At 38.9% G+C, this 72,089-nt stretch overlaps 3 protein-coding genes across 3 annotated transcripts; 2 read left to right on the plus strand and 1 right to left on the minus strand.

The window, feature by feature from the left end:
- Positions 1 to 6,056: 6,056 nt before the first annotated feature.
- Positions 6,057 to 6,584, plus strand: LOC139740894 (uncharacterized). Its single transcript, XM_071651478.1, has one exon. The coding sequence runs from the start codon at positions 6,057 to 6,059 to the stop codon at positions 6,582 to 6,584; it is 528 nt and encodes a 175-aa protein (XP_071507579.1).
- Positions 6,585 to 9,066: 2,482 nt separating this feature from the next.
- LOC139740895 (uncharacterized) lies at positions 9,067 to 58,085 on the minus strand. Its single transcript, XM_071651479.1, has 13 exons — positions 58,078 to 58,085; positions 52,777 to 53,002; positions 51,646 to 51,753; positions 36,344 to 36,451; positions 34,381 to 34,508; positions 21,482 to 21,590; positions 20,831 to 21,010; positions 19,077 to 19,273; positions 18,318 to 18,444; positions 13,565 to 13,861; positions 12,011 to 12,133; positions 10,731 to 10,891; positions 9,067 to 9,205 (listed from the first exon to the last, which is right to left on the minus strand). Exons 1-13 carry the CDS (start codon positions 58,083 to 58,085, stop codon positions 9,067 to 9,069), a joined length of 1,911 nt encoding a protein of 636 aa, XP_071507580.1.
- A 9,748-nt stretch (positions 58,086 to 67,833) lies between these two features.
- LOC139740896 (uncharacterized) lies at positions 67,834 to 69,485 on the plus strand. Its single transcript, XM_071651481.1, has 2 exons — positions 67,834 to 69,257; positions 69,368 to 69,485. The coding sequence occupies exons 1-2, from the start codon at positions 67,834 to 67,836 to the stop codon at positions 69,483 to 69,485; spliced, it is 1,542 nt and encodes a 513-aa protein (XP_071507582.1).
- The last annotated feature ends 2,604 nt before the right edge of the window (positions 69,486 to 72,089 follow it).

Consider the following 72,089-nt stretch of genomic DNA (forward strand, 5'->3'; position numbering starts at 1 on the left):
ATCTTGCCGGACACACCTCATCCGCGACGACCTCGCCGAGCATGCACACAACCCGCGTCGGGCCCTACCTCGTCAGTGCTACAGGAACGTTCCACGTGCGTTTTGAAGTACTGTAGTTGCTTCTGGTCTGTATAGCCAACCTTGTAGCTTTTATAGCATGTGCGGGTCTCTGGAGTGTAATAAGTATCTGGTATTTGGAAATATTTATTTTGTTCTTTTTGTTTTTTTCACCTTGTTTTGTTTCTTGCCTTGACAACACAAATTACAAATTAAACTGATTTAGTTGAAAAGTATTCCAGGAGTCATCGTGCACTGTGTCATAGTTTATGGTAGTCTCCCTTGGGCAACGCCCTTGTGACAGTCTGTCCTACCCACCAATTATGTCTGTACAAGAAATATTATGTCTATCTATGGTGTAGCAGTGAACAGCATGTCTCATTCATTCCATAGTCATACATCTCACCGCCACCCTTCCACAATCAAGTTCTTATCGTTCTCGGGTTTCTTTCTCTCATCAAGATCTTCTGACATGCTGACAGCCACTTTCTATTCCCACTTCCTTTCCGCTCCCCCTGTCATTTGTCTTCACCTCATCTCACGATATCAGCGATGTAAATGTAAACAACACCGGAGAGTCACCGGGACATGTTTTGTAAACATGATGTACAGTGATGTATCAAATGTGAATGTGTTGGAATAATATGCCGGAGAACAATGAATAAAGAACACTTGAATTCTGACTCCAGAGCCAAGCAGTCATGCCTCCATTATTTTCCTGAGTCCATAATCATCTAACTAACCCCACAAACATAAAAATGGCGATGAGGATGCTAACTCCGCCTGCTCCCTTCGATATTTCGGCCAGAGCATCGCATACTTGGTTGAAGTGGAAGATGGCATTCAGTATTACAGTCACAGAAGATGCAGCAAAACGGGCAATTCTTCTTCACTGCGTTGGACCAGATGTGCAGCAGCTTTTTGCCACTCTGAATGGAGGAACATCTTACAACTCTGCTATGTCAGCCTTGACAGGCTATTTCGTACCAAAGAAAAACGTTGCATTCGAGAGACACTCATTCCGCCAATGTGAGCAACATGACAGCGAGTCTGTTGATGAGTACTACATGAGGCTTAAGACGCTCTCCTCCACGTGTGAATTTGGTGATGAGGACGATCCCATTCGAGATCAGTTCATTGACAAATGCAACTCTCAGTCGCTACGCCGTCGATTGCTGAGAGAGCCAGACCTTAAGCTTGCTGGTCTTCTGTCTATCGCTCGTGCTGCAGAAGCAGCCGATCGCCAAGCCTCGGCGATGGAGATGAAGAACTCGACCCCCTCCACTGAACATGTAGACAAAGTGACTGGTTGACAGAGCTATCGAGTGCCTAATGACAGGCGTGGTCGGCGGTTCTCAAATCGCGGTCAACACTGCAAAGGAGGAGGAAGAGGAAACGCGACACAATACTCGCGCCAACCTAACGTTGGACCGTGTTATAACTGTGGGATCAACGGACATCGACCTCCAGATCAGCAGTGCCCAGCTAGAGGACAGGAGTGCAGAAAGTGTCATAAAATCGGACACTATTCCAGAGTTTGTTGCAGCAGCAGCTCAACAGGCGTGAATTCAGTGGCTGATGAACTCAGTAATTTCCAGGCATTCGACGAGATCGCTAACCACCATGACCACGGGAAGTGAGACTGGTGAAACGCTTGCCATGAACACCCACCGTCTCTTCACCATTGGGCAGTCGCGAAATAAGACCTGCGTCAAAATAGCGGACATCGAAATCGACATGCTGGTCGACACCGGAGTGTCGGTAAATATAATAGACGCCCGCACATATGAGTGGATGAGAGGCTGCGCATCAACGACTGATCTGCAATTGACCCCAACTCATATTTGCCTGTTTCCGTACGGTGCTTCAACCCCCTTGCCAGTGATTGGGGAATTCAGCGCTAGGACTTCGTGCTCGACTCAACTTTCAGCAACAGCACGATTCGTTGTCGTGCATGGCAGCAGTGGATGTCTTCTTGGGCAAGACACAGCCACACCGCTACAGCTAGTTCGGTTCGCAGATGAGAACGTGCATGAGACAAATCCAGCTGATGTTTTGTCGCATCTACCCATTGCTCAACCTCATCGCGATCGAAATATCAGAGAAGAGTACATCGACGCGATTCTGACGCACGCAATACCACGAGCACTTTCGCGACAACAAATTACCGCAGCCTCGCTAGCCGACTCGGAAATCCAACAGGTGATCGATGCGGTGAATACAGGCAAGTGGCCCGACAACCCGCGATTATCCGCGTATCAACGAGTTCGCGACGAGCTATCGACGACGAATGGTCTTCTTCTTTGCGGAACTCGCATCGTCATCCCTACTGTGCTGCAAAAACAAACACTCGACATCGCACACGAGCCGCATCAGGGGCATTGTGAGACTGAAGCAGGCCCTACACACGAAAGTTTGGTGGCCTAGAATTGCTGTCGATGCAGAGACACTAGTTCAAAACTGCTCAGCCTGCCAAGCTGTGATGCCAGCTCCTCCCTCTGTGCCTCTCCAGCCATTGCCCATGCCTCACGCTCCGTGGAGTAGACTCCACATCAACTTGTGTGGACCTCTACCGACTGGAGACACGCTTCTAGTCGTCGATGATGCAGCTATGCGGTGGCCAGAAGTTAAAATCCTCCGATCACCGACATCGCAAGTGATCACATCGCGGCTAGATAACATTTCACGCAGCATGGATTTCCAGACGAAATCGTGACGGACAATATCTGCAAGCGATCGCTGTCAAACACCGCTGCGTCACGACCTACCATCCACAAGCAAACGCAGAAGTAGAGAGATTCAACGCTTCTCTCATGAAAGCGATCAGGACAGCGAGGAATAGCAACCGCGATTGGCATCGAGCTATGCTAGCTTTTCTTCTTGTCTATCGCTCAACGCCCCATCCGGCGACACTGGCGACACCAGCAAAGCTCCTCTACAATCATGAGCTTCGCACGAAATTGCCGTCAACGCCAACGACACCTTGCAGAGCATACACCAGTGCGAGACAACACGATCAGCGGTACAAAGCGAACATGAAAGCGTACCATGACAACAAGAAACGTTCGCGACCACAGACTGTCGACCCAGGGGATCATGTTCTCATTACGCAGCGGAAGCGAGACAAATTCTCCTCGCGATTCAACCCCAAACCGTGGGTAGTTATCGTGAAAAAAGGTGGAAGCGTCAAACTCCGCAGGGGAAACGAGACAGCTATGAGATACATGTCGCAAATACGCCAGATCCCTGCTCCACAAAAGCCCGATTCGCGAGAACGCGACGACCACACCGACTTCGACCTTCACGACGACACGCAGCGTGACCGTCAGACCGCTCCGCAGCAGAACGGAGTAGAGCTTTGACGATCGCAGACAATCGCGACCACCAGACCGACTTACATACTTCAGGTCAGGTGTAATTATGTGAATACTCATGTGAATCATAGTGATTGCCTGTCTCGTTCACTAAGTGGACTGATAAATATAAAGGAACATTCAGCTGAGAACTATCAGTGCCACAAGAACTGTAAATAACTGTAAATATATAGATGCCAGTGATGGACTTTTCAACAAAGAACTCAAACTGAAACACAAAAGGACTCACTAACAAAAAAAGGGATTCCAAAACATACTTTGCGAATATTTGACAAAGAAGTGTAATGTTCAATCATTATGTTTGATCGAAATGTGTAACCCTTGTAGCATTCCGCCTTAGTCTTTCTTTCTTCTTCGCTCCTTCATTCACGACCACTTCCCTTGTTCACCCTAACATCAACAGCTGACCATAACTTCATGGACTCGCCCTCGATAATTCATTCACCGAAGACTATTAATGGCACTCCTCTCCTCCACCGTTCCCCTCAAGCATAAAATATCATTATGCGGCATAAACAAGATTGTCAGACATGAAAACATGAGTCATGTGGTCAATGACCTTTTAGGGTCTTGCCTGTTTACTTATTATGTCCTCTCTCTTCCCTCTTCCACTCACTTCTCATTTTGTCATTCCAGCTTTCAACTACTCATTTTTCCGTCTCGCTTGACAATTAATGCATCCAACTTTTAAGCTAAATGTGCTGATATGGATTTAATAAAGTAACGGATACTTTTGCCTACATCACGGTGCCTTCGGCTGAGATCACTGCGTGTTCGGCTCCTTCCCGTAAATAAGTGCAGAGTGTGGATCATTAAACATCCACAAACACATTCTCACACCCTTTATAAGATGTGTATTCACAGAATAAGTTTGGACAACTCATAATGATCTCTGTCTACATGCTTGAAATGAAACTCATATTGCATTGCTCGTATGACATGATTTGCATTTGTGCATTGTCATATTATAATTAGACTCCTAAATCGCATTCAATGGCAAGGCAAGAAATGCAGTCTCCGTGCCCTCAAATTTGCATTTTATCTTCCATTCTACACTCTATACTCTTATCTTCTGTTTCTATGGTTACGATACGAGGAGTATGAAAGTTTGCGATACAACTTTGTTGGTATACCAAATTTAAGTACGCAGAGTACATATATAAAGCTCATAAAGTATATTTTGATATATTAATGTCTGTCTTCACAAGTTGATGATGTTAGATATCCTTACATACAAGTACATGTATAACACAGAGCATGGATTCATATTCCACTGAAGTTTGACATGCAAAGCATAATTTGTTTCAGTTTATCATGACCGTATTTTGCTTGAAAATCACTTGTGACTGTATTCCGTATATTTCTATGTCTATTGCTCTTCCTTAACTCTTGGCTATCATTTCATTTTCAGACAACATAAGTGATGTGTTTCTTTTCCAAGAAGGGAAGGGATATCGTGTCTGTACAAGAAATATTATGTCTATCTATGGTGTAGCAGTGAACAGCATGTCTCATTCATTCCATAGTCATACATCTCACCACCACCCTTCCACAATCAAGTTCTTATCATTCTCTGCTTTCTTTCTCTCATCAAGATCTTCTGACATGCTGACAGCCACTTCCTATTCCCACTTCCTTTCCGCTCCCCCTGTCATTTGTCTTCACCTCATCTCACGATATCAGCGATGTAAATGTAAACAACACCGGAAAGTCACTGGGACATGTTTTGTAAACATGATGTACAGTGATGTATCAAACGTAAATGTGTTGGAATAATATGCTGGAGAACAATGAATAAAGAACACTTGCATTCTGACTCCAGAGCCAAGCAGTCCTGCCTCCATTATTTTCCTGAGTCCATAAGCATCTAACTAACCCCACAAACACAAAACTAGCGTTATTCATAGACCTATTAAGCCGAGTGAGAAGATATGAGGAAGATGCATCTCAAAAGAGGCAGAGGACACCTGCCAAAATTAGGAGCCTGCAGGCAGTGCAGAACCTGCAAAAGGCCCAATCGAAGCACGCTTGGCGATACTGGAGCGATAACTGCAGGAGTGGAATCGACCAAGCCAGGAGACATTTTCTCCTGCATCTTTCCAAACTGTGCAGATATTGGATGCATCACTGCAAAGACCAACCAGTTTCTATTATAAGTGCGGTGAGGAAGGCCACTACAGCAGAAACTGTAAGAACCAGCAGAATCTTACATTGGTAAACCAGAAGCTCATCAGGTGACTGCACCAACAGTCGGGAAACGACAAAGGGCACCGGTCCAGGAGCAACCAGGGGCCCATGTCAAGCAAAGCTCCAATACCATCGAACCCAGACGAAATGTCCCAGACGGTTTGGTAGAAGATAGTGCAACGTATCAACGTTTCATTGATGGTCAGCCATCAAAGTACCTATTGGACAGTGGCTCCCAAGTCAAACTACTCTCTGAAGAACTTAGCAAGAAGCCAGGCAGAGATATGGCCATTGAAGGACTTCATCCTATGGCATGGTGGGGGAGGTCACATACCCTATATTGGATAAATGCACACCAACCTAGGTTTTGATCCATCATTTTCAGGGACGTCCAAATGTGTTCATACATTGGCACTAGTCATCCCAGACAATCAAAACATGGCTGTCCATCTTGTGGTGGTAGGAACGAACACTGGAATTTTTGAATCCCTGCACCAAGCCTGTCAGATTAAGAAGGAAGGTGAAATCAGTGCTGTCTGTGCGGCAATTTACCAAAGAATGCCTGCTGAGACTGGGACAGATGTCAAGGAGTTACCAATCAAGTGGGGACCCATCTCACAGATGGAAAAGGATCGTCTGTTTGACAAGCTCCGAGAGAGGTCTAGTGTTTTCTGCCTCGCTGACCAAGATTATGGATTAACGAATATGATAGAGCACCGGATCAGACTGACCGATGAAACCCCATTTCAAGAACAATCAAGAAGAGTATCTCCCTCCGACTTGGCGGATCTGCGGGCCCACCTGCAAGAGCTATTGCAAGCAGGGATAATAACCGACTCGAAGAGCCCCTATGTTTCACTGAATGTCCTTATCAGGAAAAAGAAAAGAACCGTGCCTCCTTGGCTTCACCGGATATTACCGGAGATTCGTGAAGGGGTATTCCAAGATTGCCCGCCCGCTTCATGAATTGATTGCGGGCACAACACAAAAGGGTCTTATGAAGGAGGCTGGGAGACCCAAACCTTCAGCAAGTATATGCCAGAGGTGGACTCCACAGTGCTCTAGTGCCTTTGAACTCCTGAAGAAGGCCTTAATTATTGCATCTGTACTGGCGTTTGCAGACTTGCAGAAGCCATTTGTCCTCCAATTAGATGCGAGCCGAGACGGGCTAGGTGCGGTTCTCTGTCAGGATCATGACGGGCATCTGCGCCCGGTAGCATATGCCTGTCGTGGCCCCTCTAAGTCAGAGCGAAACTACCCAGCTCACAAGATGGAGTTCCTAGCATTGAAATGGGCAGTTGCTGAACGCTTCAAAGATTACTTGTACCTTGCCAAAAACACAACGGTATTCACGGACAACAACCTTCTGACATATGTTTTCAGCAAAGCTAAATTAGACGCAACGGGCCACAGATGGGTATCAGAATTGGCAAATTACGACATCACCATCCACTACCGTCCAAGCAGAGTAAACATCAATGTCGACGTACTTTCCCGGCTAACCAAGGTTAGAGGTACAGATGACTATGCAGACCTCAGCTACCTTGAGGCACGGCTGAGAAATGAGGTTGCCTAACTGGACCAACAGATCAGACTTGAAAGCTACAAATGCTGTCCTGATGTCTATGTTTACCAAGGAGGACACACATTCTGCACACCTACTTTTTAGTCCACTGGCCACCTGCCTTTCAATATGCTCTGATGCCATATGAGACAACTACGAATTCCCACACATCAGTAATGTGTCTAGCCCTACCAACTGGGAGAGTGCTGAGAATGCAGACATAACAATCAAGAAGGTTACTTCTTGGGTTCAGGCTGGTCACAAGCCAATTGGACACACCATGAAGATGCCAGAGGAACGTATCCTTGCAAGAGAGCTTCCCAAGCTGAGACTCATCGAGGGCGTGCTTCGTAGGATGCTAAAGAACCAAGATGGTGAGCCTGTTTATCAACTAGTGCTTCCTGAGTTTCACAGGATGGATGCACTCCACAGACTCCATGACAAACATGGACATTTAGGGACAGACAAGACTTCTCCCCTCATTCCGGCTAGGTTCTACTGGCCCAAGATGGCCCTAGACATTGAGGAGTAGATAGGGAACTGCAGAAAGTGCCTCGCCCACAAAATTCTTCCGACCAGAAGTGCACCACTCCACAGCATCCAGATGACTCAACCAATGGAGTTGGTCTGCATGGACTTCCCGGGTTTGGAAATTGATGGAAAGGGTTTCAAGTCGATTCTAGTTGTGACCGACCATTTCACAAGGTATGCACAGGCATTTCCCACAAGAGATCAATTTGCTTGTACTGTCGTGAAAACTCTGTGGGAAAAGTTCTTCGTGCACTACGGCCTACCTCAATGGCTACATTCAGACCAGGGCCAAGAGTTTGAGGGAAAGGTCATAAAGGAATTGACTACATTTCTAGGCGTCAAGAAGTTTCGTACCACACCATACCATCCCCAAGGGGACCCACGACCCGAATGTTTTAAACATACACTCCTGGACATGTTAGGAGCCAACACATAGCGAGCCTGGTCCACGCTTACAATGCTACAAAGTCAGCGAGCACAGGGTACACAGGGTCCCTACCTGCTCATGTTCGGCAAGGAAGCAAGATTCCCAATGGACTTATCATTCAACACTTGCCCAGATGGGACATCTGCCCTTGACCACGTGAAATATGTGTCACAATTCAGAGCAAGCTTGCATAGAGCCTACCGTGCTGCTCAAAAGGCATCAGAGAAATCTGCTGCATCAAACAAGAAGGAATATGATCAGCGGGTGAGAGGAAACAAGCTCAAAGGAGATCGCGTTTTCACCTGAAAGTTGGGGCTGAAAGGTCGTTATAAGCTTGCATATTGCTGGGAATCTGATGCTTACAGTGTTGTAGGCCACAATGACCCTTCCCTCCCCCTATACCGGGTGAAACCTGAAAATGGTGGTCCAGTCCGGTCGTTACATCGGAATCTTCTACTCCCTACCGGTTGCACGAATGACCATGACAAAGCGCCAAATGGGAGTTCAAGGGACCAAGAACTACAAGTAAACTTCCAAAGAACAGATCGCGTTACACTCCCTGAAGTGTTCGAGGATCTGACGACATGAGTGAGTCAGAGAGTGGAGGCTGGTTTGTTCTCAAACAACCGCCAACAGCCATTCGACCTGGATATAAGGTGGGACTACTTCACTTGGTTAAACACCCTGCTCTTTGCGATGAATAAATGAAGCGGGATATTTTACATGCATGAGTTATGACTTTCTCACACACGGGACGTCCATTTTATGTCCTATCTGAGGGGCAAAAGTCTGCAACATTTTCTAGGGTCAAGGTGTTAGCAATATGCTGCTAATATCAAAATATCATTACCATGCATGATGTGATTTTTCTTGGAAAAAAAAACCCAACATTTTTTTCTCTCTTTTTTTTTCCTGGAGAGCCAGTGCTATCTGTCCTTGGAGGAGTGGAGCTGAGGGAGAAGATCCACCTCCGGGAATCCATACAGGATGAGAAGAATAATCGCCATGGCGATGGTTGGTATTGCCAGCAGCCACTGGATGTCATCCACGACTTTGGTGTTAAAACTGTGAAGAGAAGAGACATTGTACAGGAATCTTTAATTACACACAGTACTCATGAGGCACAACAAAGTACAGTGTAATCAGGGCTTTATTGTACCTGGTACTGTAAAAGCTGTTATTTTCACAGGAGTTTAATTTCGGTGAATTTCAAGAATCACTGTTCAGGGTTGCCAACCTCTGGAGATCTAAAAACATGATATATGGTTAAAAATTTTGAAGGCCAAAATCATATTTTGGCATACTGCAAATGCAGAAATTTTTGCAGCGCATTAATTTTTGTGTACAGTATTTCACACTTCTTCTGGCTAGCATGAATTCTAAAACCCACAATAGTATCTTCCCAATTTTCTCTGCACATTTTGAATGGGTTGACAACTGCACACCACAGATTCAAGAACCTGCAAATATGTTTTTGAGCCGTTCAGCGCGAAAAATTAATCATGCAAAAATATAAATATTTACAGTAAAACTATGATAATTCCACATAGCATTTATGCTGAATCAAATTAAGGAAAAAACATTTTTTTTTTCCACAAAAAGCCAATATTATTTCCTATTTTCGGGGGAAAAAATATAGTTAAATATTATAAAACATACCATTTGGCAGCTTTGTAATTATTTGGCTGGTAAAAACAGGGTAACCAATTGGCCACATTTGCAAGGACAGACCTTGTGAGGAGTAATCACACAGATGATTATGTAAGCAGTGATACCATGTGAATATCAATAAAAAGATGCCCTCAACTTTATGGAATTTCCTTCCTAAAATGATAGTGATACCATAAATACACATACCAAGACACAAAACAAAGCATTGTTCATAATCTGAACACTGTCAATTAATCTTAAAAGGATGTTTATGATGTAGTTATAACAGCTGATGCAGATTGCATTCTTCTGCATCCTTGCAAACTACACCTTATCTTGTAATCCGATACTGAAGCTGAAACCATTGAGGAGGCATGTTATTGGTATTCAAAACGGACATAACTGCCAAGTAGATACATCTTTCCATTCGCTTTGTCATATGATGTGACAGTTAAAAGGGCATCAATATAAGATTTTTGTAGTCATAAAACTCTATAAAATTTGACAACTAGGAGTAATAAATGAAGGGCTGAGGGTGATTCACTATGTAAACAAAACCGGGGGGGTTGTTACAAGTGCGTCGCGCGCTACTATACGCGCTGTCAATCCTGTAAACAACTTCTAGTTCGGGCTGCCGGCCGGCCTTTCTTGTGTGCATAACATGTGTGGCGTACGTATACTCTTATACGTACAGTACTTATATGTGCGGGATTTCCGAGTGCGACGTGCGTAAATGTTTGGGACGAACATCTTCGGACATCTTGACTCTTGAGCGAGTGCTAGATGTAGCTGACTGGTATTGACCCACAAAGGAACGTGAAAAATGCTGTTAGTTTTCGACCCATTTTATAAAACAAATGATGCACACTAACACACTCTATCCTGTGCATCATTTGTATATCAATCTGAGCTAATATCAAGGCTTGGAATGGTACAATACCTTGCTGCAAACGCATCTGTGAAGTCTTGCCCGTAGTTATTAGTCATGTGAACCTCAACGAGTGCTGTGATTGGACGGACAGGTGCAGCTACCTGAAGGCTGTGCCGACCTGGTCTGGTAAACAGTATTGGTGGATGCAGACTTATAGAGCCGACAGACACCTATGCAATAGAAAAATCAAACCAAGGGGGTGCAAATTAAGGGGGCACTTGTAAAGGTATCATCATTTCAAGTCTTCGGCAAAAGGGAAAACTGTTTTAATGGACACAATCATGGTAACATTTTTGAGACACTTTAATTTTACTGCTTAAGTGGGATAAAACTCAGCCAGAAGGGACACTTTTGTTATTAGATGTTCATACAAAATACAAACTTTGCACAAGAATACTACATTTGTAATTCCTGAAAGAGGAACATTCAAGAGATATAACCCCCCCCCCCAAAAAAAAAAAAGAACAAAAAAGAGAAAAATGTGACCACGGAATATTAAAAACAAAACATTTTGCAGTAATGGAATCTACCTGTACTAGTATGTACATTGTATCACAATATTGGTTACTCTGAACATTTACAAGTACTATCCTGACAACAATTAAGACATCAGATCAATTAATATATGTCATATTCCTTTTTGTCAATCACCTGCTATTCATTACATCAGTAAACAGATCTGAAACTAAGCCTCATGATCAATAATTTATTAATGAGTTCATGTTTCCTTCATCAAATAAATATACTACAAGTGTACAGGGCATAGACCGCTGGACACTCTCCTAATGTACTAGACTGTATGTACAGACTTGAAGACAAGATTTTGAATTACTTTGTTGCAATTATGCACATGGACATTCTCTTGCATTATCTGAATAGAGTTCATGATTTGAAATGTTGAACTGATTGAAATGTCAAAGAGTAGTTGGAAGAGATTTGCAACCCATCAATGTTCAAACTAAAAAAAGTGAAAATTTGAAGTGAAAAGTGAGTACAGTGCACTCCCTTTACAACGAACATGCTTCTAATGAAATTTTGCTTTACAACGAAGCAAAAAATTCACATAGCAACATTATCCACACTGTGAACTTTTAATGTCTATTTGTTTGGTTATAACAAAATTTTTATACAACGAAAGAAAACTGCCTGTCCCAAGGACTTCCTCATAATGGTAGTCCATTGTAAATTGTAGTTTAGGTGAAAAAAAGACAGACAGGAGACACAAAGTTCTAAATAATGACTTTGAATAGCATTAAATATGCCTCTCTGCCATCTATGACTGGCTATACCTGAATGATGTACGTCTGTTTTGTCCTAGTTGACTGATCATCTTCAATGTCAAAGTTGATGGTGAAACTTGCACCACTGATGTAAGTCTTGAGTTTGGTCTCCGCTGTCACAAAGACGCCATACTGCAGAGGAAATGAATAGTTTTGGCAGAAAAGAGTCAGAATGATCAACAGATAATGATCATGATGATCATGATGCACTGGATAATCTATGCTCTATCTCTTTAATGTGTAAACTTATCATAGACATTACTCTAACAGGAATCTTAGTACATGATGAATATTTAGGGGGTTGTCACATCAGGCTTGCGTCGAGGTGCATAGTGCGGCATACCAAATATGCTGAGCTTACTCCGTCCTACGCTGTGCCTATGCTGGCCTACATAACAATATGTCATGGGACTGCAAAGAAGTATATCAGATGGATGCAAAAAATCAAATATGTTTAAATTTTGTGCATACTTGCAGTGTAAAGTGCAGGATGCAGAAAATACCTGGTACAGTTTATATGCAGGTCTATGCAAGACTATGCTTCTGTACACCACACCAATGCAAAAGTATGCTACCCTATGCCAGTCAAAAAAAATAAACAATAAAAATAATACTCGAGGAACCACATCTACACACTTCTTCTCATTCTTGTGATAGCTTGCTTCCTTCAAAATATTTCTTTCAGGAGTACACAGCCTCATTTTGGCAAACTATGTAAGCAGCACTACAAAAACTTATGCAGGCCTGATGTGAAAGCCCCTTTGAAACAAGCTAATAAAATCACAAATTACACATGGATTGAAGATGAGGCACAGGATGTGAAACATAGATACTTTCTAAACTCATGTCAATTGAAACTACATCTGAACAAACACAAGAACAGAAACTACAGCACACTGAATACACAATTTCATCTTGCTGATACAATTTCAGTATAATGCATTTGAACGTGGGTAATCATAAATCTCTGCAATATCAGTGAGTCCAAGAACTTTTCATCAACCAAGTAATCACAAAGACATATCAAGATGCTTGCTTTTTTAATTACACTCTCAACTCCTGTGCCTACAGCAACTACCTAAAGTGAAGGGTCTACTGAGAGTTGATACTTATTGTTACACATAAATTTCAAAACAACTTTGCAGTGTGTTCAATATTCAGTATGATAAGCAATGCACCATTCACATTGAAACAGTTGTTCACATGTTCTCTATGCACACGACTTTCAGCTACATATTCTGTAAAATGTCGAAAAGTACACATAACGTTCATCTACACATTCTGTAAAATGTAAACACACACACACACACACACACACATAAATAAACAATTCACTTCAATGGAACAAGGATGAATCCATTGTTTACAATTCATTTAACCCGTTGAGGACGAGTCCTGAGTATACTCGGGCAGGTGTCTATGGGAAATGCTTGTTGTAGCAAAATCAGTCCGTCCTCAATGGGTTAAATGGCAGCCAACAAGGATGGATCTATTGTTTACAATTTAATTAAGCTACAGCTGCCTGAATACCACTAATTCAATGGTTTCCAAAAGCAGACGTACCTTCCGTTTCCTGAATGAGACTTCATCGTCATTTGTGGAGCCAGACCATCTCATCGCTGTGTTCTCATGAAGAAGGTCACTGTCCTCCAACCCCTCGCCATCATCACCAGACGTCGACATCAACAAGACGCTGCCGTGCATCGTGGCAGCCACTATCTCCAGCCCAGGGGTACTCGGGATGATGTCTGCAATTTGCAGCGGGGTCAGAGACCTTTCGGCAAGGTCAATGTCCTCGATGCAGGGTCCCTCACCGGAAGTGGCAATGATGTACATGTTACCATCGTAGCTGGTGACGACCTACAGAAATGACATTCATATCACGTGCTTTAAAGTGACAAAACACATCATAACATTGGCATGAGAAAGTTTTTAAATGAATGTAAATGGCCATACTCGTGAAGTTTTCAATTCTCAGAAGCCAACATTGTCGCTGGGTTGACAAGACTTTGTATCCCAAAGTTTGGTGAAAATGAATTTTTTGATTATTGGTCAGATAATCAGTTAGTTCTACTGTAAAAGTGGTTTCTTTCGCGTACAGATACTTTCGCGGTTTCCATCGGTGCCGACTTTTTCGCGTGTGTTTAAATTCGCGGTCGGCAAAATCTGTGAATTCACAGTCGGCAAAAACTGTTTTATTTTGCACATGAAAACCCAAACTATAATCCAATTATTATTTTGTTTATTAAATAGAAATCAAAATTAAATGCAGGCTTACCTGAAATTCCGTCTCTCGAGTATTTTATAACATGCTTGTACCTACATTACGAGGTATCGCTGTGTGTATGTTGACCATCAATACACTCAATGCGCGGAATCTTCGTGTGTGGTAGGTCCATGGTGTGTGCAAGTGCGCAAGAGCGTTGTAACAAGCGGCGAGTTCAAAACATTTTCGCGTGATGTTAAATTCACAGTTCAACCTCAAAGCGCGAAAATATAACCACCGCGAAAGAAACCACTTTTACAGTATTCAAATCCCAGCTGTCTAACCCCCAAAATGAAGCCATCATGGCATGTCAAAGAAAAGGCTCTTCCATTTGACATGGTGCTTTGGCTGTCATGTTCTTTTGCTCTCCTGAACATTTGACATTTTGCAGATACGAGGTCTTGTCGCCCCAGCATTGATATATAGGCTGTAATGATCGGATTTGAAGCTCCAGTTGTCCTATTTGATTTCAAATTTGTCACCACCTACAACCATGTGCTTACAGCACTGTAAAAACAAATACTCAAACCCTCCTGAGAAATTTGATAAGAGGAAAAATGAAACCACAACAGATGCTGAAAATGAAATGGATGAGCACAGGCTAGAGTTCATACACAATTTTGTCTACTCCCCTTTAAATTGGTTTGCCTAATCAACTTCAAAGCAAACCTCTCTGAAAAACATAGTTACAAATACAAATAGATTCCCAAAAAGAGAGAGAAAAAGTAAACAAAATAAAACATGGACTTCTGTCAATTATTTTTCTTACAAAGACTTACTTTCCTGAACTTTCCACAATGAATGACTTTGCAAAACTTTTTACTGACATGAGTTTAGAATTAAAACAGTTCCAGGATGTTTTGGAGGGAGAAAAAATTGATTTACCTTTCAAAATCAACCATATTTCATGACTTTCTTATTGATCTCTGTGATCGATCTGGGTGGGTGATTAATGGCTATTCTAAGATTAAAAAGTGCTCTAAAAAGAGCAAATATAAAAAAAAACTTCAAATGGCTTAGTATGATGAAATGTGACCGTGCACCTCAAAACGAACATAAAGTCGCACACACCGATTTTGCGTGAGGACTGAAAATAAGTGAAATGGGTCAACCTAGCCGAACTTGACTTTTTCATATTTTCTGAAAGAGCGGGTGTTCTTTTACATTATGCTAAAATTTGGTATCATAAAATGGGCAGGAAAGTGTGTTTTTTTAGCAGTTTATCTCGAACATTTTTGGTAGAATAGTGTGATTAGGTGTGTCTTTAGAATCCCTTTTTCATTTCTGAAAAACCTTGTCCACACTCTTCACTTTAATAATGAAGACTCTAATAACTCTAATAACTTTTGAAAGGATAGTGCTACTGCTTTGAAAGTTGGCATTAATTATGGACAGAATGTGTTAATGAGGCATGCTTAATTTCAATTTAATCTGATAATCCCTTCATTGTTGTTACTCTGGTGGTTTACTTCCTGTTTTTTGTCCCATTCATCGCACAGCCAGCACGGTTTGGTAAAGATTAAGCGCTTGAATAGACACTGTACTTCAGAGCCTCTTTTCTCAGTTCACACTTTTCCTGAGTTTGTGCTTTCTCTCCAATGTTTAGATAGGTTAGGAGAGTCCATTTGATTTGAGTTATACATCATTTTAAAGCTTAACGTCTGTTCTTTCAGAATATGGTCCTAACTAAAAATTCATGTCTGGCATTTTTTTGTTCGTTTTGAAGTGCAGGGTCACAAATATTAAAAAAAAAAGACTTCAAATGGCTTAGTATGATGAAATATTACTAGTCTGATGCTTATTTCATTTGCCCTTTCACCTGTAGACAAAGAGATTTGTATTGACATCCTGCAGGAAAGCATAACATATGTGACCCTGCACCTCAAAACAAACAAAAAGTCGCCAGACATGAATTTTTAGTCAAGACCATATTCTGAAAGAGCAGACTTTAAGCTTTAAAATGATGTATAACTCAAATCATACAGACTCTCCTAACCTATCTAAATATTGGAAAGAAAGCACAAACTCAGGAAAAGCGTGAACCGAGAAAAGAGGCTCTGAAGTACAGTGTCTATTCAAGCGCTTAATCTTTACCAAACCGTGCTGGCTGTGCGATGAATGGGACAAAAAAAAAAACAGAAGTAAACCACCAGAGTATAACAACAGTGAAGGGATTATCAGATTAAACTGAAATTAAAAATGCCTCATTAACACATTCTGTCCATAATTAATGCCAACTTTCAAAGCAGTAGCACTATCCTTTCAAAAGTTATTAGAGTTGAAAGTGAAGAGTGTGGACAAGGTTTTTCAGAAATGGAAAAGGGATTCTAAAGACACACCTAATCACACTATTCTACCAAAAATGTTCGAGATTAACTGCTAAAAAAACACTTTCCTGCCCGTTTTATGATACCAAATTTTAGCATAATGTAAAAGAAGACCCGCTCTTTCAGAAAATATGAAAAAGTCAAGTTCGGCCAGGTTGACCCATTTCGCTTATTTTTAGTCCTCACGCAAAATCAGTGTGTGCGACTTTATGTTCGTTTTGAGGTGCACGGTCACATATCAACCCTCAATGACACCGGTACCGAAGGCACTCTTATTTTCATGTCCATACATGTTAGGGACTGTTTCTTCACACTTGTCTGACATTGGCCTCACAAAGATATAGGACCTATTGTGTTAAAAAAAAACATTAAATCAATTATCAGCAGTTCTGACATGCTCAGACAAGTTTTTCTCCACAATATCTTGTAAAAACTTGCATACTTTTCCATATCTACCAACAATACATTGTTCTGGAAAATACTAACATTGCACTTCACAAAGTTGCTGTTCATTCAAGACCCCTTCTGCACTTTGCAGATGAGAGTCACACTACCTTCATTCAGACCAAGAACAAGATTTGGCCCACAGGACTTAGATTAATGAGGAGCTAAATCTAAGCGGATTATAAATCTCGACAAGGTGAACACTAGAATATCAACAGTGGAAATTTACAGGGCACAAGGTCAACGGGATGTGAGTTATTTACCAGGGTATGGGAACTCGGGAGCTGACTGGCAGTTTTCATCGTCATTTGAAATGAATTGAACCAATGACACGACGACCTAACCACAAATCAATGCCCACTGGTGATCAACAGGAAACAAGCACACATTGACACAGATGGGATAATCTATAGACGATGGCACAGCTGGTTTTTACACGGAAAGAAATAACGCAACGGAATACCTTGGAAAGGTGCAATGACGTCACAAATAAGAGCCCAGTAACCGTCACTGCCCACAAGTTAACCCATTGAGGACAAGTCCCGAGTATACTCAGGCAGGTGTCTATGGGATATGCGTGTTGTAGCAAAATCAGTCCGTCCTCAACGGGTTAATGTAGACATACAAACGTGCAAAAACATGCAACTAAGTGGCCTAACCACAATGGCAAACACACAAAAACAAGTACAACACATGCATATTCTGATTCTAAGGTGGAATATCTATTTCTTGGTAAAGTGTGATGACATAATTTGCCAGCTTGGTCTTACTCATGGCTGCCCAATCCTTACAACATCAAGTTGACAACAGAGAGCCACTGCCTCACCCTGTCTCTGATATGTGACCTTGCCTCACAAAACCAACAAAATGGCACAGGACCCAATATTACATGAGGACTCAAAATAGGTGAAATGGGTCACCCTGGTCAATGTTTAGTTTTTTTCAACATTTTCTGCGAGAGCATATCTTCCTTTGTCTAACTTTAAAGTGTGGGATCATATTACAGATGAATGGATTTTTTTTTTCAGTTTTCTGGAACACTTTTGTTACTGGTCTTTTATAGTGATTAGGTATGCCTTAGAACGTCATGTACAAAGTATGCCCCACTGGGTGAGATTAGACCCTTTGTATTGAGTTATATGTCACTTTTAAGCCTAGAGTTTGCTCATTTAGAATCTGCAATTAACTCAAAATCCATGACTGGGACTTCTTGGTGGCTTTGCAATGCAGCGTCGCATATGCTCAAATCAGCCACTGTGAAAACACTTCAGGCACTTACTATGTCTGGACTCTGTGATGTATTGGACAGAGTGGTGATCACAACATTGGAAACTAGCCTGCTTCCCAGGTACACAGGCCACTTGGGCAAAGGGTTACCAGTCTGACCAGACAGCGCCCAGACATAGCTGAGAATATAAAGCAAAAGAAAGACTATATCATGAAAACCTTACCACACTACGGCATTCATACCAAACATTGATATCTATAGCATCAAAATCAATGTATTTGAGCTAAATCTTTTCATAAGAAGCTTCATGGCCAACTCACTGTGAATACAACTTTATTTTCATTACGTTATATTCCATTACATACAAGTGAAATCATGGTCTAAATTGTGTTGCAGGTTCATAGGTCAAATAATTATGTATCAAAAAGTGATGCAGAAAGATGAATTAGGTTTGTCTGATGAAAGCCAGTGCATAACGAAGACTTCTCAGAAGACCCTCCGAACCACCAGTGACATCAACAGTAATATCAAATTCTGTGCAAACAATGGCTCAATTGAAAATTCTGATCAGGAATATGGAATGCATGTGGTACAGGAGCCTGCAAAATGCTGTGGTGAGCTGTGCGAAGTCATGCTGAGTTTGAAACTTTGAAATCCTGGTAGAGTGGAAATCTACATTTATTGGTGGGCATTACACATTCAAGAGTCCATCACCCGATGTACCCAACTAAAGTAGCAGTGACTATTTTTCAACTTCATGCTACTAAAAGTCACTGTTGAGTGGCAGTACAACGAGTTTAAGTACTGTACCCGTCATCACTTGGTATAATGACATCCATTACGGTGTCGCCATCCAAGTCAGCCAGGCGTGACCCCGGGAAGGAAGTGCCTGAAATCTGGGCTGACCATTTCTTGTTGCCATGGTTACTCAGACAAGTGACCTCTCCAGAGGTGTGTAAAACCACTATCTCTAGGTTGCCATCACCGTCCAAGTCACCTACTGATATCTGACAAGGAGACATTGAGGAAAATAAATACAGTCAATATTTTGATAAACTTGCAGGGAAAGGGAAGCAAGACAAAAATGTGGTAAAAGTTATGAAACTGAGAGATCCTCTTGAAATTCAAGAATGTGTTTCCTGCTTTCATTTGGAGAAACATTTTTCATAGTTTTACTTATTTCCTCCCCAATCCATAGTGTGAGATTACTTCCACTTGACAGAATAACCTTTGGATTTTAGACGGATAAAAAAATGCCATGTTCACTGGAAATAAAAATTCCACTTCAAATCCATATAGACTTATAACACACAAGTCAAAACCAGCTCATTGATGTCATTTAATTCTTTATTTGTGCTGCCATGATAACACATTTTCTGATCATCAACGCATTAAATGACTTTATTAATACCAAGAATAACAGAAGTGTGTGATACTTCCTGGAAAAAGTCATAAAACTACTACATGGAATAGGGTGTGCACTGATAAATGACTAAACATTAGTGTGGGAAAACCTGATTCCTCTAGAGGCAAAATCAAAATGGCTTATGTCTGCAGTGTGTTAGTATTACTTTGATACCAAGCAAAGCTTTTATGTAAACATTAGAGCTGTTTTGCACTGAACTTTGCCTTAATTCTTAATCATAGTACACTAATACAGATGGGCAGTCAGTACTTTATTTTGCCAGATAAGCCACAATCATATTATCTAATACAACTCTTGTAAAATCACATCACTGATGCAAATACTTTGAAATAATGAAATATACCTTTAATCCTTCAGTTTAGGGTGAAACTGAAAGGTGCATATTTTCTTAGTCTATAAAGCATTGCATAACACATATTTGCTGATCACATTATGATGTTGTAACTTATTTTAGTGTTATAAATGTAAGTCATCTTTTCATGGATGTACATAACATGCAATTCAATTGCTGAAAAGGAACAAAGAAAGACCATTATTTAATATTGCATTGCATTGAATTGAGTACCATGGTGAGAAAAGAAAAAGATGTAATGTAACAGATAGTATCAGTGTCCACCCAGTGACTGATGGTCAGCTTTATTGGACTGTCCATTGACCTTCCAGTAGCCAGTTTTAAAGTATTATCTTCTCTTACATGATCAAATTTTCTCAATGCTTTGAGTTTTGACTGTCTCTTGGCATTAGAAATTCCATGTTGCATGCAATTTTGTATTCAGAACAAGGATTTAGAATAGTGAAGCAATCAAAAAATGGTGTTGCCAGCAATGTTCATCACTATCTGTGTTTTGTTAAGTTATTTTCCAATCTAATAAAATCATGATGTCATGTTTCCAACAGTTTTCTTTAATCACAGTGCAAATATCCAAGCAAAGTTTCACATCAAGGCTTCCTCAGTTCCTACTAATGTTATTGAGACTTGAGAGTCATCTGCTAAAAGCACGTTTTCCATCATAAACCATAACAGGATATGGCTAAGTCATAAGGGTAGAAGGCAAAAACAAAGGCATATAACCACGATATAAACAAGGTCTGTGGGGTGATTACGATCCGCTCAGAAAAGAGCAGAAAATAGACTGACCTGACCACTGACGGGCTCGCTGAGACGAACAGGAAATCCCGATCTTGTCTGACCCTCCACATCAACTGCTACTACAAGGCCTGATGCGGTCACCATGACAACCACAGGGGGGTCATGGTTTCCATCCGGGTCCACTACCGTGGGAGAATGCAGGAGATAGGCGGGGACTGGGGCCGATTTCTGATGAGCGAGAGTGAAACGTGATGTCATTGATCCACCAAGGCACAGATAGTCATTTTCACAGGCTTCTACCATGGTTCTCCATGAGAATTAAACAATAAACACTTCCTGCTCGGCTTATCACTGTGTGTATCATAACTCAGACTGCATGAACTGCTGCTTATGTAGGCCAATACACAGGAAAATTAAAGCAAAGAAAAAAAAAACGAATAAAGGGCACCATAGCATAAACAGCTCCTTTCACTTTGTTCATTTGCTTGTTATTGTTGCAATTTTGCTTATGAAATATCAATGCTATTGCTCTTGGTAGCTCTATTCAACAACACAACTTCACTTTGACAAACAAAAAATTGAGGTCACTAAAGCTATGCTGTACTAAAAACAAACTTTACTCTTTATCATTCTATCTAACTTGGAAAAGTTTTTCAGGGCTGATAATGCTGAAAACAATGCAGGGTCATTTCAGCGTACCTTTGATAGGTGTAGAGGAATCTGCCTGATGACCTCTCCACTGGTCAGATTCAGGATGACCAACGCACTTCCCACTACATCTGGGAGGATGTCGCCGGGACTGACCGTTCTAGGTAAACCGGAAATACGTGGACACAGGAGACATGGGCAAAAGTTAGGACACAGATTACCAGCAAAGGTGGCTTTCTACTGTAATTGTGTACCACTAAGTGAAAAAAAAAATGAAATAAAGATAAACAAGTAAAAGTAACACCCAAGACAAAGTTCACGTAAAACTGTATTATTACCACGGTCTATGGTGGCCACCTGCTTTTGAATGAATGACTGGACATGTGTTGTGGCGTATGTTACAGATATTACATGACAAAATCAAACTAGAATTATCACTGAAGGTGATTAATACCCCCGCCCCTAGTGTTGCTTTATAGTATGTGATGTCACGAGGGCAATGACGTTAATACCAAGTTTGTGCATTTTTGTCGATTTGGAAACAGAATAATTTTAGTTTACTGTACAATTACAGAGTTGACACTGAGTATAAAACTTACAGCAAATGGAAACATGCTTTCCCCCAGCATCACTACACTGAAAGACCATTATACACACCAAATTTGACCTTCATAGCTTGAATGGTTTATTTTGATACAAAAATGAGTGGTTACCATGGCAACACATTTTCCTTAAACTAACACATTGGTGTCTTGCAAAACTACACTTCTAGATCATGATACATACTAAATTGGACTTTAATTGCTCGAATGATGGAAAAGTTATTCGATCTGCAAGGTTTTGGTAAAATTGTGGTTACCATGGCAACGGTTTGTGTGACAAACACAAAAATTATGTGTTCCACATCTATACCTCAGGGCCATAATGCCTACCAAATTTGGTTTCAATTGCTTGAAACCTGTGGAAGAAGTTCACTCCATAGGATTAAAAAAAAAACATGTGGTTTCCATGGAAACGCATTGTCCGTTACAAATACAAAGGACATTTTGCAAAACTACACTTAAAGAGCATCATACACACCAAATTTCACCTTCATAGATCAAATGGTTCAATTTGATACAAAATGAGTGGTTACCATGGCAACACATTTTTCTTATATCAACACATTGGTGTCTTGCATAACTACACCTCACGATCATCATACATACTAAATTTGACCTTAATTGCTTGAATGATGTGGAAGTTACTCAATCCACAAGGTTTTGGTAAAATTATGGTTACCATGGCAACGCTTTGTTCGACAAACACAAAAATTATGTGTTCCACATCTATGCCTCAAGGCCATAATGCCTACCAAATTTGATTTCAATTGCTTCAAAACTGGAAGTTGTTCACTCCACAAGATTTCGAAGAAAACATGCGGTTACCATGGCAACGCTTTGTCAAGTACAAACACAAAGAGTGTCTTGCATAACTACACCTATAGATCATCATAGATACCAATTTTGAAATTGACTGCTTAAATACTATGGAAGTTATTCAATCCACAAGGTTTTGGTAAAATTATGGTTACCATGGCAACGCATTGTCCGACAAACACAAAAAACATGTCTTGCACATCTATACCTCAATATCATCATTTACCCTAAGTTTCATTTAAATTGCTTCAAAACTGTAGGAGGAGTTCGCGACGCAAGATTTTGCAACAGTCCAACTGACCGCCCACCCACCCGCCCGACCAACATCATGGTGATTCCTATTATACCCCCTTCACACTATGTGTGGCGGGGGTATAATTAAGACTGTATATAGTGGCCAACTGTTTACACAGACCATGTTATTTATAGTTCCCTGAGTGGTTGCTATGCACAGGTTTGATGCATTATGTTATCACATTTACCGGGGAAATTATCTGTACAATAATTTAAAAAAAAAAAGAAATTAGTTCAATGGTAACCTCTGATTGAGCACACAAATATAGGCCATGCATACATAACAAAATATTTCACTCTCAAATGTTGCACATGGGATAGTTTTCAAACGCTGCTTTGACAGAATTGAGAGGAAGTAGAAAACAGGTGTAAACTTCAGCAATACCGGCAGACTTAAAACCCAAAGTAATGCTTGTGGTATTTACTTAGTTTAACATGGAGCACCTTTGAACACCTGTACAACAGATGTACCGGTATCAAAAATGCTCTTCCACCACGCTTCCAGAGAGCAAGCTGGAAGCAGCATGGAGGAAAGTTTTCTGGGGTGGAAATGTTTACAAGGGAGGAAGCTGGGAGAGGAAGTGGACGGGGCCTGTCCTCAATAATCAGCTGATGTACTTTACACAGGTGGGGAAACCAGACAAGGACCAAACATGGGTGGACAAAAGTGCAGGTGAAGAATGAGAATAAATATTGTAGTTGATGTTCATTGGTAGACCAGCACAGTTCCGGGATTGAATGCTCAAGAAGAATTTGCTTGGGTGCACATGTTGCATATGACATGAATAAATGTATTTCATAATTTTTTTTTTTCAAAAACATATACAAAGTAATTCTTCACTAAGTTATAAAAAAAATGATGAATAAATGTCACTTTTATGCCAGTTTTCTTACATATGGATAATATCTAAAAAAGGAGTAAAATGGTGTTTGAGTATTTTTATGCCTCCGCAACGAAGTGGCCGGAGGCATTATGTTTTCGGGTCGTCCGTCCGTCCGTCCGTCCGTCCGTACGTCCGTACGTCCGTACGTCCGTCCGTACGTCCGTCCGTACGTCCGTCCGTCCCGTTTTGTTTTTGTCGATATCTCAAGAACCGTGTGGTGGTTTTACATCAAACTTGGTATGAGGGTATATCCTTGGGGGATAATACTTTGTGTGGATTTTAGGGTCACAGGGTCAAAGGTCAAAGGTCATAGGTTATTTTGTGAAGAAAAAAATTGAAATTTCATGTTTTTCTCCATATCTCGCAAATGGTTCAAGGTATCTTCATGGAACTTAGTATATATGCTTGTACCGATGGGCAGTGATTATCTAGGGAAGTTGGGGGTCATGGGTCAAAGGTCAGGGGGGTCAAAGGTCAAGGTCAACTCCTCAAAATATCACTACTTTCCTTAAAATGCAATATGCCTGAAGGTTTTTTTTTTTAAAACTTGATGTATGGCATGTATTACCCAATATACATTTTTGGGGAAGTTTCTTGCCAAAAGGTCAAAGGTCAAAAGGTAAAAGGTCAAGTGAAAGTGCTAAATTGCACTTTTTCCTCCATATCTCGAAAGTAACTCAAGGTATCATCATGAAACTTACATATTTATGTATGTTCAACCTAACAGTGATTCTCTTTGGAACTGTGAGGTCAAAGGTCAAAGGCCAGGTTTAGATAATGCTATTTTCCCATTTGATACTGAAATTATACTTTTTCTCAATACCTTGAAAATTACTCAATGCATAAACTTATAAAAGGGTCAAAAGTCAAGTAAAAATCATCAGTTCCCCAAATACCTGCACTCTGACATTTTAATCATTCATCCAATTGAACCTAGTTCTAGGAAAGTGAACTTTCAGCACATTTGTGTCAAACCTGTCATTTTAATATTTTGCCAATTGTGTGAAACTGTCATCACACATTGTCAAGACATTGTACTATAGACCTATTAGGAGAACCATGCATTATGGCGGAGGCATATCAGTAGCCGTAGCGATATATCTAGTTTCAGTCTACATTATAAAATCATCACATTGACTTGCTCCAAGCCTTGCCTTCCACTCTCAAATTTATTGCTCCAATAAAAGATCAATATTACAGAAAATCTGCTTTATGGGCTTTTTGTTTACAGTAAATATAAGCTTCATAGATTTGAATAGTTTGTAAACACAGATGACTACCTTTAAAAATCAAGTTGATGCAATTGAATATCATGACAGATTCTACAGGGTGAAAGGCTGGAATTCACACAAGCAGTTTAAATTTAGACCATGGGTTACATAAATTTTGAGAGCATAGTATTTCAGAGCTAATACTCCATCATGTACACTAACAGATGTTTAGCAATGAATGCACGTCATGGTATTATAAGGTAACATGCTTAACAAATGGTTATTTCAGATCACAAACTAAATGGAAACTGTGGATTTGATATCAGCCATCTTTGTACGTTTGGGCCAAAAAGTCTAGAAATGAATCAAAGTGCTTGGTGTCCATTTTCACAGCAGGATGTTCAGTGTACATCAGCCCATATGACAGGAAGGTTGTGAGAAGTGATTTCCTGCACAACTCGCACGATTCCGGGAAAGTAACTTTTAATGCAGTTTTCTCATAAGTCAACTCATGGCTCATATTAAAGACCATATTCACAAAACTCTGCATCTTCTGGCGTTTAACTCTCTAAACGTTTCTATCGAGGCATCGATGCCTTTTGAAGTTCTTCTCAAAGACCATCAAATTTCACCAACAGGCTGAATAAAGACATTACAGAATGTGTGTATGTTAATCAGCGTGAGTTGCCAAATGGAATAACTTGTGAATAGAATTTATGTGTGCACACTGAAACTTGCAAATAATGTCTATTTGAGATTTGAGATTCAACCCTCAACAACACCCCCTGTGCAACAACATGGGTAAGGGAGATAATCTTTGTTAAATATAATATTTGTTCATCCTGATAATTGAGTATCTGAATATAAGAACAACCCAAGTCCATGGAAGACCATTTCGAGTAAACTTAAAAAAACTTTATATTTTTTTTTATTGTCCAATAATATTCTATTTAAGTGTGATGGGAAGGCAACATTGTATATACAACTTAGAACATATATTATTATGACAATTAACATTTACATTAATTGTGGAGAGGCCATTTTGTGTGATGGACTTGGATCGTTCTTTGAATCATATGGACTTGGGTCGTTCTTTGATTCATATACATGATATTCTGCTATAGAGATGAGAGAAGGACGATAGAGGGCACTATAATATGAATGTAAGAATGACCCAAGTCCTTCATTCTTACATTAATATATGATTTAACTCATTCATTTCAGGCACTTCCGGGGGTAATTAGGATTCATCATTTATACACAAGATGAGTCCATGCATAAACTACAATTTCCCATGTCAGACTAAATTTGACCAAAAATTGGACTTGGGTCGTTCTTATATTCAGGTCTTCAATTGCATATAGGGAATACCCTTTGGATATGACACAAAGGGGTCAATTCACTTGTGAGGTGTTTAAAAGAGACCATGAATGATATGCCATTACATGCTTACTAGAGGAGCCACTATTCTGTTCAAGACCCCCTCCCCCAACCCCAACCACCCCCCCCCCCCCCAAAAAAAAGACTTGCACCAAAGAAGGCCATCCCCATTAGCTTCACCTACAAACCACATTAGATGATGTCAACAGATAACTGATTTGTCCTTTCTGAAGGTATCACCTTGTCTCATGAATGGAACACAATTATATTTGTAGGACAACAATGCATCAGCAGAGAAAGAGACAATTTCCTATGAAATGAATGACAAAAAGAATATCACTACAGACTTGTCAATGGCAGACTGCTTTGTCTGGAATCTGTTAAAGGAATGGTATAGTATTGGTTGAGGTGAGGATTCAGCTTTCAACTTTTTGCAAGATACTTACTAACCACTTTATGAAATCATAAAGAGCATACATTTCTAACAGGAATTCAAAGTTTTTGATGAAAATTGGTTTTTAAATGCCAAAGATATCTAAAAACAAAGTAAAACAAAGGGATCCTAATAAAAGGTGGGTGCCATCTTTTTTGAGGATCACTTTGTTTGGGATATCTCAGCAGTTTCAAAAACAATTTTCATCAAATAAACTTTAAATTCCTCTAAGAATTATACGCTTTTCCATATTTCATAAGAGGTTTCTCATTATCTCAACAAAAAACAAAAAAAAAAAATCATCAAGACAATGGAAACCTGAAGCACCATCTCAACTGAAACTGTACCATCCCTTTAAGTACACCTACAGCTACAAAAAAGTGGTTCTCCTAGATTGATTTGGTGGTGTTGGGAAAGGATTAAGATCTCACATGCATACATTGTAGATAAAGCCACAAATCAAGCCAAACTCACGAAATGTAGAAAATACTTGAAACAAACATATAAAACATATCTAAAGAACTTGTCAGAACTTTCTGCAGACATCTTCATGTTGAAATACATAAACACATATCACTAATAGTTCAAATCTTTATTCACAGAAGAAAGTTGCTCTGTGACACTATATCTATGCACACTATATTACTGTCAAAATATGAGATAAAAAAATGTGCATAATAATTATTAGACTAGAATCAGTATCCATACAAATGTAGTTGTACTTGTCCTTGAATATGTTTCAATCAAACAAGTTATCAGTATTTGCTAAGTTTTTTTTACTTCCTGTCTTTATTTTCAATTGTTCATTTGTTTGGGGGTATTTTGAGAGAAAAAAATTGGCATTATATGGCTTTGGTTTAGTGGTATCAAATATGGTGTACTCTACTTTCTAAAATATATATGCCAATGTGAAACATGATGCTTCAGAGGCAAAGTTTGTGTGTGTGTGTGTGTGTGTGTGTGTGTGTGTGTGTGTGTGTGTGTGTGTATACCAGGGTATATGTGTGTGTGGGTGTGTGCATGCGTGCGTGAATGTGTGTATGTGTCTACTGGAAAAAATGCACAAGACTCTTGTTCATAATATATTACAACAGCTGATCCTTTCAGCTTGTGGTTACACAAAAGGAGAAACTCATTATCTATTTCATGCCCTTGTACATTTCCTTCTATTTGCACAACTTGCACATTTTGAATAGAATCTGCTAATCACTTGATCTGTTTATTCACATGTGAAACAACCCAAAGTGTTATTGCACACCTTTCCGCCACGCAAAAGTTGGCAAAATCAAGTACCAACACGCTGCTTTATCCCCTGTCTGGAAATCATGTGATATTCTTCTGCACACTGTGTTTCCATGGCAACAGATATTGCAGTGGTAAAGTGATCTAAATATGCTGTCTCACTCTGATCATAGATCTCACCTGATTTGAGACTGTGATGATACACCTACGTATTAAAAGGTTTGACACAGGTCATGTGGTTTAACAGACTGCTGATCTGCCTATTGGTACCACAAGGTATCAAACAACATTGTGCAATGTATACAAGATGTGTCAATTGTCTTTGGTAACCAGGATATTATGAACTAATGTATACCTAACACAGTCAACCACAATCAATCTCTGCTTTGCTGTATGACTCAAATATAGTTAGTTCTTGAAATACCACATGGGCCTAAAGAAACATCTGGATTCAAATGAAAAAACAGAAAATTCTTGTAAAAAGCTAATAATGAGATACTCATGGTATTCAAGTATGGAAAAATTCAAATGTTTTACTTCTAATGGAGATGACTATAACCTGTATGGTATCATAATGTAGAATGAAAGAGATTCATATTCACATTAAACAATATGGTAAGAACATTTAGATCGTTATTATCAGATTGCCACTCACAGACCAGGGATTTCAAAACTTTTCTTTCGTGAATATAATTGATACCTGATTTCTTGAAATCTCTTTATCATTTGTTTGATGGTAGATGACATCAGTCATGTGCTGTTTGATAGTTGGCATTCTACCACACAAGTCCTTTCAGGACAGCAATTTTAATTACAATTTTTCTCTCCGACAGCTCTTTCCCCACTGGAGTCTTACCAAGGATCCACCCAAGTCCGCATTCTCAATAGCTTACCTACTTTGTTTTCTCTCACTTCCTTTTGTGATATGCATCTTTTTCAAGACAACTGTCGGCACTGACCAATTTCAGCAAAATCCTTGGTTTTGATTGGCTGAGATGCTCTGGTCACTGACTGTTACTATTATATGGTGATTCAAGTTGTCAGCGCCGACAAACGTTGATGAACCCCCCCGGTCCATCTTTCTCCTCTGACCAACTTGCAAACCATTTACCTGATTATCACTCTATTCTTCCCCTCAAGCTGTCCCTGTCTCCTATTCTTCCGTCTCCATTCGTACAACCTCAGCTTCCAGCTCACAGCTGCCCTTTGACTGTCACTATTGCCTTCCTTACACTTTCCCTGTGCCACTTCCCCCCTCGACTCTCATCTCTCTAAGGTCTTCCTTCACCAACCACCAGTCCTTTCAAGGACTACATGCATGTGGTGTCAGCGCAAACCTCTCTTTCAAGTTAATACTTGTATCATACACATAGGATTAGAAGTATTTTCCCAATATGCTGCATTCGAAAACAAAAACAACAAAAATATCACACTATGCAACCATATTTTATTTGTAAGTAAAAATGATCTCACAAACGTGTAATCTTTCATTTGAAAATATTAGTATTCACTGGTTGAATTCCAATGCTATAATAAGTGCCTTAATTCTGCTTCAGTCCAGTCCCGTTATCATTTTCCTTTGTAGATGCTTTACAGTCATTTCCTAATACATAATAAACAAAGTGACAAGTCATAGAGAAATAATATGATATCACATACTGTATACGCCGAATATTTCGCGAGGTTTTTATTTTCACGAATTTCGCGAGTCAGGTGCTATTCACAAAATTAAAGACTCGCGAAAATAATGACTCTGATCCCGATATTCAATGTGACACATGGGTATACATTTCTCCGTTCAGTGCAGAACTCCACGATCGCGAATTTAACCACTCGCGAAATCATGGCGAAGTCACGCTTCGCGAAAATTTAGACTCGCTAAATATATGGCGTATACAGTAACAAACCATCATCTTTGCTTGATATACAGTAGGCTCATAGTCACGTTGTTACCATGCATACTCATCAACCCTTGTGTGGCTGTTAAAGCATATTTCCTATAATCTTCTGCCCATAATACATCAGTTTGCTTCTATCTTTACGTGTCAAATAATGGCCATCCAATCTCTGTTCATTTAAATGGTAGAGACCTCCAATTAGAAAAGTAAAAATCATGTCATAGACAATTGTAAAATGGAGTCAGAGTGGAGAGAGAGTTTGTTAAAACCATACCCAAGCCAACGCCCTCATGACGGCTGCAGTGTGATACATGAACAGGAATTTCAAAATCCTTTTAAAGCCTCAATACATCAACACAAATATTGCCCACTCTTTAAAACAATTTCCTGAGAGTAATTCTGCAACAGTTACAGATCTGTCAGTACAGTAATAATCACTTAGTGACATGATAATCTTTAACGACCTAACTACAAGGTGAGTCATTAGTCTGTCTGTCTATCTAAATCTTTTCTTCCAGGATGAGCTCTGGATGTAGGTTCTACAAACATCAGCAGGTCTGCGGCTCTGGGTCAATATAACATTTTATTCTTTATTGGACAGTTTTGCTAAACAACGCAAACATACTGTAAAACAAGGGATGTTCGCGTGCATTTTAATTTCACGAGCACCAAGATCCGCGAAATGAAAATGCACGTGAAAGTTCTTGTCTACACTATATGCATTGAACGCCAGTGACAATTTGCAAAAATTTCATACCACGAAAAAGGCCGTCGGCTCCAATTCGCGAAAATTTCATGCCATGAATATATCATGTTTTACAGTAAGTATTCCTTCCTGGCTTGTCTGAATTCTGTGATCGGAGTGAGTCCAATTTTGCTGTGATGCTGTCTTTGGAGTAGACTACTATATTAATGTAGAGTCCAACACTGGAGCATTGTTTGCCTTATTTCCATGTAATTTTTATAAACCGTGTTTTAAAGTCACTTAGATGAAATGCTGCCATAAGCAATACCTGTAACATGTAAGTCTTTTTCAGTCTGACTGGAGAATTTGTATAAAACTGTCCCTTTGAGAAGAACTTTCACTCTTTTCCACTTGCATTTTTTTTTGTTTCTATTACAGAGTGTGTATTGCTTTCCCATTATATAATTAATCTGTACATATGTTTTGTATTATTTTTCTTGACTTGTATTTTTTTTTTCAAATTGTTTAACAATATGAATTGACAAAAATGTATACTTCATATTATGTATCACTTTCTGTTTGATGGAAATAAATTGGATTGAATGAAATTCAATTGAAGACCAGCAAATGAGACATACACCTTGCTCAACAGTGTGAACGTACTCCATTCAATTGTCAATGACTGCACACGTGAGAGAAGAATTACTGCTGGCTGGACAGTGGAGGTTACAGAGTACATCCTTTTCAGCCATCTCTGCAGGTGGATGAACTCCACGCTGCCAAGTGTCTGGTTTCAGGAGTAAGCCAACAACTTCTTGGCAAGTCTAGGATGAGGCATGCTTAAATGCTTTCGTGAGGCTTGGAAACTAAGCTTGGAGTGCTGCCGCCACGGACTCTTTACTTCCGCATGAAGATTGCCGGTTCTTTCTTGGACTCTCGTACCAAGTAGAGATGTGTTTATTGCTCAAGTCAACGCGGAGATAAGTAGGGTGAGGAGACACGTGCACAAAACTTGACTTGATTTGGTGGAATAACTCTCTCAGAGCTCACAGATGGTAAGTATGCGCAGTACCGGTATTTCAACTTCTGCTTTGCCCACCTTCTTTATGTCGTAACCATAACCAGGCTACTGTAAAAGTGGATATTTTCGTGTGAGTGCTTTTTCACGCTTGGCAGGGTAAGACAAATTTGCCGATTATTTAGTTCCACAGAGTCAAGATATTAGTGAAACATACAGCAAGCAGATATATGTGCATGCATGCTTTTATTTTCACGCTAGTTTGTGGTCGCATGAAAAGCACAAAAATTCCCTCACTGTGAAAATTTCCACTTTTACAGTATGATACATCAAATGCAGCCAACAGAGGACTATGATAAGAAAGCTCACAGAGGCAAGTTTGTCAACCTATTTTGAAAAATTAAAGCAAAATCATCTATCTAGAGCAAGTCATCGTGCAGTAGAGTAGCACATAACCTAAGTATGCATGCAAATCAACATGACCATGCTAATTATTGCTTAATCTAGGATGCTAGTTCTTTTCATTGAGTTTTTTTCTTTAAATTCTTTAATGTCTTAGGCAGTAATCTGATTATCTTTATCAACCCTGAGTTTAAAAGACCAGAATTATGGTTGATCAGCATTGTTAAAGCACCCCCTCTCTGACTGAACGAAATAAGCGACAATAAAGCCCACTGGAGTACTATCATACTGAAACATCTAGCACTCTCATGGCCAGAACTACAGGTTTTGATGTGCTTATCCTTGTAAGTGCATGGTCAATTTTTCTTCTTCTTCTTCTTCTGTAGAAGTGCATCCTTCATAGTTGAAGATCAGCGCACTGCAGAGTGGTGTGCATGCCGTCATGGCACTTTGAGAGACGGGCCCTCAAGGGCCAATCATTATTTACATAGAGTGAACAATACGTTGTGCAGAACTAATATGTACATGTGAAGTGCTGCTGAAAATCTTCGGCAAATTTGTATACTATATACAATCTTGATGGCAGCTAAAGTTATAAGACCAATTTAAAAATGCAAAATCTGAGAATGGACTGAACATAACAGCAGAGAAAGAGTCTCTCTCAAAAGTGATGCATTTATTAACCCACTCCTCAAAGAATCATGATGAGTCACATATCAAATCTCTGGGGATTTAGAGTATCTTGAAGGCACTGGGTAAAATTGGACAGTGTGCAGGTGGCAATATATTAAAGGGAAAGTCTACCATGAAATTTGATTTGTGTGAATAGAAGCAGAAAAAAAAAATTACAAACAGGAGAGTGACAGTTTGAGCAATTTCTGATGAAAACAAAGATAAGTAATGACATTTTTAAGTTGTGATCCATCAAACACATCTGGCAGTTCTGTGATGTCACACATGAGTTCACCCCCCCCCCCCCCCCCATTGCTCTGTACTATACAATAAGTTTTCATTTTCCCATCAAGTAAATTTCCAATTGTACATGCACCCTAAATACAATCACTATAGAAAACAATGATACAACCCCTTCATGCAAAAAAAAGAATAATAATAATAACAAAAAATATATATATATTCTGTCATCGATAGCAGCAAAGATAGAGGGGGGAAAAAAGATTTAATAGAATTTTATGTATAGGAAAATGGAAGGAGAGCAAACGTGGTATATCACAGAGTTATCAATTTATTTGATTGGTCACACCTTCAAAACATCATTATCTTTATAATTTTTAAATATAACTTGGTTTAATTATCAGTTCCCTGTTCCCCTCATATTTCTGGTTTTAATCAACAAACTGATTTAAGGGGTTGACTTTCCCTTTAATGCTGAGACTGAGAGTAAGATTACCCACTAAGCTATGCCTGCACTGGATAACACTTGACCTTAAGTCCAACTTCACCTGTTTAGTGTCCCAGGGAGAGCTTTTGACTTCCCTGGTAATTGGATTGGGAAGTACTGCATCAGATCAGGAATTCAACCTACCTTGGAAGTTTCTGAAGTAATAATCTGAGGATATTTATGGTAATATTAGGCTGCAAAATCTTATGCATGCAAAGCAATGTTACATCATCAATAGAAAGTGTGATTACCAGGATCAAAGAAATTGGGACGATTTTTTTTTTTTCAAGGATCTGCTGGCCTAGAAGTGGATTGTTTGTGATATTCTGTTAAAATTGTTTGTTTCCATCAGAAAATGTCTGTGCAAAGTGCCACTGCTTGTGTGAGATTCACTTGAGGATATTTTCTTTATCTTTTATTTTTGAAAAAAAAAAAAAACCTCTGGCTTTGGTTTGTTAACTCATTTTCACTTAAAATAGAAGATTATCATCATGCTGAAACAGTCCTGCAAAACAAATAAATCTTAAATTTACATACCATTTGAAATTGTACCTTGTATTCTGAGATCCTTGCAGTTATATGACTGGATATAAAAATTCATTCAAAAAACAAAAGCCACATTAAGTGAATATAGTGTGATTGCTAGAAACTCACAAGTAAAAAGTTGTGCAAGCTCTATATATTACCTCAGTGAGTCAAGCTCATCATAATACGACACAGGAAGTGCAAGTTCCTCCTTTCTGCCATCTCTGTTGAGGTCTGCTAGAGTTGGCGTGGCCAGGATGTGAGCGTCACAGGCGATAAATTCACTGGTCTGCGCAGTCAGATAGAGTCCGCAGGCAGAGAGAGTTAGGGAGAGAGAGACGATAAATACAATCACAACAAAAACTAAGAGCACTTGTGGTTTCGAATCTCTGAGAGACTTGTTGATATCGAGCCAGCGTGGGGGCTACTCCTCTGCAATCATGTTCGGGAGAACCAAACGGGAATATATTTTCAGCACCATATTTTCAAGGCGGAAGAAGAAGAGGTAAGACTACATATTGCTTTAGCTCTTGCTGTCTGGTCTCTCTATGCCTACATATAGACATAAGCTTTGCCAAAGTGCACTGCATAGGAGCTAAGTAGTGTACTGGCTATGGTAGTTTGTTATTAGTACCTACAATGCATACTATCATGTTTTAGAGTTGAGTGATGACAAACCTAGTTTTACATAGTCTTTACATGTAAAACTTATTGAGTTGTATAAAACTAAAGTAAAAGCACAGTTTGTCTTTTCACAAACTGGATTCTCTGAAGACCTGTAGAACTTCAACCCCCATTTGTGTGAGTGTGTGTGTGTGTGTGTGTGTGTGTGTGTGTGTGTGTGTGTGTGTGTGTGTGTTTCACAAAAACAGCCTTTTGATTAAGATTCTGATGAGGTCACACACTGTTTTTGTTTCAACTTGGTAAATTGGTCTGTTTTCACTTTTGATATTTCTAATGAATTAGTCAGTGCAGCTAATATCAGGTGTGACTGCATATCATAGAGGCAAGTTCATAGACCTACAACAGTGTGATATGAATAGTGTTCTATTTTTATCAATTCCTTTTTTAAAGACTTGATAGTGAAAGAAGTGGGAATGTTTGTAACAACTCTAAAACTACATAAAAGATATTGTCTATGACTATCACATTTCCCAAGCTACATCAGTTCAATTACTGGTGATATGAAGTGCAACTTTCCTTTTCAAAATTATGGATGATAACTTGCATGAATTAAATTGGGAATATCAAAGCACTTTAACAGGAAAACTTTGAGCAAAATCAGACAGATATGAAGAAAGAAAAAAAAAGAATGTGAAGACACTAAAACAATGTTATGATACTTGAGTAAAAGGTCTTGGAAATGGTCTCACTTTTTTAAATTTTGCTGTATTTTTCTTGAAACATTCACTGCCATGTTGATTCATAAAATTTGAATCTCTACATCGGGTACATTTCCCTTTAAACAGTTGCACTAGTAACATGGCTCTGCGTTGAGACATACACATCTAGGTTAATTCCTCCAAACATTAACATGCTAAGTCTCGCTGGAGGAAAGCGTAATCCAAATTCCCAAGCAGCCTGGCACCAATGAAAGAACCGGGCGAGCTTGACATTTTGTGATAGATACAACTGTAGCACAAAAAAAAAACAGTAAGCAGTTCTTCACATGAAGGAAGCTCTCCGATTAGCTCAAACTTCTCGAGCACATACGAGGTCAGCTCCTCACTGCAGTGGGGCCTCAGTGCCACTTCCTTGCCGATTGTTGAAAGTTCCTCTTAAATTCCCCCTCTCTCGTTGAGTAACAGACGGCACACCGAGGGCCCTGCCAAGTGAGTTGGCAAAAGTTTAGAAGCCTGGACTTCTTCAAAAACGAGATCACCTCCAATAATCCTCTAATTTGCTGTATCAAATGACAGAGGCTACCTACAGGGAAACAGAGAGGGGCGAGTAGATTCTGCTACACGGAAGGCTTTGGACCAAAATAACACCATACCTTACGAACGCATGCCTTCCAATTCAAGTACTTCATACTGGGGGGGGGGGGGGGGGGTGAAAACAAGTTAATCTTTTTAATATCAGAAAGTATATTTATCACAGCATTTTGCTAATGAATACTCTTACCTTTGTGTGGAAATTTCCAGTAGTTTTGATAAAATCTGAAACTCCCTCATCGAGTGATCTGCCATCTTGAAACCACTGTCTTGCAACATACATGGGAGGAATCTGTATAGTTTAAAAGAAAAAATGTAACTTTATTTAGAAATGAATCCTCGGTGACAAAAATCAAACAAACATCTTAAGACTACGCAGGGAGATAGTTGTATACCCATCTGCATATACGTTGTAACAAATTCATTTCATCATCATTTAGTGTGTGTTATTACAATTAAGCATTTCAACCTTTGCCTCTCTTATTGCTACTTTGTTAAACAAATTGTATGTTCAAATGAAACATATATGTAAGCATATTATACTGATTTGATTTTTCACTTTGTACATATTACATGATGTTGTGATAGGATAATTACAGAATACAGGAAATTATCAATTTGGGGAGATTGACACAAGAAGCTAATATCACAGTCATTGAATATTTCTATACAGACGGCAGCATTCCCACACAGAAGCTACCTACTCTCCACATTCTCAGCTCTTAGAATTCATTGGAATGAAGCCAAGGGTCACTGAACTTAGTGTTAATAGAATATCAGGTTCCAGTTCTCTTAAGTTCTAAATCCATTGCAAGCCTTCCAATATTACATGCGAGTCCCACACCAATCTTATGGGTTCATAATCAATGTACAATCAACGGGTACAGTAGACTTGCATTGGATTCAAAGACCTTCAGACAGATTAAGCACTGCAGTGATCTGCTTTGAGTAAGCACTAGCTCTCACTACTCAGACTCTGAGAGCCACAAATTTGTGGCCACGGGGCAGAGCCATGAAACAAAATTTAGAAATAACTTTTTGACTTAGTACATCAGGAGTTGAGGGAGGGGCAGAGACTCCTTCCGTCCAATGAAATTTGATGAATCACTGAATGCCTGACCTCCATGGTTTCATTACCAGTAATTTGTTTCATAGGGAGTTGTCTTCATGAACGATATATAGCATAAGTCATTCTACCACCCTTTTCATACCTCTTTCTTGCTACAGTACATGACACACTTCACGAACATGAGGAAACATATTACTTCAAACTGAATGCTGTAACAGGCTGATTGATTGGGACCAGCAAAAAGCACAAAAGCAAAAAACAAAAACAGAGATTACAAAAAAAAGTAATAATTAACAGAAACAACGGTCTAAATAGTGATATATTCTGTTTCTCTTCAATGTACTGATAAAAAAAAAGGATGTGGTAAATCTATCCTTGTAAAACATACACACACAAAATATATACCATCTTTTCAGCAGATAACTTGCCATATGTGCACAAGTCATGATCTCACTACATTTACTTTCAAAAGTGTCATGATCTCACTACGTTTACTTGAAAGTGTTGTCGTAAAACGTTAAGTCACTATTTAATTACTGTTGACTGCACCTCTGTACTCGAGGAGAATGGGTACTTCTAATATCACTGATGGTGTATCTCGGCATGAAGTTGTAGGTTCACATTTGATAGTACCTTTCATATTGAACATCATAGCTTTACTTAAAAGGAAATGCTATCTTATACTAATCATTCAATTGATAGCTAAAAGCTGTTGAAAATGTGTAACACAACAATAAGCTATTCATGCCAGTATATAATTTAACTGGTTGGGAAGAGGGGGCTGATATGCTTTTTTTCTCTTTAAAAAAAAAATAATCATATGTGACCATGCATCACAAAACAAACAAAAAGTCACACCCCTTGATTTTATACAAGGACTCAAGAAAGGTGAAATGGGTCAACTGAGTCAATTTTAAGCTTTCCATATTTTCTGAAAGAGCTATATTCTTCTTCTACTTTACTCTTGAGTTTGGGATCATAAATTGAATTGGAAAGTGGGTTTTCAGCAGTTTTTCTACAACCCCATTTTTGGTAGAGTAGTGTGATTAGGTTTTTTTAGAGGCCCCTTTTCATTTCTTGAAAATCCTTTGCACACTCTTCACTTTCAACTCTAATAACTTTTGAAAGGATAATGATACTGCTTTGAAAGTTGACATTTACATGGATGGAATGTGCTACTAGAGCATGCTCAATTTCAGCTTAATTTGATAATCCCTTCATTGTTGTTGCTGCATTGGATTACATCATGTTTTTTGTCCCATTCATGGCACAGGTAGCACAGCTTCTATAGAATAGAATAGGCCCTGTACTTCAGAGCCTCTTTTCTCAGTTCAAACTTTTCCAGAGTGTGTGCTTTCTTTCCAATATTCATATAGGTAAGGAGAATTTGAATTGAATTATACAACATTTAAAAGCTTAGAGTCTGCTCTTTCAAAATCTGCCCTTAGGTAAAAAAATCCATGTCTGGCAACTTTTTGTTGGTTTTGTGGTGCAGGGTCACATATGCTCTGGAACAATTTTTTTTTTTTTGTATTAAAAAATATTATGTAGTCACCAGAAGTCATGTCATGCTTTCACTTTCTCATCCGCTCACGAAAATTCTTGCCACAATAAATTCTCATGCACTTTCAAGAAAGAAAAGAGAATAAAAAGTCCTTGTAAACAATTCAAATGAATTATGAAATCTACTCTAGCACTAATCGACTCACTTGTCACATTTCTTGCATTTCTATAAATCACAGTTCAAAGAAAAAAAAAGCGAAGTCTAAAAATCTGGCAGTGGAGAAGAGCCAAGATGAGTTTTGTAGATATGTATCATGTGATCTCAAGAAGAAAACACCGATGAGAGAGGTATTTCCAAATGACGTCTGTTCATGTGGGAGTGGGGCTCAGACGATCCCCACTGGCTGGCCCGTGAATCATCACGCGCCCGTCCCCACAGCTCTCATGAGCTGGTTGCCGTGTATTCCCAGGGGGATTTGTATGCATACTGCTCACTGTTCGTACTCATGAAGTGACCTAGGCCATATCTTCGCAATACATTGAATGAAATGAAATTAAACTGAATTGGATTGATTGGAATCATAGCAAACAGAATTGAGTTGACCTCGCTGTCTTACAAAAATTTGGATTTTCAGCTTTCACTTAGATTTTGTAACAATAATGAGCAGAATTTATAACATAAACATGAAAGACAACAACAAAAACATTCCTCAATCACCACATCTTTATGTCAAGTACAGTCAAACCTGTCTATAGCGGCCACCCAAGGGATACGGAAAAAGTGGCCGTTATAGACAGGTGGCCGCTATAGACAGGTGATCCAACTTTGTGTGCATTGCCTACATGTACATGTATCATCGTTGTATACATCTATAATTACATGTACTTTGTACATGTATGTGTGTACGTATGCACACGTGTGTATCATGCATAGAACAATGCCGGTGTTTATGAAATTGTCGCACAGTAGTATACATGTAGCATGTGCACAGTCATGAAGAAAGCTTAACACTAGTGCATTATTGTGACTGAATAAGTGATGAATGCAGCGGTAGCGATCACTGAACGCTGCCCAGGAATGACTGGCACGGATTAAAAGCAGAAAAACACGCTGAATTATCGGCTCGGCTACGGCTCCATCGGGTTTTTGGCCGCTATAGACAGGTTAAAATCTACCGCGGGAAACAAAATTTGTGGCTGCTGGCCGCGTTAGACAGGTGGCCGCTATACACAGGGTCTTTAACATGGCTTTTCTCTTGGGGGGATTTTTCAGTGGCCGCTGTAGACAGGTGGCCGCTATAGAGAGGTGGCCACTAAGGCAGGTTTGACTGTATATAGTACTGGTCTACATTTGATGCATTAAGTATAGTTTACATCTAATTCACAAGTTAGTTGTAACATGCAGCCCTGAATTGACTAATCATAATGTTTCAAACATGCTTACAAATGGTATGATACACTGTACCTTATGAACATCATATCATACACATTGTGGTGGGGGCACTGTGGCATAGTGGATAAGACTCCCAACTCCCGATTGGAGGACCCAAGTTCGAATCCTGCCCAGTGCATACATTCTTGGACAAGATGTTTTTACCCACTATGTCCCTCTCGACCCAGGTATACAAATGGGTACCTGGCAAAGCTAGGGTAATAATAATTACAGGGCCCTCTGGTAGAGCAGTGGTAACACTGAAGAGGCTACCCTGGTTGAATGAGACCTTATTTATTTATTATTCATTTATTTATTTATTGTGAAGGATCTGTATTGACATGATTTTCATTTTAAAGAGATGACATACCATCAATAGCAAAGTGGATGACAAATCTCAAGGTAACAGCTGAAGCACATTGAAGACTGTTTGTAAGTTGTTTATCTCATCTCCATTTGTGACCAAATGCTCTTTGCGATATCCCTTTAAAGAATAAACCCTGAGTCTGGAAGTGAGTGCAACGAGTACTGCTACGTAGATATGATTTCTACTCCAGACCATAAACACACTGCCACAGCGACAGGCTTGCTTGGTGTGTGATCACTCACTTTAACCTTGCTATATATAAAGCACAGAGGATCGGAAAACACTAAACATAGTTGTATGAATCAGGAAAGCAATGCATGTCGGTTTACCAACACAAAATTAGCAGTTGAAAAAAAAGATGTATAGCTGAAGGTGTGCAGAACATCAAGCATGCAACACATCACATCAAGGCAGGTTTTTACAGCAAGTTCTTTTTTAAACAAAGAATTTACAAAGAAAAGAGGTTCTCTTATCAAAAACTGATACAAAGCAAAGGATCTGCGAAAGTCTGGGAGAAATGTGCTAGTCTTTATTCAAGGAAAAAAACCTGATTAAAGTCACCTTTATGGTGTTCTATTCTGGTTTTCACAATTACCATCTTGGGTTGTTTACTGTGATGTTACTGGCATACAGATTTTCAGTCATTAACACACACAACTACAACATTCTGAGTTTTTTGATGAATTTGTGTTTGGAATGAATTTCCACTACAAGGAAATGATGGGGTGCTTTCCTTACTCTCATTTTACATGGGAATTTTACCCCAAATATCCATGTGCATTCAGAAAATCAAAAAATACTTGTAGTATGCATTGATAACTGAAGTTTGAGGAAAACTGAATGGGCCATTCAAAAGTAATGAATCTTTATGTAAAGTTTTGCTTAAATCCATGTGCCGCCATCATTGGATAAGAAGGTTAACCCGTTGAGGACGGGCTGATTTTGCTACAACACCCATCTTCCACAGAAGCTTGCCCGAGTATACTCGGGACTCGTCCTCAATGGGTTAAGACAGTCCCTGATGTCAGTAGTGGAAGGTTATGAGGAAGAATATCAAAGAGAATCCACATATTTCTGTTTTTCTACTACACTGACAGAGCACTTGACTTGCATCCTTAAAGTAGGCAGAAGGCATTATATTATGTTACACTGTACATAAAACGGGTCAGAGCAAGTCAAGGCTTTGTGTGCAATTCACTTTGAACAAAAAGATCTTCCTTTTTTGTGAGTTTCACTGACCTATTCTAATATTTCTGGATTCACTGAATCCTAATATCTTTGTTTGGGATAATTTCCCTTTAAGTAGAGTCATAAAGAAAACTCAAATCTTGGCTTTAGTTATAGAAAGTAGAGACATCTAAGGCATGAAACAATGTATGATAAATATTTAAAAAGTCTATAGAAGCGATAGTCACATGATCAAAAGTCATTTAGAGATGCCCATTAAATATCACATTAGGTGTCATACTGACAACCAACCTCTTTACATTTGATTTATGATTTGTCCATCGCAACTGTGACCGATCATATGCAATTGAACATTTTACTGTATTGAATTATGCCATGAAAGCTTTCCTTTGGTGTATAATCTTTCAGAGTGCTGGGTTTCAGTCTCATCACGTGCACAATTTCACATTCAATTCTATAATTATTACATTATTTTTGTTTGAATAGCCTGCACTACAATATCTTGTTTAGTCTGGATAAAGGGTGAAACTTATAGATTACATCAATCAAAACACTGGCCTACATGTAAATTTTGATGGTGATGCTACCAGTGCATTTTATTTTCTTATACTTTTATCAAATATTTTTTTTTTTGGGGGGGGGGGTAGGGGGATTGTTATTTCTGTTTATGTATATGATATTGGTATGATTGTTTTAAGCTGGATTTATGTATAAAATCTTCAATAACACAATGCAATCACAACCATTGATTTTATCAATACACTTGGAACAATTTTCACAAAAGAAGCCAATTCTCTCTCTTTTTTTAATTTATGCATACACACATATAATATGTAAGACTGTATTACCAAGGTTTAAGGGGCAATTAGCAGAGATAAGCATACATCCTTTAATACACCCCTGTGCATAGGGACCTTTTGTGTGAAAGGAGAGATGATCGGTTATAAACCATCAAGTCCTTGGGGGTGTCCAAGCACAGGTTTACATATTTGACTAAGGATGTCTCATCACTCTCACATGCCATACACCTGTGTTACATGTACTTCTCCATGAACTGTTCATAGGCATGAAGTCATTCCATAGACAAGGCCTGCAACACTATAAGTGTCATGTGAGTTTTGCTATAGCATGGCTACAGTGTTTATCTAATCGGCTATCTGAGCCCTTCTCCTTCAGGGCTATACCTCCCTTTCATACTTAAATCTTACAGGTATTAATTTGATATACAGGCAAGAAAGCTGACACAAATTGATAACATAATATCGAGTAACTGTGTTATGACAATGCATAAGCTATGCTTTCTCATACATAGCATTTGCAGCAACATACAGAAAGCAAGCCAACTGTATACATGTATAACTTGTAACTTGTTACATGGAGTTCCAAAGCACAGCCTGTCCATGCTATGTAGTATAACATGTCATAAATGATGCTACACTATTATGATTGCACAAACAGGTTTGAAACCATTATCTCCGCAAATCTGATATTTTATTAACTGATAATGATAATATTCATCATCACCATCATTGCCATCACCATCACTTTCATCACAATCACTTTGTGTTCATGAGCAAACTGATCACCTCTTCAAAGTCTCACTGTAAACAGGGTTGTCAATTTTGTACATAGCACTGCAGTATTCTGAGGGCTGAAAAGCATATATTGGGTGGAAAAACAGCATTCCTGCAGCAGTTCCTGCAATAGGCATGTGTAGTAATACAATTTGGGAAAAACAATGTTTTCCTTGAAATCTGTGATTTTATTTTATTTTATTTCATATATATATATATATATATATATATATATATATATATATATTTTTATTTTTATTTTTTTTTTTTTTGGGGGGGGAATGGAAACCAGCACAAAACACTGCAAAACAAGTACAGTTGGCATCTCTTATATCAGACATCTGCTAGATTATGTACTGGTAATGAATTGTAGATCTCAGCAAATAATTATCATACTTTTAATGAGACTAAGACTTATTACAATGAAAACCCTACTGCATTCTGTGTTATAATTTTAGAGTTTCGATGACTAGATAGCACTTCATGAATATTATGCTTGCTCTAGCATTAGAATATCCACTTTCACGCTGGAAAAAAAATATTGGCAACAATCACAAATGTAACTTGGTCATTGCACAAAGGAAATTCATAAGATTGGTGGGTGTATGAAATCATATTTTAATCCATACATGGCTAGAACGCTTTCCTGCGGGATTTCACTGCCTTGACAAAAGTGTTAACCTTTCCATAATTTCTTTTCTTTGAAGCAGGAAGTAAACCAACGTGTTACTGCATTACAAGTGAAACTGATCTCATTACTGGGTGCATAAACAATTCAGCTTAATCACTGCTAATGGTGGTACCTGGATCCAAAGGGATGACCATGGGAAACCTTTAAAGAGAAAATAAGTATGACCCCACTCTCATGCACAGGATAAGAGTAGTATCGGTGGAATTGCCAATTTTCTATCAAAAGTGAGTGTAAAGTCTGTAGTGTGATACATTTCATGCCGCTTTGAACCCCACAAAGTCCCAGAAACCATCTATCTTTTTATATGATTTTGCTATTCATTTTCTGTGTTTCATAAGAGCAAAAAACAAACAAACAAACAAATAAATTTAGATTTCTTTCATAAGCTGGTATATTGTAGAGGTAGGTACAGACCTTTCCTCAGAAAAGTAAAACTAAAAACATCTTTATGGTGAAGGGGGAAATAATATTATATGATAGAGAATATGACTGCCTACTGAAGATACATTGTAAGCCACTAGTTCTCTTTGCACTTCTAAATATGTTCTGGGGAATCAAAACAAATGACTATAAGTGAAACTCTCTCAGCAGCCTTTTGGAGCCAGGCTACTTCACAGTTCATGATTAATACTCTCTTGGGTACATCACTTGTCATCTTACTTAATGCTATTAGGTCCTCAGGATAAATTTTGCTTCAGATGTAATCATCTTATAATCACTAAATTGGCAACTCTGAATTACACTGGATATCTGGTATTGGAAAAAGATTAGATGGAAATAGTAGAATTCATTAAAGAGATGGTATAGATTTGGTTGAGATGGGGGATTTAGATTTTAATTTTTTGCAAGATAATATTACAAACCACTAATAAAGTATTAAAGAGCATACAATTCTAAGAGGAATTCAAAGTTTATTTGATGAAAATCAATTTTGAAATGGCTGAGATATCCAAAAACAAATTAAAACAAAAACTTTTAAAGGTGGGTCACTACTAAATTATCATTGTTTTGGGATATCTCAGCCATTTCAAAACCAATTTTCATCAAATAAACTTACATTTATGCAGCACTGCACACTAGCACTGGTCCGACGGTCCCTGATCAGTAAAAATCACTGTTGGACCAGTAACTTTTTTAGGAAAGGACCAGTACAGAATGGAAAAACTGGGTACCTACTCATCTGACAGACAGGTCAGACTGGTAGAAAAAAATGGGTTAGTGAGCAGCCCTGCATTATGTCCATTTAAAGGGATGGTACAAGTATTAGTGGAGATGAGAATTGGGCTCTTAAATTTTTGCGAGATACCAAGAAACACTTATGATATAGTTCAGAGCATACCATTTTAAGAGGAATTCAAAGTTTATTTGATGAAAATCGGGTTTGGAATGACTGAAACATCCAAAAACATAGTAAAACAAAGCGATCATAATAAAGTGTTGGTCCCACACTTATTAGAATCGCTCTTTTTTGGATATCTCAGCCATTTCAAAACCAATTTTCATCAAATAAACGTTGAATTCCTCATAGAATTACATGATCTTTCATATTTCATAAGAGGTTTCTCATTATCTCACCAAAAAATGTTAGAAACCTGAAATTAGGTCTGAACCAAAACTATATGATCCCTTTAAAGGTCCTGTTTACCTTTGGGAACAGTGATTTTAAAAAATTTCAGGATATGGCATTTAATGCATATGTGTAGGTCTCTTGTACCACAAAACATTCTATCATATAAAATTTTCGCAATAAAGCCTAAAATATAAGGAGATATCTGTATTTTTCTCAGCAAACCGTAACTGTAAACGGTTTAGTCTGGAAACATTTCTATTATAACTATTGTTCACTTCTTGTATATCTAACAATACTTAACATCTATTTTACCAATTCAGATTTTTACAGTGGTTGTTTCAATCCCTAACTCACATTTTAGAACTATTTTAAAGCACTAATGCTGGGTTTTTGTTTCATCTGCAAATGGTAAATTGTGCCTTTAAGAGAGAAGCAAGAAGTGTCATACTCTAATGTGTGTTTGCCATTTTAAGAATCACTAATATGAACATAGTGATGAAGAGGATTTTTATGATTCTACAACCGAAACAACCAATTGTAAATGAACAGCACACAGCTCAAATGGAAGAGAATTGTATTCCTCTTCCTTGTAAAATACTGACTATGAATAATAGATAAGATTTTAGAATAACCAACTGCACAATGAGAATCTGGGACTTGATGATTAAGTGTCTCTTCATACAGTCATAATTCAATAAGCAAGAGGCTCATAGTTACCTGGTTTACTTTTAAAATCACTTTCGCTACATTTTCTCTGCTTTATCTACTTTCATACATAAAATCTTAAAGCTGTGCATGGTCATGGCATGTAATAATACTTCAAACAACTGCCGAGTGTCACGAGGACCTCTCAGCTTATTAAACTTCACTTTCCTTTCCAACTTCTATAAAATGGTTAAAGTGAAGACATAAAACACTTTGGTCTTTTTTCTTTTGTTTTGATTTGAGGCAGTGCACCATATTTGTACGTGTATCTTCCTGTGTCACATAAAAATATATATATTCCAGGATAGTAAAAGGAGAGATCAAGTTATGCTTTGTAGAATGAATTGGGAGATGGTGCTATTGCTCAACACCAGTATGGTACAGCACATGGTTTCATGACATGAATCAAGAAAGAAATGACACTGAATTGCATCTTCAAACACGGTCTGATACTATCTGACTATATCAATCTAACAAATATCAGTCAATGTAACACATACATAACTTATGTACTTATCATGGCATGGGATAATGTAACACCCAAGTAGGAATACCATATGTGTACTGGCATCCTATTTTATTCTATAATTTCAAGCTTTATAGCAAATGCATTTTTTTTATCATTTTAAACCCTAAATCTAATATAAAATTAGTGATTCAAAACATACTTGTTGTTTACACATAATACTGTGTCAACTCTTCATTCTGTTCTTGTCCCTTCTTATATCTTCCCTCATCATTTACAAAACATTCATCCTAAAATAAACCTGAAAGGAAAAGATGACTGTTTCAAAACTCACCTCTCAACAAAGTACCAGAATAATTCTGAATTTGCAGTTTAATGCAAAAATCACTCATTAAACTTTTTAAATGGTAAAGAGAAATTGTAGACATACATTTTTTGATACAACACTGAAATATGCTAGGCATGCAAAGTTTAAACCACACTTTTCTCTCAGCAGAATGTCCTGGTCTGGATCTTTTAACAGGAAGCTACCTAAGTGAAATATAAATCCATGGGAAGTCCGCTAATGAAATGTGTTCAGAACACTCACTGAGGTAATGGTGTATGTTTTCCTCTCCAACAGGGCAAACTCGCTGGGGACGGGGTGAGTAAATTCAACATGCAAAAAATGTGACTTTCTCATTCAAAGTGGATTTAAACACTACACATATCTCATGATGTCTAAAAGAGAGAACTAAGATTTGATACGACCCCTTCCAAGAAAAAACAAACAAACAAAGCAAAAGAAAACGAAGATAAAAGAAAACAAGGAAAAGTAGAAATTACGCGGTGCGTAATATATGTCCCCGCCGGAAGTAGCATTTAGTAGCAAAATGTACAATATAGGTAAAAAGATCAAGGTCAAAGGTCAAAGAAGTCAAAGGTCAAAATTCTATGTAGAAGTTTTGAAGCCCTCACCTAGTGCCATCACATAAAGCAAACGGAATCGAAATCGGGTTAGAAATGGCGAAGGAGTAGCATTTTGTAGCCAATGTACAATATAGGTAAAAAATCAAGGTCAAAGGTCAAAGAAGTCAAAGGTCAAAGAAGTCAAAGGTCAAAATTCTGTGTAGAAGTTTTGAAGCCCTCACCTAGTGCCATCACATAAAGCAAACGGAATCGAAATCGGGTTACAAATGGCGAAGGAGTAGCATTTGGTAGCAAAATGTACAATACAGGTCAAAAATCAAGGTCAGAGGTCAAAGAAGTCAAAGGTCAAAATTCTGTGTAGAAGTTTTGAAGCCCTCACCTAGTGCCATCACTTAAAGCAAACGGAATTGAAATCGGGTTACAAATGGCGAAGGAGTAGCATTTTGTAGCAAAATGTACAATATAGGTCAAAAATCAAGGTCAAAGGTCAAAGAAGTCAAAGGTCAAAATTCTGTGTAGAAGTTTTGAAGCCCTCACCTTGTGCCATCACATAAAGCAAACGGAATCGAAATCGGGTTAGAAATGGCGAAGGAGTAGCATTTTGTAGGCAATGTACAATATAGGTCAAAAATCAAGGTCAAAGGTCAAAGAAGTCAAAGGTCAAAATTCTGTGTAGAAGTTTTGAAGCCCTCACCTAGTGCCATCATATAAAGCAAACGGAATCAAAATCGGGTTAGAAATGGCGAAGGAGTAGCATTTTGAAGCAAAATGTACAATATAGGTCAAAGGTCAAGGTCAAAGGTCACAACTGAAATTCTGTATACAAGTTTCAAAGCTCCCATGTAGTGCTATCATATAAAGCAAACAGAATCAAAATCGGGTTAGAAATGGCGAAGGAGTAGCATTTTGAACATTTTGATCACACACGGACGCACGGACGGACAGATGGACACACGGACACACGGACACACACACGTACGGAGCCCGTTTCATAGTCCCCTGCTCGAACTCGTTCGGCGGGGACAACAAAGACACAGGGCTCCCTTGACTTTCTATTGACATGCACAGAAGTTAAGCATAGTATAAAAAGGAGAGCTTATGCATAAAAGACAGGAGTGCTACTGGATGTCACCTAAAAATTCTTATAATCTAAGTTTGAAAGATGATACAGTTGGTCTAATATTTGTCAAAGTTTAATCCTAAACTTTCGACAATTTCAGGAGTGAAAATTCAAAATATTCCATCATTTTGGTTTCTTTTTTTTTTTCAAATTGCTTTGCATATCTTAGGTTCCCTTACTCTACTGTATTAAGTCTTTGCATGCCAGACAAACTGCTGCTGTATGGGATATGTACAATGTATACAGTGCAAAATTGTGACTTTGGCAAGCTCAAGAGTTAAAGGTACTGTTTACCATTGGGAGCAGTGATTTAAAAAAATGTTTGAGATATCACATTTGATGCATATAAATGTGTAGGTCAGTTGTATCACAAAACATCCTACCATATAAAATTTTTGCAATAAAGCCTAAAATATAAGGAGATATCACTATTCTTCTCATTAAACCATAATTGTAGACAGTTTAGTCTGGAAACATTTTTATTATGACTATTGTTCACATTTTGTATATTTAATACTAGACATTGATTATACTGATTAACATTTTTACATTGGTAATTTCTATCCTTAACTCACATTTTAGAACTATTTTGAAGCACTAAGGCTGGGTTTTTGTTTCATCTGCAAATGGTAAATTATGCCTTTAACAAATATTTACATCCAGAATTTTACTCTTTCCTGTCTCTTCAACTATGTTTTCTAAGGTGTCTAAAAGAAGGTATGGGGACTCCTTAAAAGACATGCATGCTATGAAATTAACATGTGCGCACCCAGGGGTAGTTTGTTCATTTTTTTGTTTAATCATAAATCATCAAAAACCATACTGTGAACAATCCTTTTCTTCACGTGCAAAAACTTTTGCTTCCCCTCCTAATCCGTTGAGGACGAGTCCCGAGTATACTCGCGCAAGTATCCATGGGAAATGCGTGTTGTAGCAAAAATCAGCCCGTCCTCAACAGGTTAAAATTTGCTGGCAATGTGGATACACTTGATGGACGTGCAGCACATTGAAAGTGCCTGATCGTGAGAGCAATTCACCAGATACATCATGGCACAACCTTGTAATGAAGACAATGTTGTAGAAATATCAACGGATGTATAAATATCCTAGAAAATATATCATAAAACTGTGTGACAGACCAGTGCTGAATACACCCATAGGTTGTCATGGGTCCGCTTGGCTGTGTGCCACTTTTGCAATTCAACTAAAACTTGGACTGGTGGGATATAGACACACACAATCACATGATACATGCAATCTTAATTAAACTATGCACACAGAATATACTGAGGAATTTGTTGATAGCAAACCACATTTGTACGTGTGTAGGTAACAAGCTATAGGGAGCATTCACTTGATGAAGAGCACCATACATATGTACATTGTATGCATACCATGGAATGTAGTAATTCCACCCTTTTCCATGCTACTGATATTGTTGCCAATCAAAAATGGTTATCAAAAGTTTTGAATGAGTGAAGCACTCAAAATCACATTCCTAACAAATCAAACACGCAGTCTTACTACTGCATATTGTCATCACAACAATCTAACATGCAAACTCTCCTGTTTAGGACACTCCTTAACAGGCAAGTAAATACACATGTGATTTCAATTTAATGTGTCCTTCCATGCAACTGACCAAGTACTCAGCAAAAAAGGGTGATGACACATCCTTGTGGGTAGTGTCTGTCAATATCAGTCACATTTACAGTCAACTGTCCTTAGGGCAAAGACTGTGTGTTACCCTCTCTATTTTCAGTCTCTTGCAAAAGTCAGTATGTACAATATGGATAATACAAATAAAAACACAGAATTCTCAGAGTAGAAACTATACAGACCTATTCTACTGCCCTGCAATAATTCTTGAGGCACTTGATATTCGAAAACACAAATGTTTTATTGAACAAATACATTTTGAATTTTGTTTTGAAAGTATTCAAAGACGTTACATTTCTAATCTGTAAAAGTAATTTATTCCAGAAATTGGGTGCTGCACATAATTATTACAATCAATAACCCCAAATTAGTTTTGATAAGGGTTATGAATTCAATTTTTTCCTATGGGAAAGCCAATAATGTATCACTTTTAAACCTAATCAGGCCGGGCTTTTTTGGCTATGCTAAGACCAGAGGGCGGATTCCGTCCCCCCCCCCCCCCCCCAAGACCTCGGCCATCAGAGGGGGCGGATTCCGCCCCCCCCCCCCCCAAGATCTCGGCCACCAGAGGTGCAATCAGGACGAAATTTGGCACATCATAATCTACAGGATTGTGCCATATTTTTTGAAACAATCGATTTTTAATTTTAACTAATTAACAATGCAAATTAAGCTCAAGATCATATTTTAGTCTAATTAAAAGCATTGAGAGCCTACTTTTTGGTCTGTAAATTTGTTTTGGCATATTCATCAATTGTACATCACAAAAACTTCCAAAAGTCATTTAAATTTTTATGCATTTTATTGTTTTCAGAATTTTTTATGTATTTCTGTTTTTCAACTTTTGTTTTTTCTTCGTTTTTTTATTGGATATTGTCCCTGACCACTTTTCTACCATAATTAGCATAAAATTAATTAATGAAAGTGATCAATTGTAAAAATAATCAGGTTTTTATGACTTTCATGACAGAGCACTGTTTTCCATAGGAAATGTACACAAAATTGTGCCTGTTTTTGGGCGACATGCTGTTACAAAAATGGGCGTGGCTTTGTAAAAATATGCATGGACATTGCAAATTTGGTCTCAAAAGTTGCGCGAGACTTGAACAAAGAAAGTCAAGAAGCCTCGCTACAAGGTCTTCTCGCGTTACAGAATTACAGCGCGAAACGTCGAGGGGGGCAGATTCTGCCCCCCCCCCCCACCCCCTGGCCCCTTTAGGGTTAAAAGGTAATAAGTACCTGCAGTGTTTTCTCGTGAAGCAGAGATCCATCAGGGTGTATGTACATCACTGATCCATCTGTAGTACATATTACTATATCTCTGTGCCCATCTCCATCCACATCAAACTGTAATGAGAACAATAAACATTATCAAGGCTACTATTACAACACACAGGATCCAAACATTAGCACATTCATGGGGGGGGGGGGAACAACCTACCACTAAGTACCAGGATATCTTACCAATGAATAATACTCATAAAAGACATTCTGCAGTGTTTTAAGCTTACTTTTCTTGAAACACACTATACATGAAATTGATGTCAATCCATAGAAAAAAAAAATTACATTCATTTTTCATTACATATCAGCTTCACAAATGTATCAATCTTGAATAATGTAGCTCTCTTAGTGGAATTGTATACTATCCTGTAACTGCTTCTTATCAATGTATACTTATTGTATATATTCTGTCTTGGCTATATGAGATGTATTTGCATACATGTGTATGCATTCCTATTTTGTGAACAAGCATGAAATCTTGAATAAATAAATAAATAAATAAATAAATACCCGTATATAGGTTTTGTAAGATGTAAAAAAAAAAATGATAGCAACGCTTTGCTTGAGTACCACAATAATAAAAGAAAGCATGTCGTTCTCATAACATATCAGATGAAATCACCAGACATGGAGAAATTAACATGAAACCATCACAGCTTAGCTGCCCACTCATGAGTACTACGAAGTACAAGTACTTAATTCTCCCAATTACATTATAATTATTATTAAAATGAAGAAAGAAACTTATGTATAAATGTTGTATATGAGATTTCATGCAACGCTAATCAATCCAGAGAACTGTAAACAAGCAATAGCCCTTTCTGTTCGTGTCATATGCGGAAACTCACAAACTCAAATCATCCCTTATTAGGGTGGGTCATGAACGATCCAACATTTGTCTCACATCCAGTTGCCACGCTATTGTCAAACAAACTTTACAAACTTTCATGACAATGGCAAGAAGGTGTAAACAAAGTGCAACATTTGTTACAGAACAACAGCCACAGCCCCAAGCCTCCACACTTGATCAGGGTCAGGTGACAGCAAACAAAAGAGCATTGAGGAAAACATGTCTTTGAAACCTACCAGTATGGGACGTGCGTGTATTGTGCTATTGGTGAAGTGGTTGGGCCAGTGAGATCCAGAATGTGGTTTCAGGTTGCTCCCTTCCACGATGCTGATTGTTCCATCAAATGTAGCTATGACGATGTCGGGGTGACCATTTGCATCAATATCCGCGACCAGCGAAGAGCTGATGATGGGGCTGTTGCCGACATGGTAACTCTGAATAATATCAACATCATAATGACACCTGCACAGAAGATAATCATAAACAAAAAGGTTGTGTTCATTAAAGGCCAGCATGCAAAAAAATGTCAGATTGGTGAAAATCTGATGAGAGGAGAGATAATATACATTCCGATTGATTGAATGTCTTTGCATCATGTATAATGTACCTTGCTTCATTTAACAAGACATGAACAGTTCATATTTTATAGATTTGCATCAGACACAAACTATGTCTGCCTACAGTATGCATAAAAAACATTAATTACATGACTGTGTGCATCCTGAGCAGAGGTTCACTTCACTTGCTCTAAGTTACTAGAACTGAGAAAATAATGTGTGGTGTGAATGTGAATGTGTGGTTCCAATATTATGAATATCACAAAGAAAACTCCTTCACCTGATTTAAAAGAAAAAAAAAAGTGGAGCAGTCATTAAATTAACCAGGGTATCACTGAAAGTTGTGAAAAGAGTAACATGTTTTGTGGTCTGGTATAGGGCCTTGCCTCAGGATGCCTATTTAAAAGGCATGATGGCAAACTCGTGTAAGAATTGTGGGGCCAATGCCCTCACATATTCCCAGAGTTCAGAAGTACACCAGACACTAGATTTCCTTACAAAATGTTCTGCATCAAATGAGTTTGAGCAATTATTTTAGACCAAGTCATGATACAGGAATGGCATCATCACTGGTAGATTGCTGACAAGAAATTGTAGCTCATCTTTATACAAAATGTGCATACACACTGAATTACCAACAAGTTGATATTCACTTTCACTTGTGTCAAGTGGTCAAAAGATTTTATTTCTTTTTTTGTTGCATATTTGGGGAGTGTCCCATCAAATCAGTTCTAAATTAAAACATACTTTGATCAATACTAAATAGGGGAGTTATACTTGTGAGCCATACATATTGCATAAATGACCTTTTTTTCATACAAACATTCCAATATCACAAGCAAACTTGCTTGAAAATAGTACTCCAGGCTTTCTCTGTTCTGTTTTTGTTTCTTTTCTTATTGAGCATGTGACACAAAAATTGTGCCAAAGGATGATATTCACTTTTGTAAATGATTATGAGCTCATGTCCACATCCTGCTTTCTTTTTGAATGAACTCTATCACTATCTTATCACTTAAGAATTGGACAGAAGATTACATGCAAAGCTGTGAGTGTAATTAATGTACCACTTCTCTAAATGAAAATGAAATCAACAATTCTTCTTAAATGGAAACTTCTTCTGGAAAAATCATAATATATGACACTTCTCAAATTCATTAGCAACCCTCTTTGTATTGCATCTAAAATTTGGCCAAACACTGTTCTTTCACTAGCATCACGTCTTCTACCAACTTTCCCCTCAATAACCATTAAAGACAAGCTGATTTTGCTACAAAATGCATTTCCCATCTAGACAACAGCCCAAGTATACTCAGGACTAGTCTTCAACAGGTTATTAATATTAGAATGGGATGAAACTTATTCCTTGAATTTCTTTCCTCTACCCTTTAATGTTGAGGGCCTCTTCAAGCCCCCTCAAGTAAAGAGATCATTTATGTCATAAATGTCACTTTGTGACAACAAACCCGAGAATTGCCACATGTCAACTTGACGAGATGTCACATGTACCTGATCCCCCCCCCCCCCCCCCAATATAGAATGAGGGATAGGAAGGTGACTTGCCTTGAAAGTTGAAAGCAGATATGAGAGACAATTGACAATACCTACGACCAGTGATAATAGGCAAATTCTTGGTGGGCATCCTTCGTGTCCCCCACACCACATGCTTAACAAATCAGCCTCTCACTGTTAGCCTGTCCTTGTCACAGTAAATGCCTCTACGTGCTCCATTTATCAGGGCCAGAAATGGTTGTGGGGGCTTACCTGTACAGTTGTATATCTCAAGTCCCCCACAAACAACAACAAAAAGCTTTTTCTATGCAAGCTATTTAAAACTTCTATACTAATAACACTATGTACTTGACACAAGGATGGAGACATAACAGACAGATCCAAGAAACTCATTAGTTAAATTTACACACTTCTCAAACAAATGTATGCATTACGATAAAAAATGAATAAAACATTGACCAAGCTGTGAATGACAAATAGTTTGTCCAACTGGAGCAACATTAACCATGCAATGTTTTTGACAATAAATGTTGATAATGCTAATTTAGTTTGTTTAGAGTGAAAATTTTGTAAGGGTTAAACACACAAGGTGACATAGATCTTAACCTTCGGAGTAGAATATATAGATTCTGCATGAGAGCACGATCATGTTGAGCAACGCATAGCGGCATATAATTGATGGCTACAATGATTGCTAGAGGTTTAATGGACCTGTTCATAATTCCCAGAACAAGGTGAAATCGATGTCAAAGAATAGTTTTAGGTAATGGTTACCAAATGCATATATTGTATTAGCACTTTAATGTGGTGGTTGTCACCACTCTATCTATACACTGCCATTCAGTTTCTCTATGTATGCAGTGTTTGTACAAGGTAAGTTAGCATCCCTAGCTCAGACTTTGTCGTAATTAGTGGAGACACTAATTGGGACAAGAGGCAGTGTGTGTCATGAAGCTACGAGTGTCTAGGCTTATCAAACCCTGTCTAACGTTAGATCTATATTAAAAGGAAATATGCTGAATTGTGGTTCTAATCAATTATTATTACTACGCTCTCCACTAGACACTAGACCACACGATTTCGTTTGGAACAGTCTTGTGAAGTGTAGATTAATTACTGTCTACATGTTGACGTGATGTATGCGTGCACCCCAAATGCATATTAGCTAACAAGGCCCGAAAGGGTAGGGTGAACTAGTGAGAGTAGTAGCAGTACCAGGTACTGTATATGCCATATATTTCGCGAGTCTAAATTTTCGCGAATTGAGACTTCCCAACGATTTCGCGAGTGGTTAAATTTGCGATCGTGGAGTCCTGTACTGAATGGAGAAATGTGTACGCGTACGTAACATTCATATGAGGATCAGAGTCAATATTTCGCGTTTTAAATTTCGCGAATAGCAGCCGACTCACGAAATTTGCAAAAATAAAAACCTCGCGAAATATTCGGCGTATAGTGCACTGTAGAGCAGTAATTTACAGCAAAATTAGTGGGGGTGGGTGGCATGAGGGAGTCTTTTCCCAGATTATCTACACTCCATTCATTAATTGATAAAATCTCATAACTGTTGGTTGTCTAATCACAAATATTTTTCTTCACACCTGCACACATGACACCACACACACGACACACACTCTCACAAGTTCTAAAACCTGCTGTTGAAATCTAACGTTAGGTAGATTTTCCACATTTGATTAAGCAGAGGGCCGGGGGCCTCAGGGCTGGGGCGAAGGGGTTTTCATCAAAATTTTTTTGCATCACCCAACCATCCTGATCATAATTTCTCACCAGTCTTCTATTCAAACTCTCAGTCTTGTGCTGTGGGCATTTCTGATTCTTTAACCTTAACGATAAACCGCCCCATTATTAACGTTACATCATCATCATGACATGACATGAGAGGAAAGTAACGTTAAAGTGTTACATTATATCTGCATAAATACAGACTAAATTGCTATACTCGTGGTGTTTTACAGTGCAAATACAAGTAAAGTTTAGAATCTGAGTGTCAACATTAGGTAAAGGGCGAAGTTAGCGTTTACTATTTGGTGTGTAGAGACTGAATATTGACCGAAAATACACTCCATTTTCTTATCCGTTGTAATTGTGCTAACATCGGGTAACAAGAGAAGAAGAGTCGCAGTTGGTGCCGCATAGGAACCCAAAGTGGAGTCTAAAAATAGGGCAATGTTTGTGACAGGCGTACCATCAAACACATTAAAGCATGCTGATACAAACCCTTCCCGAGAAACTCCGTCCCCATCCACGATATACCCGGTCAGTGTTGCCAAAAAGCCACAAATAACAGTGACTAATCGCGGGAACCAGGCAGCCATATTAAAACCAACACAGTAAGTTACAGAGCGGCGTTATTGAACGCAGCGCTAGCGCAGCGTGCGTGTGCAGCAAACCGCTAGCTAGAGATCTACGTACCACGATTTTAGCAGACGACTTTGTGCACAAAAGCTATATCGCCCTCTAAAGTTCAAAGGTTGCTCATTCACTAGCAGAGCGTCGGGGATCAAATGACGCGCCTGGTTTTGCGTCCACGGCGCCGCACAATAAAATTTGAACATAGATCAAAGTTCAACCTATCGGGGACATTCACACACGATGCTGAGTGCTTCTGCTCAGGCAGTATTTTACAAAAGATGACACCGTTGCTTGCTCATAGTTACATCTAATTCATGGCCACTGGATATCCATTTCAGGTAAATAGGAATGTTTGCATATCATACATCCAAATAATGATGTTATTGTATATTTTCTGGCAATGGTGATGGATGATGATGATGCGCATCATCGACGAGGTTGGGTCATTCCTATCTAGGCTCTGAAAGTTCTTACAGAGTCCATGGCAACGCTTATTCCGAAGTTGTTGTTGTTGTTGTTTTGGTTTTAATGGCGTGTATCACTCACGATTGAGTATTTACGCATTCTCAGTGTGTTGCTCTCGCTACAATGGCAGTGACGTGATTCGGTGATTTTGATGGTGTTAACAGGTGGTAGAATCGCAGATGTAGACATGACATCATTTTACTAGGCGATGAGTTCACTCCTTAATGGTTGACCCAAACTTTCGATGATCATCCATCAGAAAAGCGTCCGAGAGCAGAAGAGGTTTTGTTATTCTTTTTTTTTTTCTAAGAGGCCTAACAATCTCACTGTTTGATATTGGTTATGAGGTGAAAATAAGCTTTCTTACTTGCCGTTCATCAGATCTTGGAACATATTTTCTTCTCCAAATCATTCACCTGTTCCCCGTTTTCCAATATGGCAATATTTTTTTTTTTTTTTTTTAGTATAAGGAGTATCTGGACCGAACTATTTTCATCATTAATCAATTTTGATTAGCTACCAGCAGCACTATAGTTGCCTTGCAGTTGCTGTCAACTGTCCAAAAAGAAAAAGGCAACACCATTTATGGATACTTTAAAAACTTCTTGAGCTTTTTTTCTTCAACCTTACCTCGTCATTCTAGTGGGTAATCGTGGTAAGCATCATTATTTCTATCACATCATCATCTTCATTGTCATGTAGACAATCTTTGTATTATCTTAACTAGACTTCTATAAAATTTTTCTTCGAATTCTTGTTTGCGCCATCCCTTCAACTTGAATTGTATTGTATTGAAACGCGCCTTGTAAGGAAACAATACACACTTGTAAGTAAAATACTTTTAGTCCCCTCAAAAGAACTTTTTCTTTTTCCTCAATCTTCGAAGGGCTTTGCAGCCTTTCACGAATATTTACTATTGGCAATACATGTATAAGAGTTAAATGCTTTGCTTAAGGGTACAACAGCTACTGGCACCAACGGATTTGAATCAGGAACCCTGCTCTTGATTGAGAGTTTGTGGCCTCACACATTTGGAAATTAATGAGACACAACCATGTTCAGCGCCTGACTAGCTCAGACTGAAGAAGAAACTGCTTTAAGGATTGCCATCAGGTTCAAGATTCAAGACTCAGAGTCAAGGCTCCAAATCAGTTTTGACAAATAGGCCTAGCCTGACATTCACTCACGAGACACCGAACATGAACTGGATGGTCAAGGCTATAGTTTGTTTTTGCGAAGCCTTTTTTTTTAAGATTTCTTTGCAGACAACAATGGATAAAATGGGTATGTTTGCAAACTCTACTCATGAACATGCGGAGATAACTGACCACACTGTTGACAAAATGTATTCACTAGGTCTGGTCACGAGTTTGTTTGAATGAGTCCTCAATTATGTCGCTACATTACAAATCTATTGCAAGTGTCGTCTGCTGGCATGTGTACTTTGGTCTAGCGTTTGCAAGGATTTTATGTTTAGAGATTGATTTAGGCGGAAGAGCAAATTTGCTTGGATTCCCCTTAGTGCATATAGAAACATGCCTTTCGAGATAAATAGCTGAATTCCTCGTACGATTATTAATTGCATGAATGACCCAAATCATCCTTTATCCTACTCACCTCTTCTCAAGCACTGGCCTCTTCCCTTCTGAACTTAATTCATGGAACTATTGACAGGATGTATAAAATATTCAAGGATTGCCTATGAGTTCAATTTAAGTTGCCGAGGAAACTTGTGTCGATGCTATATAGATAGTTTGGGAGTCGATTAAAATAAGTGCAGGTGTGTGTCATCGACATTGTTTTGCCAGCCCCATCCTAAGCTCTTCTTTTTTTTTCAACTGAAATTACCCAACACTCGTTAAATATAGTGGTGGTTGACGTGTGATACTTCTTATCCCGCAAGTTATTCATGGAACAGCTGCTGCTTAAATCCTTCTTGATTTTTTTCTATTAATGTTCTGTGCGTGCATCAAAATAGTGTCCATGTTAGGGGTTCTCGAGGTGGGTTTTTGTGACGAATAAAATCATTCATGTTACAGCAATTCCACGACTTTGATTTGCCCAGTTGACTTTTTGTAAAAAGTGTGTGATTTCATTTTCCTTTAAAAAAAAGGATAACAAAATCCACCAATGGCACGTGTTGTAATATATCGCAACATCGAATATTCAATGGTTACATATTTGAACACCATAATACTGCGACGTTGCTGCCTTACACTGTTTGAACGACTTACCACTTTCAAATTATTTTATCAGAAATTTCAGAGACTGACCAGACTAGCCGAGTCGCGCAAATGTTACTATGAGTTCAGATAATCATCTGTATCGTATAGAATAAGTCTAAACTTGTGAAGTTTCCTTGCACTATTGGAATATATATCAAATATCTTGGAGGTATCAATGTCATGTTCGTCCGATGTTGACCATACCGATTGTAAACAAAGGACATGATAAAAATCTTGACTGTTGGTTTACTCAAGGAGTGAAGGACAGCACTGAGTTAGGGGTCAGGGACCAGGGGTCCTACATGCTACCCTTGACCATTAAGTGTCTCGGGTCAAGATTTTTATTCCCTTTATGTAGATTTGATTCACAATATAAAAACAATCATCCCCATTTCGGCTATTCCTTATTCGAAGATGGCAGGCATTCTGATGGGTTTACAACTTGTAGCAACTCAGACTTGGCATTTTTTACCTCATTACCGTCGTGTCCAGTTTAGACATACAGACACTATCAGCTCTAGGTAAGTTTTCTAGCAGAAAACGTAAAGTTCAAGATGTCGGAGACATCTAAGATTGTCCATCACAATGTATATAGTGAGTGATGGACAATGTCAATACGGCAGTGATCGGGTGATGACGTAATTATTCTTTTTAGCCTTTTCAACGTCAATTTCAATTGAAATGTCGAGGACTTCATTAGAACAACAAGACAACAGAATGCCTCTAGGCTTGGCGACTACAATGTTGAAGTATACATTTCCTCAGATTTCCTACCTTTTCTCTGAAATGCTTGATATTGTAATTGTTGGTTTAAGGCATCTTCCATCAGTTGCCTTAACACCAAAGTTCGATCTATCACGCACTGGTACCAGAGCACCTGTCGTGACTCCGCAGTAAATTGTTTTCGTTACAAAAATATCCTTATTTCGGTTAAAACCACCACTTTATAATGTGGCTTGCGAATGAAATTAGTCATTTTGTCCGTGCCATCTTTGCGTGTAACACGCTCGCCTGTGGCTGTGCATTCACAGATGTAATCAGAAATGGAAAACTAGAGCAATATTCTTTTATATTGTATTTGAGATTATGATATCCCATTTTGTCTTCGTTATGGTTTGGACAGAAAAGCTTTATACTTTACAATGATTACGGCATACATCATGCTATATAGAGGAAATGCATAGGAAGAAAAAAACGAAAACAGGGAAGGAGTCAGCAAATACGCTATAAATGATGTGTCCCTTTAAATAACAGTAATAATCCACGGCATGATACCCATAGTGATCACACACAAGGGCTGTACAGTATTTATGGCAATGATTGCGTGATCTTATTTAAATGAAGCTCATTTGAATTTTCTCAGAAGCAGGTTTTGATTTTGGTTTTGTTTTATTCTTGCACGAATCTATACCCACTGGTAATCAAAACTGATATCAGTTGATATCGTCCATAAATACAGAGAGCGAGTTGATATTTTCGAATGATTGAGGAAATGTCACGTATTTTTTGGTCTTTATGGGTTCACAACAGAGTTCTATATAAACAGTAGTGTCATAGGGGCAAGATAGTTGAACGGGATGCCCTGCGGGATGCCCAAGAATACTGTTTTAGGTGCAAGGTTTACTGACATTTGAATAGGAATTACTCCCTTATCATCATCTTGTTTCATTTGGCTCAGATTTTCATGGCTCTGTTATTGCTATCATCCCACAACACAATACGAATACATTTCTCCTGAGTAAACGCCCATTGGTGATAATAATGGGGGGGGGGGTTAATCTTGACATGCCCTGCGGATCTTTTCCTTTACGTGTGCCATTAATGCAACAATATTTGCCAGCAGACATTATTCTCACACAATATAATATAATCCGCGTACAGTCAAACGACAAAAAGTTATCACTGTTTTCTCATTTGTAATTGCACACTAAATACATGAGGATCATGCTAGTTTCGAAAAGTGGACACATAGTCACCTTCATACGAATTCTTAAACAAAGTCAATCTTTTTTTGTATTTATTGTTTTATCCGACGTTTAATACGAGAAAATGTTGACTTCGTCTTGACAATGCAATTTCACTGTACTGTTCGAAGTGGCTCTTTAAATTGGAGTAAACCGAACCGATAGAATGATAGAAGTTTCATCGAACTCGGAGATACATCAGAAAGTTGAAGGACTTCTCAACTTTCATATTTTCATAACCACATTATGCAAATATTGATGAGGTTATGATATTCTCGCCCCACAATCAAGTCTCCCATTGACCTAAACCCAGTGTTTTGATTCATTTTTCTCTCCTTTTTGACATAGAATAAAAACAATGTCTTGTATATTCTCTGCATCGTAGTTATGTTGAATAACCTATACCAATGTCGACTTTGAGGGAGATGCATTGTTGTATTTATTTTTACCGAATGCATTGTTTTTATTGTATTTTTCTGCAAAAACCAAGTCCCATAACTTTCTCATTTTATTTACAATTCTGATGGAACTCTTGCCATTGTATTTCTCTGAGTTTATTCTTTTAAATTCATCATAAACTTTGAGTGGGAAGACATTGCAATTAAATTCTATATAGTGTTGAATGAATAATTTTATGTGGAATTCGAGACAGACACAGGGATTATTGTCTCTGTCTGTCTGGTTCATAGTTGAATTTTCATTCAGACGAGATCACTTGCTCTAAACCATCAATCGAACAAGTGTTAAAACCTCGAGATTTATTGCTATATTTTGATGTTTACGTTCTGGAAGTCGTATGTATTATACAGTCTGGCATTACGAGTGTTAGAGAAGGAAAACTGTGCCCTCTGTTGCCGCTATCTCATCACCGATGTAAGGAAAGTTCTAATTCGTCGGTTCCTTCATGAGGGAAGTCAACTCCTGCTTGCAAGTTATTTTTGGTTAAAGGGGCAGATAAAAACATCAAATCAATAAAGCTTGAAAGAGTTATGTTATTAAATCAGCTAATACACCAACCTAAATTCAGAAGTGGTTGATCTGTCACGCCATGCCGATGGCGTCATCTAACTGCCCTACACCGCATTCATGTTGTAGTAAAAAATGCATTTCTTCTTCCTTTATTAATGTTTCCCTCATTTGCCAAAGAAACCACTCTTTCTTCGTCCGTTTTCATTTCATTTCATTTCATTTCATTTCATTTATTTCCACTTTCATAATTGGTTTACAAACTTTGCATTAAAAACAAACAGACAGACAAACAAACAAACAAAAATACATGGTGTCAAATATGATAGTGGCGGAATCATGAGAAGCACAAAGTAGGCTTCGATATGATTCAAACCAAGATTGAATAAACAAGTGAAGAGTTTGTTTGCAAAAACCGATAAGTCCATATTTGCCAAATGGAGATATTTCCGATTAAAGGTCAAGAAAAATAAAGAGAATAATAAGAAAATTTTTGCTTCTTTTGACCATAACTTCAAAAATATACCTTCATATGTAATGACCGATATATCATTTAAAAGGTATTATTTTGTACTTTATGACAGATACGGTAATTCAAAATCTTCAAAAATGGACTTACCGGTTTTTGCAAACAAACTCTTCAAGTTATGAACATCTTTATGAACTCCTCTAATGACAAAGGGTATCATGAAATGCAACTGTGCAATTATTGTTTGCTGTGTTTATACGGTAAATAACTATGTATTTCGTGAATGGACCTATACTCCGAATCCGTTAGAAAGATTTCGACTATACTCTTTTGAAATTCTTGTAAAATGCAATCTGTAGCAAGTCATTATATTTCAAGACATTGTAATCACGTGTTACTTTTATGAATTTCGCATATGATGACGTGTTTGCTGACATGGATTCACCGAATGCACCAAGTCAGTTTTCTTGCAGTGTCCATCTGCACGCACAAGCTCGATCTCAGTCTGAAGAGCAGCTGCTGGGAAAATTTATTTAGTTTAGTCGCGTAAGAAACTGTTTCACTGACTGTGCTCCTCACAATCGGATGATTTCCACACAGGGGGTATAGATACGATACTGCTTTGGAAATCTCTTACCTGAGTGCAAAATTATGAAATAGGGGACAGATACGCCAGCATAAAATACCAATGCGACTTTCGCCATGTATGTGAAGTGTTGCTTGATGGTGCCAAGAGCTCCCGTATTACATACTAGCTTCTTTAACATGGTGTGCCTTTGGCAGAAGATCTAATCTCTGTAAGCAGATAAGTCTTCTATTTTCGTGAAACAGCCAGCATCAATGAATACAATACACGTGTATTTCCATCACTGTCTACTTTATCACCGTGTCGGAAATATCAACAGAGTTTCTTTTCTTTTTGGTGTTAGATATAGAATTATAGAACAAGATATTTCCGTAGATTGCGAACGTATTGAAACCCCGGACTGAAACCTAAAGTTGTCCCTCAAAAGCTTACGGATGTCTAGGTCTGAAGAATTTTACCTGTTTTATTTTGTGTTGAGGGGGAGCTTTTCAGGGAAACTGCATATGACACGGTGCATCCCGCCGGCAATTCTTTAAACGGTCCCCACATGTTACGGAATCTGTCCGTTAGCGTTGTGTTACCACGGAAACGATGGAAGTCAAGGTCGCAGGAAAGGTCATACTCCCACAATCTCGCGAACATTTCAAGGTATATAGGTATGTACTTCATATGACCTTACCATGTGTGCGGGGTGTTATTTGCCATGCTGAAGGACCCAAATGAGACTGGTTATGGAGGGGACCAGGATGAGAGAGAGAGTACTCAGTATATGGGGGGGGGGGGGGGTCAATTCCTCGTATTAAGGATGGGGGATAGTGGGGACCCGAAAGAGGGAAAGAGAAGAAGTGATTTTGGATGTAGACAGGTAGCGTAAAATTTTTATTCAAAGTCTCGATTAGCTTCCTGTCCATAGTTGTGCTCTTTCTGTAGCTTGTCCTTCTAGTTTGTTTTCCTTCTTTCCTCTTTTGATTCACTCGTGTCCTGAAGGTGTAGTTGTGTTCCAATTCACCAAGCTTTACCGAGATTCCACCGAACTTTTCGGTTCTCAGGAAAATAAGACAGGAATTAGTCTTTACTTACCAGCCCGACAGTAAACGTGTGCTGGTTTGCGTATCCGAGCAGTAGCCACGCACTGAGAGGAGTAAAATTGTCACATGCACGATGTTTATTTTCAAGCTATCTACTTCCGACACCATTAGGCAAATAAGAGGGGAAGACTCAATAGCTGACGTATGAAAAGATATCCTCTGTATAGGATAATGACGATATAATTATGAAGAGAAAGCCACGAACCAAAATGACCGACCTTGCATGGCTGTAAAAGCTCTGAATACAGTATATCGCACAAAGGCTGCCATGGATTGTGTTTCGGAATAAAACCTGTATCTCTCCACTTGTTTGTTCCATTCTAGAATGAACATGTGTGATGTAGGTCTACTGATCAACCTCAATGAGAAGTATACCGCAATTATTTCGTTCAGTTTCCGTCTGTTCTTTGATAAGTTCATCCTACTGTCTGACCTACTTGCAGCTTCCCGTTACTGGCTATATTTCATATCTCAATAGAGACAACGAATAATTTCATTTATGTTCCTTGATTTATTGTTGTGTTTGTTTGTGTATACAATAATTGCACACATTATGTAGATATAACATGCGATGTATTTCATTGTCGTCATGCAAAGTATACACACCCTAATTCTTTACATGTTTTCTTGAGATTGGTGTTTGACGTCAACACCCACACCACCACCGCGTAGGAAATCCTTTGTATGCCATTTACCCAACTCTTGTTTGCTTTCAGATTGCACAATAAACACATACAAAAGGTATATTTAGACTCCCTTTTAGTCCTTCGCCATGCATTTCTGTCTGTCCAACAGATCTGGTTGTTTCAATGCGTTTTGGCATGAATTCAACCACCCCCTATACTCAACAGGATTTATTTTTCACTAAATACTTGATAAACCGCTTTTTCTTGTAGATAGAATGCACTTTCTCTTGACAAACCAGCAGCGTAATTGATCCCATGTACCATCGTCTCAAACACAGATATAATCATAGGGAGTGTATTTCAATTAAAATCATAAAGTTATGATTTCCATGACATGATAATAACAGCAATGTTCCGTTATCTGAACTTCAATGTCATATCTGTTCATCCTTTATAGTATAAAAGACCTTAATTTACTCACTTTGCAGTTAGGAAATTGAACAAATATTATTTAGGACATTTCAAATCAACCTCTATTCATTCGTTATATACTGTAAATTTCTTTAGCCACGTTTAAAATCCCTTCTGAGAGAAACACTGAATCTCATACGTCAAAATCAACTCTGTTTTCATGTGTGCTTATACACTTCGTTCTGCAGTCTGTCGCAAGACCTACATATTCGACAGTTGCAAGTTGGAGGTGAAGGCTCTTTTGTTGGTTCTCCAAAGAGTGGGGGTCGACCTCAAGTTCATTTATTGAATGGTATACAATGACCGAGTTGAGATTGAGGTCAAGTGTATAGTGGGGACGAGTTTTTTGCCCCCTTCAGACCTTGTCTGCGGATTTTTTTTTTCATTTATTAAGAATCCTTTTGTGTACCAGTAACGAGGACGTTGTGAATAAACGCGTTTGTTTACAGCAAGCCACACAGATACAACGGGAAATGTAAACGTATATATAAATGACTGGCATTTACCGGTCATTAGTCAACCATCGTTATGTATACACGATGACAAAAAAAAAGTAAAGAAGTGGACGCACTGAGCCGAACTGCAAACAGAGAATATTGTCCAGCAATACTTTAGTAAAGAAGAATCCGTACAGATTTACCAGGTTACGCATGATTGTTTTCCTTTCTAATGATTTAGTTTTCACTTTAATCTGGAACAGATCCTCATTATTCGAAATCATATCCACTATGTCCCTTTTTTGTCAAATATCTTACATATTTATGTTATGTACTTGCGACTATATTCTCTAACATTTTTCATTTATCTATGATTGCAGTCATCAACAATACCCTTGCGCAGTGTCTTCGACCGACAGATCAGTTGTGATTCATTATTGATTGTAAATGATAATACAGAATAATCCCTCATCAAAAGAAGATAAATGCATAAATTTCCCCCATTGAACAAAGAAAGAACAGCGTGTTAATACCATACCGTGTGTACACACACATTTATGGTGTACACATTGTATGTGGGAGGCACCATGGCATGATTACGCTTTAAATGTGCCTCATGTTTATAATACATTTCGGGTATCAATGGTAAACAACAGTTGTGATTTGTTTATCTTGTAATTTGTCTTAGTGTCTCAAAGCGGTCTCCATTCAGGAAGAAACTTCTGTTTGTATGGAAATTGTGTGCATCAGATATATATCTATGAAAAATTGTTTAATTTGACCGATTTTATACATGGCCATCCGTACACTGCGGGATACTGAGATGAATGTGCGAATAAAGGGAAACGAAATCATTCCTGCTTTGGCGAATCTTTCAGGACAAAAACACGATGCATTTTTTCAGACATATTGGTATTATTCTGAGAAGATTGGGACAGGGGCTATCATCACATTATTACATGATCTTGATTTTGTTAGATTTCAACAAACACCCGAAATTAGCGGTTACGGATCATCGCCGCTCTCACCGGAGCGACAAGCTATCGGCCAGAAAACGAGCCGGAAAACCAAAGCAATATTGAAAGAGTTCGCTTGAGCATAAAGAAATCGTGGGTTTTCGTCTCGTGTTAGTCTGTTTGGAATGTGGCATACCCCCAAATGCGGCGCCTATTATTCTCGGCCGTTGTTCGCGAGTAAATCTGTCGGAGTGAATCGCGAGTTCACGATACCCACACGGTGCTCGGCGTTTCGTGCAGACGCACGTATGGTGGTGGTGGTTCCTGAGTAATTGGCAATGTTTGATACTCAAGATGTCGCCTGCTAGAATAAGTGTGGACCAGCTTTCGCAGACCCACTATTGATATGCTGAGATGACCCGCTACCGAAGTAGCTTACGTTTGAGGTAAATTTAATGGAGCACCAGGTCGCAAGGACGTGCGCTTTGTTGAACGATGAATGTTTCTTCACGTAAGTTGTATTGATCGTTTGAAAGTAACTGTTTGAGATGTATAATACGTTCTTTCTCTTCTTTTCTTTTTCCTTGCCTGCAGCTCAATGGCGGCCATACAATGGCAGACTCGGGAAGGGGGTGCAGGATCGATGGACGGTGACATACCGGTAATCACTCCCGAGCTACCACCGACAACCCCGATCAGTCGCAAGTCTCACACGCTGCCCCCTCGCGCACAGCACCCGGCGGCTGGAGACTTTGCTGAAGGTGCTCCAACCAACAACAACAGTGCGACCCTCTATCGAACGCACACCCTACCATCGGGAACCGTAAAACCAGAGCGAACCATCCGGCGAAGCTTGAGGAGTAGTGTCAAGAGAAGATCTCTCAAGATCCTGAAGAACTTGAAGACGAATAGTTTGAGAATGAGCTCCCACAGCAAGGGGAGAAATCACGACAGCTTCGCAGCGTACACCTTGCCGTCGGACTTTTTACCTTCGTCTTGCATCATTGATACGGACGAAATTGACAAAGGTGAGGTGATCTTCTTTGCATACAGCGATGATGGATCGTCATACACGAAGCAGGCCGTCCCGATATGTAATGCATGTTGCCCAAAGCACCGTATCCGGTGGAGTAAATCTCATGAGGAGGACGATGACAGTCATGGGGACGACTACGACAGCGGGGGCGAGTTCGGAGACTGCGACGAGCTTCAGGTGGATGAAGTGCTCACGGATTATTCGTTGAAAGAGGCCCCGGTTCACATCAACACACTTGGAAAACTTCCGTCCAATCACTCCTTTGAAGCCATGTCGGATGACGAGTTTCATTCTTCGTTTGCGTACTGCACGACAGAACGGTTGAATACCATCAGACGAAGTACTCGTCCTCGGAAAAGCGATAAAACATCGTCGTCAGCTAGCCTCGGTAGCGCAGGCAGTCGTAAGAGCAGGTTTGTGGCCAATGTGAACAGAAAGATGACTTCAAAGGCGTGGCCGCTGAGGTCACTTTGGCAGTTCCTGACTCGGCAAAAAGACGAGTCACACAGGGTGAGGAGAGAGGAAATGGTAGAAACGATGGAGTCGGCGACGCGGTACATTCGAATCGCGTCGCACTTCGAGGACGCCTACATATCTGTCAATCTCATCATCCAGACCGTTGAGGGAGCCTCGCAATACCTGCGAGATGTGCAGGTCGATCTTATCAGGACCGCTCTGAAAGCGTTCTTCACCGTTGACGATAACGTCGACGTCGCCTGGGCGGATCACGTGCCGACGGAAATTCAGCGACAGCTGGCGTTGGGGCTTGCCCGTGTCCACTTCCCCGTACCGGACATCAGGCAGTGCGTAGCCTGTCTCTTACTGTCTCCAGACGCTGCTGTTCTTTTGAGACGTCAGCAGTGCATCCTTCTGAAGAGTATTGCAGAGGTGCTGGAGTGCCACGAGCAGTGTCTCTTGGTGATGCAGACCAGGGCAACCAACATGGATCCTGGCGTCAAGCAGCGAACCGACAATGGTACTTTGTCGTACCGTCATCGTGGACACCAGGGTCTATCACCACCAGCATTCACACCGCAACCACCTCTCTCAGCTTCATCAGCATCAGCATCATCATCCTCATCAACATCCTCATCAGCATCATCATCTTCAACCTCATCGGCTTCGTGTCGACCGTTATCAGCATCATCTTTCTCGCCCTCATTAACCTCACCGACGTTAGTTTCGTCGCCAAAGAACGGTGTCGCTTCATTTGAGTGGATGACATACATTCCGTCATTCTATTCATGATCGTGGAAAACAGACGAGCACATTATATCGGTGGATTTTGACATTGTCGTGGAAATCACCTTGCCAACACAATGCGGAATCCATGAACTCGCTTACTTCGCACAATGGGGAATCATTAGATGTGCTCGACAAGCCAGGATTCTCTCTATGCAATGTGTGCAATCACTTTGATATTCGATGCCAAAGTTTGCCAGAAGAATGTTTGAAATTTGTAACCATAGCGAAATATGTGCATACTTTTTAAAAGAAATATGTACAGTTACGAGAGAGTCAAAATAGGCTTTTCGAATATTGTATGTATGACCTGTTACCTTTACTTAATCATACTAATTCTTTCCCATGATTTGAAATTTTAGTGAATTTCAATACTGCATTCTCAATTTTTTTTTTGTCAATTACAGCAAATGAAATCAAATTTCTGTTATGCTGTCATTAGAACTGCGAGTTTTGACCTCAGAACAGTTGGAGTTTACGATTAGAGCATTTCAGTTGGAATTGCAAATATATTATTTTCGTTTAAATCGCTTTCACTCTGCAGTACCTGAAGGCATTAATCAGAGGCAACTCAGATTTGAAGTGAGCAAGAGTCATTTTATTGTAGTTTACATGCAAAGCTGTTTGCTCACGACTGTCCATTAAGAAAAAAAAAGGTTGAACATGATTGTTTAATTTGGTTCACGTACAGGGGAAAAAAAAACCAACATGCCAATGTTTCCAACCTCTGGCTAATTACGGGAGTAATGTTTACCATCTGGAATCAATTTTCTTCAGTGTGACAAAGGAAAGGCTGAGCACTCAATCAAGGAAATTAATTTGGGGCCCTAAGCTTTGGCGCACGTGCGGATTGTTTGAATAGGGATGGAAAACAAATGTTCTGAAATAGCGCTCGTTTAATATTTGAATGGCGAAGGTTAGCGCAGGATAATCAATGGCGATCTAAGTAAGATTGAAACAGGAATGAACAGGAGCTGTCAGATGAATTCCAGACTGTGCTGATGTCATGAAAACGATACGCTATGGGTTCGAATTATGTATATGCAGTAAAAACACAGACAAAGCGATGATATTGCTGGAAATATTGGCATTATTGTTTAGATATCGTTTGTTGTCCGTGAAATGCATGTTATAATGAACCAACACATCAAGTCGCAAAAAATGTCCAGTTTTTTTAGATATCGTTTGTTGTCCGTGAAATGCATGTTATAATGAACCAACAAATCAAGTCGCAAAAAATGTCCAGTTTTGCGAGAGAGTCTATCATCTGTTGGTATTCACACCAGGGTTAACAACCCTATCTAAGTAGGAGTCATCCTCAGTGAAGCATCGTATAGGGGAACTGGCACAGCAATGAGCTCACTTGTTTAGAGAGTCGACTTTAATAGAAGACTTATCTGATTTATGACATGTTGGAACATTTACCTCAGGAATTCGACTCTGAATTATCGGGAAACATCTCATCTCTCCAGGGATCTTTCTTCAAAAAAAAAACAAAAAAAACCCAACAACAACAAATGGAGTGTATACGTCAAATGTCTTCCACGGCCGCAGTACTTGAGCAATTCTTTTGTTTGTTTAATTTTTTTCTAGTTTTCTTTATGCCACAATTAAAGAACAAACCGCACCCGTATTGGAAGATGGAGTATTGGAAAAAAAAATGGTAGCAGAACTTATGATATCTCGGGAATCAAATAACTGAACAATTATCAATATCATACAAAATACGTTCTCCTACAAACTCACATGGATGTTAGCAGCCTTGAAGGAACTTCATTGTTCTTACACAGATTTTGTGGTTTAGTCTACCGAAATCTATTCTATGTTTTGAATGTGTATGATAATCGTTTCACGAGCCACGTATATAGAACATAATTATTTTGACTCTTTCATCGCAAAGTATCGCAGGGCATCACGTATTTCTTTCCAGTTCCTTAAATCAGTCCTGAACATAGAGCTGCTATAGAATTAAGGTTTCAAGCGATGGTCCATTTATTTGTTAAGCATTACACATAGCTAACTTCAGGGTCAACGTAACTTATACCTCATGATGAGTATTGCTTATGTGTTCTCCGATGGCTGAAAAAAACAACCAGCAGTTAAAGTGGCTCTGCTGGACCTTTTGGTAGACAAAGCGAAGATTTGTCACCTACTTAACCACTTCCGATTTAAATTGTCACGTTTATAAGATAATTGCTTACATTTTGGATGGTTTTCAAAGGAGCTACCCCTGAAGGTTGTATACTTCTCATAAGCTAAGCGGCTGAATTATGCAAAAATATTGGTTGTTCATGGGAAATTTCATAGAATTAGCATGTGCCCGAATTAACTTTCGATCCACGTGTCTCCTTGTGTTGCAACGGGAAATGAAGTTAGTCGTAATATTTTCATCATTTGTCATTTAGATCATCATCATGCAGCCTTTTCAAAAGAGCGGTCAATAATCTATTTTAGTCTAACACATGTACATGTGAAAAATGTGTCAAAACGCGGGTAATAGAACGGTCGTCAATTTGACACCAGATTACGGTTATTAGTGATTGTTGTTGTTATTGTTGTTGTTGTGTTTTGGTTAA

This window comes from Diadema antillarum, unplaced genomic scaffold, assembly GCF_040938485.1.
Source record: "Diadema antillarum isolate AM-2024a unplaced genomic scaffold, OU_Dant_1.0 seq00000889_RagTag, whole genome shotgun sequence".
NCBI classification, from domain to species: Eukaryota; Metazoa; Echinodermata; class Echinoidea; order Diadematoida; family Diadematidae; genus Diadema; species Diadema antillarum.

Coding starts and splice junctions, on each gene's coding strand:
- LOC139740896 (XM_071651481.1), top strand. CDS start 67,834: ATGGCGGCCATACAATGGCAGACTCGGGAAGGGGGTGCAGGATCGATG. Junction 69,258..69,367: donor ACCGACAATGGTACTTTGTC/GTACCGTCATCG, acceptor CATCCTCATCAG/CATCATCATCTTCAACCTCA.
- LOC139740894 (XM_071651478.1), top strand. CDS start 6,057: ATGGCTGTCCATCTTGTGGTGGTAGGAACGAACACTGGAATTTTTGAA.
- LOC139740895 (XM_071651479.1), bottom strand. Junction 21,591..34,380: donor GATGAGCTTGACTCACTGAG/GTAATATATAGA, acceptor CGGTTTACCTAG/AACGGTCAGTCCCGGCGACA. Junction 10,892..12,010: donor AACAGACGTACATCATTCAG/GTATAGCCAGTC, acceptor TCTATTGCATAG/GTGTCTGTCGGCTCTATAAG.